This window comes from Aegilops tauschii, chromosome 2 (genome assembly GCF_002575655.3).
Source record: "Aegilops tauschii subsp. strangulata cultivar AL8/78 chromosome 2, Aet v6.0, whole genome shotgun sequence".
NCBI classification, from domain to species: Eukaryota; Viridiplantae; Streptophyta; class Magnoliopsida; order Poales; family Poaceae; genus Aegilops; species Aegilops tauschii.
The window spans coordinates 74545673-74617368 of NC_053036.3; the positions used below are offsets into that span (position 1 = coordinate 74545673).

Sequence of the window (71696 nt, forward strand, 5' to 3'; positions counted from 1 at the left end):
GTTTTGCCTCTAAGTTGATAGTATTGTAGGCAACTTAATTTTCGAGCTAGGCTAATATTTATCCTAAGCTGCCTGCCATGACTAGCGAATAGTTTAACATCATCCTTAGTTGCATAAAATACTTTTTGGTATGCTAAGCAACTTGGTTTCATAAATATGCAACTTAGTAACACTTATAGACAACTTTTCAATGTATTGTAGGCAACTGAAAAAGTAATGTCAGGCAACTAAGCATCACTGTTAGGCAACTTCAGAGTGTTTGTAGGCAACTTAGGAAAACAATAATAAGCAAGGGCACAATATTTACGTGCCGTGACTAACGAGTAGCTTGACATCATCCTAAGTTGCCCATATATGGAAAGATTCATCTACTATAGTACGATGATCTTTCATGAACTCGTCTGACCAACCATATGAACCCAACGATGACATAACATGCATTAATTTCAGTACAAGAAAATTCCAAAATATAACTTTCAAACTGTGTGTTGGAATTATGACCCGTTTTCATCATTGGGTTCCTCGTGATGAACTCTTCAAAACTAGATCCCATATGAATATGTTTTGATGCTTTTTAAAGCAACTTTGATGCTAGATGAGGCAACTTTAGTGCTAAACTGGAGCAACTTTAATGCTAGATGAAGTGCATTGTGTGTGTTAGTGATTCACCTACTAGCCTACTAATAGTTGTGTGCAATAGTCTAATGGATGGTTATCATGTTTGTTGAGTTGCATACATCAAAAACTAAGTTGTCGATAGTTTAGTTGCCTACGATACTGTGAAAGTTGCTTACCGCAGAGTGGAAAGTTGTCTAACACGGCTTCTAAGTTGCCTGCCTCAGAAACCAGGTTGCCTATATTGCTACGAAGTTGCCTACACACCCCAATTGCCTAAAATAGTATGAAAGTTGTCCATCAAGGGACCTAACTTGCCTACAATGTTGAAAAGTTTTTGTGGGATATAAATTGTCTATCATGATTTCAAATTTCGAAACTATGTGGAGATGGATGGTGTGATAGCATTATTCTTTCCTTCTCTGGGGGAGTCTATCGGCCAACGCTACTGAGCACGTGGGTGTTAGCTAGCAATGTCATGGGTGTTGACTGGTTGCATAAGTAGGGACAGATGATAAGTTGCATAGGGGGTGATGAGAAGTTTCATAGGGAGCGGATCAGACAGTTGCCCACAAGCCTACACAAGTTGTTCATAATTTTTGCATGAGTTGCCCGTGAAAATTATTGAATCTCCAGATATAATGATGGAAAACACACATGAGTTGCTTGTTGAATGCACTGGAGTTGCACAAAAACACCCCAAAAGTAGCTAACTTTTTTGTGTGATACTCGGGTTTCATAACGATATTAAAATGCCAGTCATCTGAGCATCACCGATAGGTAATTTCATAGTGTTTTAGGCAAATTAGGAAAAACACAATGATAAGCAGATAATTGTAGGCAACTAATTTGCCAAGTTAGACAACTAAGCAGTAATGATAGGTAACTAATTATCAATAGTAGGTAACTGGACATCAATGGTAGGTCAATTTCATAGTATTGTAGGCAAGTGGGCATCACTGATAGGCAACTGAATATCCACGGTAGGCAACTGAGCAACCATGGTAGGCCAGTTGTGATAATTTTAGCATTTTTACACAAACCAACCTAATAGACAGTCCTCTAGGCAAAAAAATGAAGTTGATTTCCTGTAGCACTAAAGTTGCCTCTATCGTACCCAAAGTTGCCTAAAAAAAAGTTCGACGAAACCTATCTATATGAGATCTAGTTTTGAAGAACTCTTCGCGAGAAATCCAGCTGTGAAAGCAAAATTAGATTTCGATGCTTAAATCAAAAGTTATAGCTTTTTAAACTTTTTGGACCTCCAAATAAATGCACGTGAGACAAGATTCCTTTTTTGGTGGGCTACGTCGGGCGCACCAGCAGGTCTTTTCATATTTGAAAGAGCGCTCGATCCCACCAACGGGCGCTCCCACGCCTGCTAACCACGTCCCAAAATAAAAATGTTAAGCAATGATCAGTGATTTTTTCCTAAATTGGAATTGATAATTAGAGTGTGGATCTGGTGACTAGGGGGATAGGTGCCCCCACTATTGTGGATCATTGGATGCCAATCCAACGATGCATGGCTAAGGAAGCGTATCGTTTCATAATGTCGTGAGATTAGGAAAAGGGGGGTTCGTTGTTGTACATATGATGCAGTGTTGGTTCATAGCGTGCGTACTTTATAATGCAAGTTAGATGGGGGATAGTTGTTGCTTTTACTGAGAATCGTCCATCCCTAACAACAAATTTTACGCTATAGATGCTCTTGCATGCATGCGACACCACCAATTGCATATCTCTCATGATACCGTGTTTTGTCACAATTATTGTCATAGAAGTGTCATAAGCATGACACCGGGTTTTGTTGGCAGACACTGTCCTACAATTGTCAAGGATAGGGTAAAAGCTCAGTTGGGCATCAGCAATGAATCCTTTCATGGCTCATATCTGGGTATGCCGACGGAGGTTGGTAACTCTCCTACAAGCACCTTCAAGTTTCTTGCAGATAAGGCGTGGCAGAAGATCCATGGTTGGCCTGATCGACCTATGTCTAGAGCTGGCACTGAAACTTTACTGAAATCAAAGACTCAAGCTATACCCACCTTCATCTCAAGTTGTTTCCGTTTGCCTGTGGCTATCTGCGAGAAGTTCAGGAAAATCGTTTCTGACCAATGATGGGGTCATGAGGATGGCAAGAAGAAAATGCATTGGCACTCATGGGAGTGGCTCTCTACGCCGAAATCCCTTGGGGGCATGGGCTTCAGGGATATGGCGCTCTTCAACCAAGTGCGCACAGGTTTTAAAGGGAAGGTATTTTCCTTTTGGTGACTTCTGGAATGCGACTGCTCCTTGTTCTGCCTCGGCCACTTGGCGTGCTATTCTGCATGGTCGGGACCTACTCAAGAAAGGTGTGCAATGGAGGATAGGGGATGGCAGAAGTACCCACATTGTCAAAGATCACTGGATCCCTCTACTCCTCCTGCTATGCTTCGACCTCTCTCCCCCATTCCAAGTTCAGCAATGGTCCACTGTTTGCTTGATGAGGACAACGGGGGCTGGAATGAGGAATCAGTGAGAGCTTTCTTTCTTGAAGAGGGTGGCTAACGACATTCTCAAGATCCCTGTTAATTTGGCGGGAGGACCGGACTATGTGCGTTGGCCATTCACAAAATACGGTCAATACTCCGTCCGCTCAGCCTACAACATGGCCAGGACGAGCATGTTTCTGTCGGCTCGAAGTGGAAATGGTGGGGGTCAGCACTCCGATTGGTCCTTGGAGGAAAATCTGTGGAAGAAGCTCTGGAACATTAAGGTTCCAAACAAGATGAAAATTTTGCTGTGGAGGTTTGCTCACGATTGTGTGCCATCGGGAGAACAACTGCTGCGGCGTCAAGTCCCAACGAGGACTGAATGTGCTTTCTGTGGCCGGTCTGAAGGTATGGAACATGCTTTGCTTTTCTGTGCCCATGCAAGATCAATCTGGGAGGAGATCAAGGACATCTTTGGGATCAAGCTGTTTCGCTCCTCTTTCACTTCTCCGAAGCAATGGATGTTCGCTCTGCTTGGTCGGGGATCTGACAGGGATATCTCCACCATCACGGTCACGTTGTGGCACATCTGGGAAGCCCGAAAATCTGCTCGCAACGAGCCGGATTCCCCTCATCCAAAACCGACTGCTGCGAGGACGCGGGCTTACGTGGATATGATCTTTCATCATCTCTTCAAGCCTGCTGCTGCCTCTAGGCATGAGACTTCTGCGTCTGGCTTCTGTTGGTCTCCGCCGCCGCAAGGTACACTGCTGGTGTCCTCTGATGCTGCGGTCTCCTCCGAGTGTGCTTCTTCTGCGGTGGGGGTGGTGGTGCAGGACCATTCTGGCCAGTGTGTGGCGGCTGCTTCCGAGCCTTTGCCTGGTGTCTCGTCCCTAGAAGTGGCCGAGGCTCTAGCTCTCCGTCGGGCGGTGCTGCTGGCGGGCCAGGAGAATTATGCACGGGTGATCTTTCAGTCCGACTGCCTCTCCACTGGTAGAAAAAAGCCCTTTAGTCCCGGTTCGCAAAGGCCTTTAGTCCCGGCTGTGCAACCGGGACTAAATATGCGCGACTAAAGACCCCCCCCTTTAGTCGCGTCTCTTACGAACCGCGACTAAAGGCTTTAGTCCCGGTTCTCGTGGCTAACCGGGACTAAAGGCCCGTCCACGTGGGCGCCAGCGGTTCGTCGGGGCGGAGGACCTTTAGTCCCGGTTCTCGTGGCTAACCGGGACTAAAGGCCTCCTCCGCAGGTTTAGGGTTTTAGCCCCCCTAAACATGGTTTCTTTTTAATTTGTAGTGTTTTATTTCTTTTATATTTTATTTTGTGTTTTATTTTAATTTTGATGAAGTTTCAGTACACATATTCTACGCTACTATATACATGCATATGAAATTTCAAACAAGAAGAATTCAAGAGGAATATATAATATATATTCAATCTCGGGTGACCATATACAACTTCGAACAAGTTTCCATACACAATTAGGATGGATGACCATATACAACTTCGAACAAGTTTCAATCTCGGGTATGCATATAAATTTCTTCGTCCTCGGTATAGTGTTCTCCTTTAGGATTGATGACTTCCCTCATGAAAAATCCTGCTAGTTCTTCTTGAATTGGTCGGAAGCGAGCTTCTGGACTAAGCCTCCTCCGCAAGTTATCCGTCGCGTTCCGCACGCTATCCGATGCCTTCCGCTCAGAGGTGTGTCTCCGGATGTTCTCACAAACATAGTATCCACATAGATTGGTCCCCGGTGGCTGCTTATCCACATTAACTAACCTTCTAAAATCTAGCTCATGTTTGAATTCACCGACAATTTCTTCTGAGAACCGTCTCCAAACCCTACAGGGCAAAGAAAATTAAATGAACAAGGGAGTTATTAGTTACTTGATATTAGGAAATGAACGAAAGAGACCGATCGATATAGAGCTCAAATGATTGAAAATAATTACTTTTGCAGCATTTTTCTCATGTCGGCCCAACGCTTTGGATCCGAATCCATAGAGTCCATGATTAGAACTCTGGAGGTGTGAAGTTCAATATTTAGCAGAATCCAGTGGAACCTGCGGACACGTTATATGCACAGTCATGCATAACTCATCGATTAGACATACCATGCATGGAGTAAACAAAAGAGAATGGGCACAAGAGAGAAACACTCACCCAAAATGGTAAGGAAATAGAATATGACTTTTGAGTTGATGCTTTCTAAGAAACTTGTACAAGTCTTTCTCCACGTCTTCGGGGTGATTTTGTAACACATGTCCATTAACGATATGTGGGTCAATGAACCCAACATCATGGATGTTTCTTATTTTGCATTCCCAAATCTTCAATCTGCATAATAGCGTACGCAACAATATAGTTAGGACAATATATATATAGTGCAGGCAATGAAGAACGAGATGAGGTAGAAATAAATCACTTACAGAACGTAGCAACTCAGCATAGATTTGTCGAGGTCGCGCAGATTGAACAGCTGGAACAATTCACTCATATGAACTTGTACAGAGTACCGTTTGGTGTGATGCTCCTCTGTAACATCCGCATAAACATATTCTTTGTCGGCCCATGTTATGAATTGCTTGTACCAACGTAGCAGATTTCGCATTTGTGGTGGTAGACTCTTTTCCCGCGCAGGCTCGACGAGAGGCCCATTCTGCACATATTGTAATGCTATCTCACATACTGGCGCATCCTCAAGGCCTAAGAAGGCACGAAGAGTCAAACCCATCTCGGACGCTTGTTTCATGGCACTCGCTACAGTCAATCCAAGTGCTGCCGCAGCTGCTATGATCTCGGGGTCCTCTTCCGGACCGGCTTTCACTATGAGCGGGGGGATCGATTGTTTCTTCTGCATCCCGAGCTGGTCAACTTGTTTCCCGCTTTTTTACTTTCTTCTTTCTCCTCCTTCAATATTTTTGCTTGCCTACGAAGTTCATGTCCATAGTCGTCAGGCATATTCAGCTCGGCTTGGGACGGTGTCGTCAAAAAATCCTTAGCCCACTTCTTTTGCTTCTCAGTGAATACTTGCTTGGGCTCAGGCTCTTTTATCGCCTTCATATCCGCCTTCCATTTCTCATAATCGGCAGACGCGGCCAATTTGGTTTCAGCTTCACTAAGTTCCCAAGGCCTTGGGAGGAGAGGCTTCAGTGATGGCTCCGGTACCCTTGTGGTCTTAGGTACATAAGGGTCCGGGTTAATAGTCCAGGAGCGGGTTTCCTTGCTGTCCGCCTGCTTCTGCTTCTTCGCAGGAGGTGGATTGGGGGGCGTCGTACCCGCCGGAGGAGGATTGGGGGGCGTCGTACCCGCCGGAGGTTGTGGATCGGGAGACGGTGTCGAATGGCGTGAAGGAGGTGTAGGTGAACCACCACGACCACCACCACCGCCACCACCGCCACCACCACCACCACCACCATCGGAGGGGGGTGGACTTGCTAGCCTTGGCGCCTCGCCTGGAAACACTATGTACTTCTTTTTCCATAGAATGATCTGGCGCTTGACATCTCCAAGTCTTCTCTCCCCTTCGGGTGTAGGTTTGTCAATCTCCAGGTCCTCAAACCCTTGGACTATGTCTTCCACCGTGACACGAGCATAGCCATATGCAATGGGGTTGTTGTGGTGGAGTGCTCCAGGTGTACAGGGTAAAGCACTGCCGCTAGCTACCTTCGTGGAAACGTTCCCCACGGGATAATGCAGATCACATTCTTTCATCTCGTTTACATCATCCACGGGGTAGTGAGGCTCCGGTGCACGAATCTCGATCATCGGTGCACTAGCACCAGGCGGGGCATCCGTGGAAGCCACGCTGCTTCTCCGCTGCTGGCTTCCGTGATCCGCTTCATGATCTTCATGCGGCCCTGCAGCCGATTTTTCTTTTACTAGTTCATGCACGGTCTGCTTCAACTCATAGAGTTCCGATGCAAACTTCGCCATAAGATCTGCATCCCGGTCCGTCTTTCTCTTACGGCTTCTGTAACAGTACGGGTCATTGTCCTGGGAAAACCCTACTTTCCACGGAACTTTGCCTTTGCCTCATACACGTCCTCCGTGTTCATCATTCCCGAGGGCTGTTGTCAGTGCGTATTTCTCTCTGTTGAACTTGATCAAGCCCTCTTGAGCTTGGGTCATTGCGTCAATAAGGGCTTGGGTGGGAGCAAACTTTTTCTGCCGGTGAACACACACCCCTGTCTCCGGGTCTAGCGATCCCCCATGCCCGTACCACCAGCTTTTGGCCCTTGGGTCCCATCCCTCTGTACCTAGAGGGATTCCTCGCACCCTCAGGTCCTCCTCCATCTTCTGCCACCTAGGCTCCGAAAGGCGGTATCCTCCTGGCCCCATAATATGATGGAACTTTTTCTTACTCGCATTATCCTTATTTTTTTTCGATATTTCCTTGAAATGCTCTGATTGCGTTTACCTCACAAATTCTGGCCAATCATCTTTCAGTTTCTCATGTTGTCCATTGAAATCCGGAGTCTTGCCCTTGTTGACATAGTCACGGGTTAAATTTTTCTTGAAGTTCCGGAATGCTTCGCCCATCTTCTGAAGAGCAAACTCTTTAACTAGCCTCCTCCTCTCACGTCCACCCGGAACCTCGTTACCGAATTCATCGACTTTGTTGTATTCCGGAGGTAGAATGAAATGTTCCATAAGCTTTCTCCAGCAATCCTTTTTTGTTCTCTTGTCGACAAAACTGAAACCAAGACGTGCCTTCTTTGGCTCCTTCCATTCCTGGACGGTGATCGGGACGTTGTCTCTAACAACGACTCCGCATTGGTTGATAAACTTTGAGGTGTGCTGTAGGGGCTTGCCGGTTTCACTGACAAACTCAATGGCATATGTTTCTCCTGTTTTCATCGCCTTGGATTTGCCACGCTTTGTCGTACTCGATCCGGCCGAGGGCTAAAAAAAGAAAGAGAGTCGCGCGCGTTAATACATATGTATTCACATTTCAGTAAGTTTGTATCACGAGAGGCTCAATGTATATATATACCTCGCCGGAGGTGGTTGCTACTTGCAATTCGAGATCGTCGTTTGTTGACGGTTGACCTCCGTCGACAATGTCCGTTCCTTCACCTTCTTGATTATCGCCTTCTTGATCACCGTCAAGGTTCAGAAAAGAAGAGACTACATCCTCTTCTTCCTCATATTCTGAGCCCGGCACATAAGGAATCTCGTTGTTGATGATGCCCATTAAATAACGTTCAGCCTCCGGATCCCTAAGCGGCTCGGCTCTATCGTCCGCCATATGTCACTCCTGCATGTAGTAAAAATTCTTTAAGTATAAAGGAATTAAAAAATAAGATTAAGGGGAAATAGAGGAGGAGGAATTAAAAAATAAGATTATTGAGCACTGCCAAGTATTTTGTTTTTCTTTTTCCTTTTCTTCTTCCTTTTCTTTTTCCTTTTCTTCTTCCTTTTCTTCTTCCTTTTCTTTTTCCTTTTCTTCTTCCTTTTCTTTTTCCTTTTCTTCTTCCTTTTCTTCTTCCTTTTCTTTTTCCTTTTCTTCTTCCTTTTCTTTTTCCTTTTCTTCTTCCTTTTCTTCTTCCTTTTCTTTTTCCTTTTCTTCTTCCTTTTCTTTTTCCTTTTCTTCTTCCTTTTCTTCTTCCTTTTCTTTTTCCTTTTCTTCTTCCTTTTCTTTTTCCTTTTCTTCTTCCTTTTCTTCTTCCTTTTCTTTTTCCTTTTCTTCTTCCTTTTCTTCTTCCTTTTCTTATTTTGTTTTTCCTTTTCTTCTTTTTTGGTTTCTTTTGCATTGGTTTCTTTTGTTTCTTCCTTTTTTCTTTCTTCTTCCTTTTTTGTTTCTTCTTCCTTTTTTCTTCCTTTTTTCGTCATTTAACATTTAACATTTTCATTTGGTTTCTTTCTTCTTCTTCCTTTTTCTTTCTTCTTCTTCCTTTTTCTTTTTGGTTTTCATTTGGTTTCTTTCTTCTTCCTTTTTTCTTCTTTTTTTCTTCATTTAACATTTAACATTTAACATTTTCTTATTTTGTTTTTCCTTTTCTTCTGTTTTGGTTTCTTTTGCATTGGTTTCTTTTGTTTTGTTTTCTTTGTTTTTCTTTTTGGTTTTCATTTGGTTTCTTTCTTCTTCCTTTTTTCTTCTTTTTTTCTTCATTTAACATTTAACATTTAACATTTTCTTCCTTTTTTCTTTCTTCTTCCTTTTTTGTTTCTTCTTCCTTTTTTCTTCCTTTTTTCTTCATTTAACATTTAACATTTTCATTTGGTTTCTTTCTTCTTCTTCCTTTTTCTTTCTTCTTCTTCCTTTTTCTTTTTGGTTTCTTTCTTCATTTAACATTTAACATTAACATTTTCCTTCTTCTTCCTTTTTCTTTCTTCTTCTTCCTTTTTCTTTCTTCTTCTTCCTTTTTCTTTTTGGTTTCTTTCTTCATTTAACATTTAACATTAACATTTTCCTTCTTCTTCCTTTTTCTTTCTTCTTCTTCCTTTTTCTTTCTTCTTCTTCCTTTTTCTTTTTGGTTTCTTTCTTCATTTAACATTTAACATTAACATTTTCCTTCTTCTTCCTTTTTCTTTCTTCTTCTTCCTTTTTCTTTCTTATTCTTCCTTTTTCGGCGGCGGGAGGCGGAGGACGGCAGGCAGGGGCAGCGGGCGGCGGGCAGGGGCAGGGCCAGGTGCAGGGCCAGGGGCGGCGGGCAGGGGCAGAGCCAGGGGCGGCGGGCAGGGGCAGGGCAGGGCAGGGGCGGCGGCGGCGCGCTAGGGCAGGGCAGGGGCGGCGGCGGCGCTCACTGGAGGCGGGGGCGGCGGCGCGCAGGGCAGGGGAAGTGGGGGGCGGCGGAGCTCACTGGGGGCAGGGCGTCGGCGTCGGGGCAGGGCGTCGGCGTCGATCGGCGTCGGGGTAGGGCTTCGGCGTCGATCGGCGTCGAGGCAGGGCTTCGGCGTCCATCGGCGTCGGGGCAGGGCTTCGGCGTCAATCGGCGTCGGGGCAGGGCTTCGGCGTCTAGAGGAGAATGGGAGGTGGCGGAAACTGCTAAGTGCTGTATATATAGACAGACCTTTAGTCCCGGTTGGGGAGGCGGACCGCGACTAAAGAGTACCTTTAGTCGCGGTCCGCCTCCCCAACCGGGACTAAAGGTTTTTGGCGCCGCTTTCGTTCCCGCGCAGAAAGAGCCTTTAGTCGCGGTTGGGGACACCAACCGCGACTAAAGGGTACCTTTAGTCGCGGTCCGCCTCCCCAACAGCGACTAAAGATCCTTTTTCATATAAAATAAAACTAATTCATTTTAAAATCTTAAAAATACAATTATATATCAAAAAAATCAGAAAAATAAAACTAATTCGTTTTAAAATCTTGAAAATACAAATAATATATCAAAAAAATCAGAAAACTAAAACTAATTTATTTTAAAATCTTAAAAATACAATTATATATCAAAAAATCAGAAAAATAAAACTAATTCATTTTAAAATCTTAAAAATACAATTATATATCAAAAAAATCAGAAAAATAAAACTAATTCATTTTAAAATCTTAAAAAACAATTATATATCAAAAAAATCAGAAAAATAAAACTAATTCATTTTAAAATCTTAAAAATACAATTATATATCAAAAAAACAGAAAAATAAAACTAATTCATTTTAAAATCTTGAAAATACAAATAATATATCAAAAAATCAGAAAAATAAAACTAATTCATTTTAAAATCTTAAAAATACAATTATATATCAAAAAAATCAGAAAAATAAAAATAATTCATTTTAAAATCTTAAAAATACAAATAATATATCAAAAAAATCAGAAAAATAAAACTAATTCATTTTAAAATCTTGAAAATATAAATAATATATCAAAAAAATCATAAAAATAAAACTAATTCATTTTAAAATCTTAAAAATACAAATAATATATCAAAAAAATCAGTTCATCGATCCCTTGAAGGTTTGACAAAAGGTTTGATACATCATTCAGTTCATCAACCAAATACAAATCATCCGGATTCGCCATCGTACGTTTTAATTCACATGATCCATTCAACAAAGTTTGGTACAATAAATTATTACACATCAATTCTTCCCTTGTGTCCCTGCTTGCTTACGATTGTGCCGTATCCATGGAGCATCTTCATCATTTAACTTAATGCTTGGGTCAGTGTTCACTTTGAAGGGCGGAATTTCACCAAACATATTATAATCTTCTGACATGTCTGTCTTGTCCTCCACTCCCACGATGTTTCTTTTCCCTGAAAGAACAATGTGGCGCTTTGGATCATCGCATGATGTACTGATCGTTTTCTTATCTTTCCGTTTCCTCGGTTTGCTACTCATGTCCTTCAAATAAAAAACCTGAGCGACATCTTTGGCAAGGACGAATGGTTCGTCAAGGTAACCAAGATTGTTGAAATCCACCATTGTCATTCCGTATTGCTCGTCCACCTTTACCCCACCTCCTGTTAGTTTGAACCATTTGCACCGGAACAAAGGGACCTTAAAGGAGGGTCCATAGTCAAGTTCCCATATCTCCTCTATGTAACCATAATATGTGACCTTTCGCCCATTCTCGGTTGCTGCATCAAAGCGGACACCACTGTTTTGGTTGGTGCTCTTTTTATCTTGGGCGATGGTGTAAAATGTATTCCCATTTATCTCGTACCCTTGGAAAATCGTTATAGTCGAAGATGGTTTCTTGGCCAACATATACAGCTGATCTCCAACATCATTGTCATTCATTAAATGTTTTCGCAACCAACTGCCGAAAGTCTCCATGTGGGCCTTTCTAATCCAGGATTCAGGCTTCCCCGGGTTGTCCGAGCGTAAAATATTCTTGTGTTGCTCGAAGTACGGAGCCACCAAGCTGGAATTTTGCAGAACTGTGTGGTGTGCTTCAGTCATAGAATGACCGTCCATACATATCGTGGATTCCCTTCCGATCTTGCCTTTTCCACTTAGTCTCCCCTCGTGCCGCGATTGAGGAATACCAATCGGCTTAAGGTCAGGAACATAGTCAATACAGAACTCAATTACCTCCTCATTTCCATAGCCCTTGACGATGCTTCCTTCTGGCCTAGCACGGTTACGAACATATTTCTTTAATACTCCCATGAACCTCTCAAAGGGGAACATATTGTGTAGAAATACAGGACCGAGAATGGAAATCTCTTTGACTAGGTGGAGCAGGAGGTGCGTCATAATATCGAAGAAGGATGGTGGGAACACCAACTCGAAACTGACAAGGCATTGGACCACATCGTTCTGTAACCGTGGTAGATCTTCTGGATTGATTACCTTCTGAGAGATTGCATTGAGGAATGCACATAGCTTCACAATGGCTACTCGAACATTTTCCCGTAGGAGCCCCCTCAAAGCAATCGGAAGCAATTGCGTCATAATCACGTGGCAGTCGTGAGACTTCAGGTTTTGGAACTTTTTCTCCGCCATGTTTATTATTCCCTTTATATTCGATGAGAAGCCAGACGGGACCTTCATACTGCTCAGGCATTCAAAAAAAATGACCTTCTCTTCTTTGGTAAGAGCGTAGCTGGCACGACCTTGAAACCATTCCGGATGACGGTCATCTGGGTCTTTCAAAAGTTGTTGGTCCTGCCGTGCTTCCTTTGTATCATTTGTCTTCCCATACATGCCCAAAAAGCTTAGCAGGTTCACGCAAATATTCTTCGTAACATGCATCACGTCGATTGCAGAGCGGACATCTAGGACTTTCCAATATTCTAGCTCCCAAAATATAGATTTCTTCTTCCACATGGGTGCGTGCCCGTCAACTCCCCGCGGAACTGATTGTCCGCCAGGACCCTTTCCAAAGATGACTTTCAAATCCTTGACCATATCAAATATCTCAGCACCAGTACGTTCCGCAGGCTTCAGCCGGTGATCTGCCTTGCCGTTGAAATGCTTGCCTTTCTTTCTTACGTTATGATTTCGGGGAAGAAATCGACGATGACCCAGGTACACGTTCTTCTTACAATTAACCAAACGTACACTTTCAGTCTCATGTAAGCAGTGCGTGCATGCATTGTATCCCTTATTTGTCTGTCCCGAAAGGTTACTGAGAGCAGGCCAATCGTTGATGGTTACAAAAAGCAACGCTCGTAGGTCAAATTCCTCTCCTTTGTGCTCATCCCAGACACGTACACCAGGTCTGGCCCACAACTGTAAAAGTTCATCAACTAATGGCCTTAGGTACACATCGATGTCGTTCCCGGGTTGCTTTGGACCTTGGATGAGCACTGGCGTCATAATGAACTTCCGCTTCATGCACAACCAAGGAGGAAGGTTGTAGATGCATAGAGTCACGGGCCAGGTGCTATGGCTGGAGCTCTGCTCGCCAAAAGGATTCATGCCATCAGTACTTAGACCAAATCTTATGTTCCTTGCGTCAGCTGCAAAATCTGTGAACACTCTGTCGATCTCTCTCCATTGCGTTCCATCAGCGGTGTGTCTCAACTCCCCGTCGGACTTACGGTCCTCTTTGTGCCATCGCAACGACTTGGCATGCTTTTTGTTCCTGAACAGACGTTTCAACCGTGGTATTATAGGAGCATACCACATCACCTTGGCGGGAACCCTCTTCCTGGGTTTCTCGCCCTCAACATCGTCACCAGGGTCATCGCCTCTGATCTTATAACGCAATGCGGTGCATACAGGGCATTCATTCAAATTCTCGTATTCACCGCGGTAGAGGATGCAGTCGTTAATGCATGCATGTATCTTCAGAACCTCCAAACCAAGAGGGCAGACAACCTTCTTTGCTTCGTACGTACTAGCGGGCAACTCGTTATTCTTCGGAAACATATTCTTTAACATTTTCAGCAAATTTTCAAATGATGAGTCACCTACACCTTCCTGTGCCTTCCATTTTAGCAAATCCAGTGTGCAGCCCAGCTTTTTCAGACTATTATCGCATCCTGGATACAACGACTTTTTGTGATCCTCTAACATGCGATCCAAATTCTCCCTATCCTTGTCAGTTTCGCAGCGTCTCCGTGCATCAGCAATGGTCCGACCAAGATCATCAGCGGGCTCATCATGTGCCTCTTCTTCACCTTCACCTAACCCTTCCCCACCTTCAGCATCATCCTCCATGAAAGTATCACCGAAATGATCATGATAGTTGTCATCGATATCATCCCCTTCTTCATCTTCTTCCATTCTAACCCCTCTTTCTCCATGCTTAGTCCAACAATTATAGCTTCGCATGAAACCGTGCCGAAGCAGGTGCATGTGAACGTCTCTTGAGGAGGAGTAACCCTTCTGATTCTTACAGACAGCACATGGACAGATAATAAAACCTTGCTGCTTGTTCGCATTTGCCACTACGAGGAAATCTTTCAAACCCGTAGTGAACTCGCCGGAGAGTCGGGGACCGTATATCCATTGCCGATTCATCTGCATTATTATTATATAAAGTATATAATTAACCATCATGCATTTGTTAAACTAACTAGCTAGAAATAATACAAATTAAACAATGAACTACACACATGCATATTTTATCAATGACACATGAAAGGTTCAAGTTGCTAACCGCGATCGCGGAGGAAAAATAAATGAGAAAGCTCAAGTGTGGCTCGGACACTTCATATCATGTTTGTTTCAGGCTCTCGGGCATTTCATCGAACACCTTGTGTGCATAGGAGGAACCAAAAGCAAACCCACCACCCCCTTCTGAAAATTGTGAAGTGAGCTGAGTGAAGTGAAGTGAGCTGAGTCCTATATATAGGGATGGGCCTTTAGTCCTGGTTGGCCTGGCCAACCGCGACTAAAGGCCTTCGGGGACCTGGCCAACCTTGACTAAAGCCCCTCCCGTCCGCCAGCTGTCGACCGAGCGCGCTGGGCCCAGATAGTTGGTCGCGGGTCTCCTCCCGAACCGCGACTAAAGACCCCTTTTGTCGCGGTTCGATTGTTTTGGGGACTAATGGGGGCGTATGGAAGCCTCTTTTTCTACTAGTGCTCGGTGGTGCAAAGGTTAGAGTCTTTGATCCGGGACCTATCCATGGTGGGCTCGATCATCGCTGATATCAAGATGGCTTGTCGATCTTTGTCTCATGTTTCTTTTATGCATGTTCGTCGGCATTTTAATATTTTAGCACATTTTCTAGCTAGATCTAGTCTGAACTTTGTGGGTTCTTGTGTTTTTCATTCTGCTCCGGATTGCATCCGGGAGACTGTGTAATTTGTTTGCTTGATTAATAAAGGTCGACGTTCTCTCTAAAAAAAAGAATGCATACAGACATATTACCATCACCGGATTAGTCCCACCTGATTAAATCAAACTATGAAGATTAATCGAATCCAGCGTGCAATTGCACTTAGCAATTACCGTCAAGCGGACCATGCTCTGGAAAGACTTCCCTTTGCCCAGCGTCCGCAACTCATCGGCGCAACCACAACACGATTGATCGAGTAATGTGTTTTCGTCCTGCAACCCTGGCATCTAAGACCCGCTCGACCAGCCGGTCATCCCCGCCATGGACCTCGGGAGGGCCATCATCGGGCTCGGGCGCCAGGACGAGGTCCACTGCAGCGCCGGCCGTGTCTTCCCTCTATGGCGAGCACCTCGGCCGCCTGCGCCCCACCTCGCTGCCACGGGGGAGCGTCCTCCAGAGCCAGGACTAGGTGGGCTACGCATGGTGGGATGCCTTGCTTCGGTCCAGAATGGCCGGCACACACCGGATGCGCAGAGCCGTTGAGTAGTCTGGCATGATGTGTGTGCCATACGTACGTAGCCGGGTGATCCGGTCAAATATCTGCACGGAGTGAATTATCTAGTTCGTGCATGTGTGTGTTAGCTGCATGCACAAAGATGTTAGCTGGTTAGGTGTGGACGTGTGCGTGGTGGCCGAGTCTTGTGGCCGTTAGAGTGATTCTAGGAACAGGATAAGGGATTAGTTGCGGAAAGAAGTGGCTGGCCAGTACGTGTATGGGTCCTGTGTATATATATGTTGCACTTTGATTTAATGGGAGAGAAGGCCAGTGAGGGGCACAGCCAGAATGTAGCCTTGGTACTCACCAAGGAGTGTCTCGTACAAAGCAACTGATTTTCTCCTTGGTGCAGGCGTTGTGTGTGTAAAGTTTCTCATTCGTGTCGAGTTAGTCTGCCTCCGTCCGGCGTTTGTTCATCGGAGGCTACTCGGCGTTCGTTTTTGGAGTGTTTGTCCCCACAATTGGCATTAGAGCCTTATCGATCCGCGATGAGTCTGCAGCAAGCACGGCGGATATTGCGCAGGCAGGGCGCTGTGACGTCCTACGTGCGGCAAGCGCGGAGGCCACGAAGGCATAGTGTGGAGGCGCTGCATGGCGGCTTGGAGGCTGCGGCGGCCGTGGCACAGCGGCGTTGAGAAGAACGTTGTCGGCGAAACGATGCCGCAAACAGCTTATTGCGTTATGATGCCGCTTGGAGGAGACGGGGTGCGATACTCCCATCACGACGGTGTGAGGCTGTTTCAAGGAGAAGCGGTGCGATGCCGCTAAGAAGATGTATAGCTGCGCGATGCTGTCACTCGGGTCAGTGCAATGCCGGCGGCGGTGGTGCGATGTCATTTGGTAGTTAGGTGTTCCCTGCAGTAGTAGTCCGGCATGATGTGTGTGCCATACGTACGTAGCCAGGTGATCCGGTCAAATATCTGCATGGAGTGAATTATTAGTAGTTCGTGCATGTGTGTGTTAGCTGCATGCACACAAATGTTAGCTGGTTAGGTGTGGGCGTGTGCCGTGGTGGCCGAGTCTTGTGGCCGTTAGAGTGATTCTAGGAGTAGGATAAGGCCAGTACGTGTATGGGTGCTGCGTATATACATGTTTGCACTTTGAGTTAACGAGAGAGATAGGAGGCCGGTGAGGGGCACAGCCAGAATGTGGTCTTGGTAGTCATCAAGGAGTGTATCGTGCAAAGCAACTGATTTTCTCCTTGGTGCAGGCGTTGTGTGTGTAGGGTTCCTCATTTGTGTCGAGTTTGTCTCCCTCCGTATGGCGTTTGTGTCATCGGAGGCTGCTTGACGTTCATCACCGGAGGGTTTATCTAAACAGTTGGCCCTGAATCACGGCTAGGCGTGCGTTCACCCCCTAGCTGCCGAGGCCGACACGCAGCTCGCCCGATCGTCATCATCCCTGCAGGTTTTTGGGTTCCCCAGCTTCTTTCGATCAACTAGCTCCACCCGTTGCGCCGCTGGTGCAAGAGATAAATGAAGCCGGAAAGAAATCATAACTAATGTAGGGTCTAATACAGATCATGAAATGAAGAACGTTGTGCCAGTTACAAACATAGGTTGTTCGCCTGTGATGAACATATAAAATATGGTGCAATCTGGAGGAGGATTTGTGGTCTATGGGGACATATACACCCTATATGTAAAAAATAATTAGTAATTCAACAAAAAGTCAAAAATTCCTGAAAATATTTTTGAAAGAAACTTGACCTTCTGCTGTACCCGTAGAGAAAATCCACATAAAAAAATATCCCTTTGACTTCTTTTCAAAAAAGACAATTTTTTGGCTAAAATAGTGTGAATAGTGACCTATAATAGCAAATAAATTTTGTCTTTTTTGCTGTGAGGTCAACTTTTGTTTTTTTTTCATGAAAATGTATATACTAATGCAAAAGTAAGTCAAGTGTTTTGTCAAAATAGTTCTGACCTATTTTGACTTTTTTTTTAAATATTAAAAAAATCCCCATATAGGGTGCATATACAACCAGGAACCATTGGGTATTTCCCGCAATCTTAAGTGCTACAAAGCCAATTATTCATTGGCGTAAAATAGCAGAATGTTCTTCCTCAAAAAAAAAGCAGCATGTTCAACCCATAGAGGCACTCTAAATCCTATGAAAGGTGCTGGCTACACAATTAGACCATTTGGAGCACACAATATAGTTATTCCGTCTGGCATATCTATGTTTTCATTTGTCCATATGGTGCACTTGTAGTACTTCCTCCGATCCATATTACTTGTGGCTCAAATGGGTGTATCTAGACGTATTTTAGTGTTAGATACATCTGTATGAGCGACAAATAATATGGATCAAAGGGAGTAGTAGACATCAGCCCCTTCCCCTTCTGAGACTGAGGAGGAGGAAGGTTCTTTACCTCTTGGGGAGAATGAACCTATAGAGGATCCTTGCGGTAGACCCACCGAACCCGGTTGTGAGGACCGGGTGGAGGAAGTTGCTAAGCCTAAACGCAAGTGGCAACGCAAAATCTACCCAGTTTCGGCGATGCGTAGAAGTGCTAGGAACCGGATGACCAAAAAATTTCATGATGAGTTATGAGAGGAATTTTTTGGAATAGCAGAGGTCTGAGGGACTTGGCTAAAAGAAGATTTCTAGCAGAGGCTTCTATCGAACATAGGTTGGACATCATTGCCCTTTCTGAAACAGGAAGAGGCAACTTTTCTCCTCAATTCCTAAACACGTTGTCGGGAGGTGTTGATTATGACTGGCACTGTCTTCCCCCGAGAGGAAGATCAGGTGGGATCTTTCTTGGGGTTAAATGCGAGACGTTGGAAGTCCGAAGTGTGGTCATGGGAGATTTTGCCGTCAAGTTTCGGGTTAGGTCGAAGGTCGACGGGTTTAATTTGGCCCTGGTGGCGGTATATGGGGCCGCACAACCAGAACTCAAACCTGATTTTTTGGCGGATTTAGTCCGTATTTGCGGGTCTGAGCAGATTCCAATCTTAGTGGGGGTGATTTCAATATCATTAGAAGGAGAGACGAAAAGAACAATGATAATTTTGATGGCAGATGGTCGTTCATGTTTAACACCATTATTGAAAGCTTGGATCTGAGAGAGATAGAGCTTTCAGGAAGAAAATTCACATGGGCTAATACTCTGCCAACCCCCACTTTTGAGAAGTTAGACCGTGTCCTCGCGACTGTTGACTGGGAACAGAAGTTTCCCCTGGTTACTGTCCAGGCATTATCGCGCGGAATCTCGGACCACACACCCTTACTGGTTGACTCTGGTGAGGCAACGCACGTGGGGAATAAGAATTCCTTCTCTTTTGAACTAGCGTGGTTCGAGAGAGAAGGATTTTTTGATCTTATAGCCAGGGAGTGGGCTAAAGATGCTGGAGGAAGGACTCCGATTGAGAGATGGCAGAATAAGATATGACACTTGCGAAGTTTCTTGCGTGGGCGGGCTAAGAATCTCAGTGGGATTATAAGGTTGAAAAGGAAGGCTCCTTACCCTTATTCAGGCCTTAGATGTCAAAGCCGATTCCATGATCCTAGATTCAACGGAACTTCATGTTAAATGAGATGCGGAGATGAGATTGAAAGAGCTCCTGCGAGAAGAGGAATTGAAGTGGGCATTGCGGGCGAAGGTTCGCAGGGTGATCCAGGGGGACGCCAACACTCAATTCTTTCATATGATTGCCAACGGCAAGCATAGAAAGAAAATGATCTTTCAGCTTGAGGAAGACGAAGGGACGATTGTAGGACAGGAGAATCTTAAATTATACATCACTAATTATTATAAGCAGCTTTTTGGGCCTCCGGAGGATAATTTTGTATCTCTGGATGGGTCGCGGATTGAGGATGTCCCTCAGCTTGCTTCAGATGAGAACGATATTTTAATTGCTCCGTTCTCGGAGAAAGAGGTGTTTGAAGCTATTTCTCAGATGAAGAATAATAAAGCTCCGGGGCCGGATGGATTTCCAGCGGAGTTTTATAAGAGATGCTGGCATATCATTAAAGGGGATTTGCTTCCGATGTTCCAGGATTTATTCGCTGGACAGCTTCACTTGTTTCATCTGAATTTTGGAACCATTACCTTGCTTCCTAAGAAAACAGAGGCAGTACGAATTGAGCAGTTCAGGCCTATCTGTCTTCTGAATGTAAGTTTCAAAATCATCACCAAGGTTGGGACAAATAGACTCACACAGATTGCGCATTCTGTGGTGCAACCATCCCAAACTGCTTTTATGCCAGACCGAAACATCCTTGAGGGGGTGGTGGTCCTGCATGAAACGCTCCATGAAATCCAGACGAAAAAACTAGATGGGATTGTTTTCAAAGTGGATTTCGAGAAAGCGTACGACAAAGTCAAATGGCCATTCCTCCAACAAGCGTTGAGGATGAAAGGTTTTGATCCAGCCTGGAGAAAACAGGTGGAATCCTTCACGCAAAAAGGAAGTGTTGGAATTAGAGTGAATGATGATATAGGTCGCTATTTCCAAACGCATAAGGGCTTGAGACAAGGAGATCCAATGTCGCCTATTTTGTTCAACATCGTAGTCAACATGTTGACAATTCTAATAGGGAGGGCTAAGGATGCTGGCCAAGTAGGTAGTTTGGTATCTCATCTAGTTGATGGAGGTGTACCTGTCCTACAGTACGCAGATGATACAATCATCTTTATGGAGCATGACTTGGTAAAAGCGAGAAACATGAAGCTGGTGTTATGCTTATTTGAACAATTGACCAGGCTAAAAATCAATTTCCACAAGAGCGAATTGTTCTGCTTTGGAAGAGCCAAAGAGGAACAAGAGGCGTATAAGCAATTGTTCGGTTATGAATTGGGGGCTTTACCTTTCACGTATTTAGGTATACCCATTCATCATCGTAAGCTAACAAATAGAGAGTGGAAGTGCATTGAGGATCGATTTGAGAAGAAGTTGGGATGCTGGAAGGGCAAACTGATGTCGTATGGAGGCCGTTTAATTCTCATTAATTCGGTGCTCACAAGTATGCCCATGTTCCTATTGTCTTTTTTCGAGGTACCAGTCGGAGTTCGGAAAAGACTTGACTTCTATCGATCCCGTTTCTTCTGGCAAAGTGATGACCTGAAGAGGAAGTATAGACTAGCTAAGTGGGACATTATTTGTTTACCAAAGGACCAAGGGGGTCTAGGTATCGAAAATCTAGAGGTGAAGAACAAATGTCTCCTTAGCAAATGGTTATATAAACTTTCTCGAGAGACCGAGGCCACTTGGACACAGATTCTTCGTAATAAGTACCTCCAATCCAAAACTTTATCCCAGGTGACAGTGAGGCCGATGGATTCACCTTTTTGTAAAGGACTGATGAGAGTTAAATCGGTTTTTCTCAATCGGACCAAGTTTATCGTCGGTAACGGTACTTCTACAAGATTCTGGGAGGATACTTGGCTAGGGGACACGCCTCTCACGCTTTAGTATCCTTCTCTCTATAGTATTGTTCAACGGAGAGATGCAACCGTTGAGTCAGTATGCCAGTCCACGCCTCTAAATATCAGCTTCATGAGAGCGTTAGCCGGTAACCGTTGGGAAGCTTGGCTCCATCTTGTGAGAAGATTGATGGATGTTCAACTCTCTCAACGTCCGGATCAGTTGTGTTGGAAGCTTACTAGGAATGGAGAATTTACGATTAAATCCATGTATTTGGATGTCATTAATTCAAGTTCTATTCCTACCTCGAAACATGTTTGGCAGGTCAAAGTTGCCTTGAGAGTTAAAGTGTTTATGTGGTTTGTACACAAACAAGTCATTTTAACTAAGGATAACTTGATTAAACGCAACTGGAGTGGATCCTCTCGATGTAGCTTTTGTGATACGGATGAAACAGTCAAACACCTCTTTCTCTATTGTCCTTTGGCAAAGATCCTTTGGTAATCAATTAACATTGCCTTCAATATTACTCCACCGAATAGTATTAGCACGTTATTTGGGACGTGGTTGGATGGGATTGAGTCCCAAACAGCAAGACACATTCGTGTAGGAGTATGTGCTTTATTATGGGCTATCTGGAATTGCAGAAATGATTTGGTCTTTAACAGAATAATAAACACTCACTTTTTGCAGGTTATCTTCCGAGCCACTGCGTGGATCCGTATGTGGTCGTTACTCACTCCGACGGAGGCCAGGGAGCGTTTGGTTACTGGATCTATCCGATGGGAGATGGTAGCATGGGATATTTTCAGCCGGTTTGGATGGCGGTCATGTAATAGGATAGGAAATTAGTTTTCCTACCTCTCTTTTGCCAGTCGGTTGTGGCTTTTATTTTGGTTCCTTAGCTCTTTGTGAGCAGCTTTTGTTTGAGACTTTAAGACTATTGTTGAACCTTTTTTATTCGCTAACACTAGTAGAAAAAGGACCTTTTGTCCCGGTTCTGGAACCGGGACTAAAGGGTCATTACTAAAGCCTCCCCCTTTAGTCCCGGTTCTTACACGAACCGGGACTAAAGGCCGTCCACGTGGCCGCAGCCTGGAGCTCTAAAGAAAATTTTATGATTTTTTTCAAAAAAAAATCAATTTTTTTTATTTTCAAATTTATGAATTATTTTAACCTCTAATCTCTAATCACCACCCCTCATCACTGCTCAATTTAACCTCTAATCTCTAATCACCCCTCATCATTCCAAATCATCTAACTTCCCGGACGGTCACCCATCCTCTCACTACTCCAGCCTGAGCACGCTTAACTTCCGGGTTTTATTCTCCCTCGTTTCCAAGTCTGCACTTGTTGTTTTCCTGACAATAGTAAGATGTCAATCCTATTAACCCTCAGGAATTTAGCTTGAGCATGAAGTCACACATTTCACTGTTTGAGTTTGAAACTATTGTTTTAAAAAACAATAATTATTTAGTAACACTAATATTCTTGAATAAGTAGTTTGACCATAGTTTGACCACAGTTTGACCAGATTTGACCAAAATTCAAAAAACTGAAATAATTATTTAGTAACACTAATATTCTTGAATAATTAGTTTGACCATTGTTTGACCACAGTTTGACCATAGTTTGACCAGATTTGACCAAAATTCAAAAAAACTGAAATAATTATTTAGTAACACTAATATTCTTGAATAATTAGTTTGACCACAGTTTGACCAGATTTGACCAAAATTCAAAAAAACTGAAATAATTATTTAGTAACACTAATATTCTTGAATAATTATTTAGTAACACTAATACTTCTTGAATAAGTAGTTTGACCAGATTTAATAAAAATTCAAAAAAAAACTAAAATTTGAGCATAACTTTTTTCCTTTTAGAATTTGAGGATTCTAAAAATTTACAAACAGTCAAAATCGGATGCGGATTTTCGTGCTGAACATTTTGATATATTATACTTTTTTCCTGACATCGTATGCAAAAGTTATAGCGGTTTTACATTTTCCCTATACTTTTTGCAAAACATGTCCAAATTCAAGTTTTTAAATTTTCCTAACTAGTACATGTAGTAACATAACTACATCTGGAAGGATTTTAATTTTTGAAGTTTTTATCATTTTCTTTTACTTTTTACAAAACTGAAAAGGCAATCCGGGGGGGGGTAGAATTTGAAAATTGGACCTTTAGTACCGGTTCGTGCCATGAACCGGTACTAATGCCTCAAACCCTATTAGTACCGGTTGGTGGCTCGAACCGGGACTAAAGGTCTAACCTTTAGTACCGGTTGGTGCCACGAACCTGTATTAATGGTCATCGCACCCTTTAGTCCCGGTTCGTGTCTCAAACCGGGACTAAAGGGCTCAGGTGAACCGGGACTAATGCCCTAGCCGCACGAACCGGGACCAATGCTCACATTAGTCCCGGTTCGTGACTGAACCGGGACTAATGTGAATATTGCTATGTGACCAAAGCCCTGTTTTCTACTAATGTAATAAAGGTGGTCGTATGCATCATTTTGATGCAGAGGCCGGGGATGTCCCCTTTTCTAAAAAAAATCAGGAGAGTCAACGACCTGATGCTTGTTGTCATATCAAGCTTGCAACAAGGACTCAGATTGTCCTCTATGATAGCTGGGCTGTAGAATTCCGTTGGTAACCCTCCTATTTTTATTTAATACTTCTCTGAGATCATAGATGATATTGCGCGGATAGACATGGACCACATTGTAATGGTGAATGGACCAAATGGTAGTTGTATGCTATCACCGTCGGTGTATAATAATGCTTCAAGCAAAGGCATTGTTAGAGACTCTTGAAAAGATATGAGATATTTAAACATGTCCATCTGCTTGGTTGTAATCATCTAGTTGATGGTGCTTGCATTTATTGGAGAGAGCGTATCTTATCTTCCTCAGATATCACTTGACTCTTAGCATGTGATGTTAGCACTGTTCAAGATATCTTCCGATATTCTGATAAATCAGCCGATTTATCGCTTATTGTTGTCTGACCGATAAGATAAATCGGCTGATAATTCAGCCAATATGGTGATAAATCGGCCGATATGCCGATAAACTGGCCGATTTACCCCTTATAATGGGTCGACCGATAAGTTCCCGATAAGAGATATCCCCAACATTGGATGTTAGGCAAAATGCAGAATTCAAGAAGATTGCTTGGGTGGGCAGCACATCAACTTCATTTAGAAAGGAATGGGAAACTCTTCCTAGTGTGAGTGCTTGGAGAGAAGTATGATTTTTTTTTGTATATGGCTTAGGAACAGTTTCATGATCATGCTGTCTTATTATGCTTGTGTCGATGTCTACACAGTATGGTTTTTCTTTCCTTGTGTGCACTGTTAGGACCTTTCAAATGCACGTAGTATATAATCCCTCCATCCCATAATATAAAACGTCTTAGCCTTTTTGCAAGCTATCTTAATTTTCAAAAACGTCTTACATTATGGAACGGAGTACTACTTGATACATAGATCAGTGGATCACTATGTAGTATGGCAATGGTATAGGACTATAAAAACAACCTAATAATTTTAAAGGGATTACATCCGTTGGCCAGTCGTTGCAAACGTCTTCCTCATGTTACAAACATAATACATAACGGAAATTAAGTGGGCATAGCGTCACCTTCTTTCCGAACATGAAATGTTCACTGAGCTCATCTATATGCCCATGCCCTCTTATTCCTATTGAATTCAGCGGGCAACTAATGTTCACTGAGCTCATCTTGTTTAAATGGGGTAAGTATTTTCTTACCAGGGATAATGTATTATCCAGCAGCTAAAGTGATCCTCTTCCTTGCATATGGAGGTGCTGACAAAAGAGCATTATAGGAGAAATAAACAACAGAAAAAAGCAATAAAATTTACATTTTTCATGCGGGCTTACCTTTTTTGACAATCTCTACTAGCTGCCGGCGCGTGAAATCATATGTTTCTTTGCGTGTTTGCATCGGTTAGCACTAATACGGACTATGTCAGATTCTGAACCCGTATCCATCTCCTCTTCTTTCATAGGCACCTGCTGCAACAAAATGGTAAGGTTCTTATAATTGGTGATGTGTAGCTCTTTCTATTGCCGTGGGCAAGTTGCGTACATGGAGACAAGTGTGATGCTTTATCAGCACAAAACAGGGTTACAACGGCAGGAATGGAACTTTTATAGGAGGAAGTAGAGGTGCTCGCTGAATTGTTGTGATGAATTAAGGGGTAACGAAATTCAGTGCACCTTATGAGGAAATAATTAATAATACGTTTAGTTGCCAAATTGTGTAGACAAATATCACTTGAACCTAGTAGAAAGACGTTATTTATGAGTTTAGACCAAACGGCCTGTAGACACCCAAATGCACCCTTGCTCGAGATGAACCACCACACCAAGGGCTACATAAACACCCATAGTATGCACAACTCATCTTATCATATTGGCAACAGCCAAATAGCTCATCCCTGCCATCACAAAACAACATGAATAACCGCCCCTCGGAAAAAGGATAGAGATAGGTCAACATGACCGTTGCTCCCGCGTCGCGCTCGGCGACCCTGCCGCCGCCGCCTCCTCTGCCGTTGCCGCTGGCCAACCTACCCCCTCCACCCTTCAAGCCCACCATCCTGGGCCCCATGCGCCTTGGTTCCTCTCCCAGCGGCAGAGCTCCATCCTCGGTGCCTCCCGCCTTGTGTCCCCTCCGGTAAGCCAGATCCAGATCGGGTCGCCGGCGCCGTCCTCGCCTCCGCGCCCTGCTTCCCCTGCGTCGTCCGGGTGCGTGCCGGACTCGCTGACTGATTCGGTCGAGTTCGTGCCCGACTCTTGCGCCACCTCCCCCCCCCCCCCCCCCCCCCCCCCCCCGCGCGCGTGGGGACCGGCATTTACTGTCCCGCTGCTCCGTTCCCTGGTGGTTGCGCCTGCAGGTGGCATTCATGTCGAGGCCATTCAAGGCAGCGCCGCCGCGTCGTCAGAGGAGGATGGGCGCGCCGCGCCCTGGGTGGCGGTTGGCTCGAGGCGCCGTCCGCGACGGGACGGGCCTTTACGCCGACGAGACAGGCGTCCGGCGGGGCTCGGGGACAGCCTGGCCGAGGAGCGGAGGCGTCTCTTCTTAAGGAGGACGCACGGGCGGTGCTTTCGCTGCCTCAGCAAGTATCACCGCGCTCGTTCCTGCCGTGAGCCGCTGCGCTGCCTGGACTACGACGGGCTTGGTCACCGCGCTCGCCTCTGCCCGGTGCGTGACGTGCCGCCGCCTCCTCCACCACCTCGTCCTCGCCCTCCTTCCTCCAGCAGGCCGGGCGACGGGCGGTCCTGGGCGGACGTTGTCTCTTCCCCACGCCACGGCTGCCCTCCCCCTCCCTGACGTCTCCCCGAGCTGGCCTCTGTTGCCATGGCGCAGCACGGCCTTGGCGCGCCGGAGTCCAGGCCCGAGGAGGACACTTGCATCATCGCCGCCACGTTCGAGCTCGACCGCGACAGGCGCACCTGGGAGCAGACGGCGGCCATCGCCTGGGCCGCGGATGCGTCGCGCCGGCTCGCTCCTGCTGCTGTGGAGCGCCTCCTTTGGGACCATCTCCGCCTGCGTCGGGGCGACGTGGTCGTCAGCAGCCACTACCCGGAGGAATTCCTCCTCAAGTTCGAGAGCAAGGAGATGTGCACTGTCGCACTGGACAAGGGCCGGCTGAAGATGAATGACGACACGCAAGTCTTCGTCAGGCCGTGGCGGCCGCTGGCTCATGCGCTGGGCGCGGCCATGCCTTTCCGCGCGAGGCTGCTTGTGGATGGGGTGCCGACCTATGTCTGGACGCACTCCATCGTTGAGCGGGTCATCGGGCGCACCTGCACCCTCGACGTCATGGACGAGCGCTCCATCTCCATGACGGACACGCGCGAGATCGGTCTGTGGGCATGGACGAGCAACCCGAGTCGGATTTCGAAGGTGGTCTGGCTGACGTTTACGTCGCGCGCGCCGGACGGCGTGCGTGTCACCGAAAATATATTTTTGAGCAGGTGCGCCCCGGCCCGCTTACCCTATGCGTCCATATCCTTAGGGATCTGTGCCAGCCGTTCCCGTAAGAATCTCCTGCCACGCTTATCTCCTTCGTGTTATTAGCGGGACGGGACCGTGACCTACCCTAGGGTACTGTACAATGAGATAAGGACAGATACTACCGGACACTCCCGCTGCACGGCCCGTGACTCTGGTCCATATGCGTTCCCTTTTGCAGTAGCCATCCCCAGGAGCATGCTTGGCGGCAGGAGAGGTGGATTCATCTGAGATAGAACATGAACAGTACCTAAATCTGAGCAGAGGCGCGAGTGGCTGGGACAAGAGGAGGCGCGCATCCAGCCGCGGTTCCGGGCCGGCGGCACCGGCACGAGTTTCGCCGCCGGTGCTTATCCAGCGCCGGGGCACAGCGCGCAACACCGTCGGTGACGCCCTGCGCCGCCGTGTATTCTCCGGATCCACCACAGGTAAATATGTAACTTAGATTATGTTTTCATAGGCCATTGTTGCTGTTGGGATGTGGTTTTATTGGGAGTAATAATACACCTAGATCGTTGTTTGATTCTAGCCGAATACTATGTTGAAATATATTGCCCACCTCCCTCCATCAGTTCCTGGTGCATGAATTCAATATGGTATCCGAGCCAAGAGGTCTTGGGTTCAAGACCCTGCCAACGCAGTATTAAATAAAACGATTCTGCGGCCTACATCGATCCCACATCTAAGGACTAAAATAGCCTAGACGTGAGGGGGAGTGTTGAAATATATTGCCCACCTCCCTCCATCAGTTCGGACTTTTGGATGAGTTGGCTGGTGCATGAATTCAATGAAGGATGACTAGCATTGGATATGTCAAAATAGGAACGGGGTTGGGTCAGCATTATCTGCCTGATGTTCATATTTCGCCGTCATCATGCAGGTAAAATGACATGCATACATAAGCTGTGTCTTTCGTTCATGGATTCTGGAAAGGGGCATGGGGATGCAAATGACATGGGTATTATGTCAGATGGCTAGTAGGTATTGGGCGCACATCAGAAGAGTGATTAGCCCCGGATCCATTTGTTTTGCAGGCCAGACTAGGAACGGGGTTGAGGCAGCAATAGCTGTGAGGTGTTCATATTTACGCCGTCCTCATGCAGGTAAGATGACATGCAGACTGTGTCTTGTTTCTCGTTACGTTCTGCTGGAAAGGGGCCTGCTGTATAGTAGGATTTTTTATTTGGATTTGTTTTTGGAAGGTACGGATGCTAATGACCTTTAGCTGTATTTGACGAATCTTCGTGGCATGGATAGAACAGATTAGCTGATATGTTGCAGAGCGCATGAATCAAGCTAGGTTTAGAGTCGGCTTTTGATAATGAATGTGTTGCGCCAACATGTACATTGGCAAATCGCAGGAGTAGAGACTCAACTATTGTTTTTCTGTTTAGATTTGTTGTACATTTACCCATGGCTCTGATTGTGCAGAACTACAGCAAGCTCAACAAGCTGCCCAGGATCGTTGACGAAGATGAATCAGACAGGGGCGACGGGTATATAACGGTCCTACTTTTAGATGTTCAGTGCAGAAGGTTTACTCTGTTATATGACAGTTTGACGTAAGCGTTTGTGTTGGGCGCAAGCGTTTGTATGATAATGATCTGGATTGGCTATGAAGACTGATTTATTGTGTCGTCAACCCATGTAATGAACTTGAATGTTGAGTACAGCTACGTTCATCGGACATGACCAAAATCGTATTTGTTGGTATGGATGTCAAGTTATGAACGAACAATTGCACATTTTCAAGTTTAAATCACTTTTGCAATTGGTTCGTTTAAGAAATGTACGATTATTTTTAGACCAACAAATGAGTATCCATAAATCGGTCAAAATGTTATCACGGGAAGTATCATGCTGCAGCATGTACTTAGCACATATGGAAAAGTCGGGCGTACCACCAGCCGCTTATCATGGGTTTGGCAACACTCAATCTGAATAACGTGCCTAGCACATTTGAAGCAGTTTCAAGTTGGACAATGTACCTGGCACGGTTGCAAATGCCTGCCAATCATGTGACCGTGGAATATGTTATAGTCATGTGCCATGTCCGTACCAGGCTCAATAATGTGCCTGGCACATTATCTAGGGGTTCAGGTTAAAATAATGTACCTGGCACATTTGCGAGACGCTTGGCGTTATATCCGAACTCGGATTACGATACAGTCACATGTCCTGTTCCCGGCACATGATGCACACTAGCTTTCTGTACATGGCACATGATGCACACCAAACTTAGATATAGTCACTGGAGCTGCATATGTCGAAACCTCTGCCAGCCAGGTCCATGAATCCTGGTGGTCCTATCTCCATGATCGAACATCACTGGAGCTGCATCGTTTGTAGTTAGCCTTTTTTTTTACATTGGTTGCGCCAAAGGTGTTTGTTGGGTAACATTTTGTTTATCCGCAGCAAGCTCAACAAGCTGCCTACAATCGTTGAAGAGGACGAATCGGACAGGGGTGACGGGTATAGCGGTCCTACTTTCAGATGTTCAGTTCAGAAGGTTTACTCTGTTATATAACAGTTTGACCAGCAGAAACGAGACATCGTTACATCAATGGGTTGGGGTGGCACTCTATCCATGCGGTTGGGGTGGCACTCTATCCATGCCTCTAATCAGCAAGTTAAGCGTCAGACATAAGGTTTTTAAGTTCAATGAGAGTGATGTTGAGAAGGTATTTGGAATCCCGGCAGCGGAACAGATGTGATGGACAAATCTCTTGATAGGAGCGAGACTATATTTGCATACTTGAGAGTCCGTTTGGGGATAGAGAACAAAGAGCATACAGTCCATACATATGGACGACCAGTTTGGGGCCCAAGTGTTTGTATGTCGTACTCCAGTAGTTCTCTGGTTACAAAGATTGTCTTACACATGGGCTTATTCTCTCTGGCGGCAATGGACTGCAGATGCTCCATACATGCCCCGATCACTCGCCTGTTGCAGCATGGGATAAACTGCAAAATATGTGGCCCAAACATGCCAAAGTGTCAATCTTATCATGGAACATATGTAAGGACAGATATCACTAATCAACGTCATAACACAGTAAACTTACAGCTTCAACCCAATAGAAGGTTGTCATTGGAACTGAAATGTGGCAGGACGGTCCTTCAAGATCACAACATACGGCAGGCGGGTTTTTGCAAAGTGGGCAATCCATGGCCTACGTGTTAAGAAACGAAAAATAAGCAATTATATTGAAAAAATAGCTGTTAAAAACATGTCCATATTTCTGCCATGAATAATAACAAATGTTTATACTACGCCAATAGTTTCCATAAACGTATATGGGTGATATCGAACGCCCGATGACATCAGTTTTAGGTATGCCTGCATGTTCCAGGTCATCGAATATCGCAACAAGTATATGGTGTGAGAAATTTTTAAAAGAAATCTCAGGTGTCTGAAACTTATGTTTGGATGTAGCCGCACACATCATCTGGAACAAACATTCATTATGCACAGATGAATGTTTCTTGAAAACATCATGATTTTTGAGTGATGCAAATACAATAAGATATGTCCAGATTACGCTTAATCTGGGAATACAAATACCACGGCGAGCCACGCCTTTTTGTATCTAGGTTTTTGAGTGGGTATAAATAAATCATATTATGGCCGGAGTATCAAAAATTCAAAATATAAAAATGTAGTACACAGAAATACGAACTGTCGGGCACCATGGATGAGATGGGTATGGCATGTTCTGCCGAACTGCGACATTCAGCAATAATACGCCTGGTACCGGGGGGAAAAGATATATTCATGCATAGTTTATGAAATGAATCAGGCCAAATAAGCGCCGATCGTAAATCCAGCGCTCTACACCATCGCCCCTCACACCATTTTTTCCTTCCTCGCTCGTGCTAATAAATCTAAGGTTCAGAAATTATCACACAGACATGGAAACTACCGGATTTCGAACGGGAAGATGAAGACTGGATTTAGTTTCGGGAGGCAAAGAAATGAATCTTTCTTTCTCTGAGGAAACTATCGAATCTAGCGGAGGCATAAAGGGGACGGCGCATACCTGGGATCCGGGCGAAACGAGACCCTCGCGTTCCAGCCGCCAGTCCTGAATCAGGTTCCTCCCGGCTCCCGTCAATGGATGAAGAGGAGTTCTTTGGGGGATATGGATGGGCAGACGCTCGCGTTCTTGGGGAATAGGAGCGGGCAGACGCTCGGGCCGCCGCCCCCCCCTCCATCGATCTGCCGGCTTGCTAAGAATGGATCGCCAGCAGCGGCGCGGGATCTGTGGTCCGGCACATAACCAAGAAAGAAAAGGGGATTCAGGATCTCAATGGGGAACACAAAAATGAATAAGGCGCATCCTGGACGAGCGCTGCGAGTATTATGGCAGTATGCAGACTCGATACCTACCTATGGCCGTCCGCCGGAGAGGCTCCCGGGGTGGCGAGCGCCGGCTCCATTGATTCGCCTCCTTGCACCCAATCCATTAGAGGGACAAGTCAAAGTACCCAGCAGGGCGCTGTGTGGGAAGAGAACTGATTCGTATTCACGGGTAAGTCAAAGTACGGCGCTGTGTGGGAAGAGAACTGATTCGTATTCACGGGTATGCAGTGGGGAGATAGAAGACAAATGTGCAGAGCCTACCCGTGATGCTGTTACCCTACGACGAGGGGACGGCGACAGACACCTGCCACGGTAATACGTAGGCTAAACCAGTATTCCCTGTCGGACATGTCGAGGCAAACCGCGACTATTCGACCGCCAGGATAACGCGGCCCCGGCGCAGCTGTTCTAAAAATCCGCATCCTGCGTGTCACTCCGAGGCAGCCAGCGCGCTGTCTCCGCGGCGCCACTTTTCGGGTTCTGGTGCACCTGGAGCACGTCGAGGACGGCAGGCCCGTGCCCTACTCCCCGCCGACATCGGTCTTCCCACCGTGCCACCGCGGCACCATCGACGGCCACGCCCCGGTCTCCACTAACGGCGTCCTTATCCCGGGGGAGTTCGACTCCCGCGGCACTACGACGGGTGGCGCACCCCGTGCGCGCGGCAGCGACGATGGCTGTCGGGACTTCCGCACGCGTCGCCGCGATGACGACCGTGACGACCACGACGGCCATGCTGGGGGCCGCAACCGCGACAACAGACGCTCGGGTCGCGACAACGACGCTCCCCCGCGGCCCCGCTCACGCTCCCCTCGTCGGCGCGACGGCGGCTCTCGCGGCGATGGCGGCCGGCGCCATGTCTCTGGGCTGCCTCCGCCCTCGTCTGAGGCTGGTGGCTGCTTCCGGCAGATGGGCGTCGTCGCGCTCGCCGAGGCCAAAATCCACCGCGTCTTCGGCTCGCGCGAGGCGGACAATCGGGCGGCCCTGCGTGCGGCTATGTTGTAGGATGCGGCTGACCTCCGCTGTCTGCTCGCTCCGCCGGCCGTGCCGGCCGCGTCACCCGCCCCTCCTGGGAAGGCCCTGCGCGGCTCCCCCTCCGGCCCTCCCATGATGCTCGGGGCTGTGGCGCCTTTGTCGGTTGGGACTGAAGCCTGGGACGATTCCGACGTGGGCGCGGGGCTGGCCTGCGGGCTGGGGGCACTCTCCCTCGGCTCCCCCCTCCGGAGTTTGGCTCGGCCACGCACGGGCCATCCTCGTCTCGCCCTGTTGCTGCGGCCATCTGCGTGTCCCCTGACCGCCCCTTGCCGGCAGCGATCGTGCAGTGCGCCACCCCAACCACCCCCGTCCAGGCCACGGTGGCCCCCCCTGCACCCCTGCGTCCCCCGTCCGTACCCCGGAGTCTACGCCCCTGCCTGCTTCCGCGCTGCTGGGACCTTTCCCCAGGGTTGCGGCCACGGCGCTGGGCACTGATGTTACCTGTGGAGATGCTGCCCTGCCTACCTTGGGGGCTCTGGACTTGTTCCTGGGCACGGTCGTCGGCACCCCGCCGGCCCCCCTGCTGCCGACTCCGGTGCAAAAGCCGCCCAGGGCCAAGGGCATCAATCTGTCCTCGCCTCGGAGAAGTGGTCGTTTGGCGCAAAAGAAGACCAAGCAGTGCCTCCAGGGCAGCTCGGTGGTGCAGGAGCTGCTGGCCCGGGCTTGCGGCCTGCTTGGGCCTGACGAGGTGATGAACGAGGGCGTGAAGAACGCCTATGCGGCTCTGTTCAACAAGCCCATGGCCGCGCCGGTGATCCAGGCGATTGAAGCCCTTGCCAAGCACGTCAAGGCTGGAAAGAAGAAGCAGGCCCCCAAGAGTGTTCAAACTGTTGCTGATGTTTAGTTCTCCTTCATGCAGTCTGTTAGTGCTTGTGTCTGCCGTCCGCTGCTGTGTTGTTTTTCCTTCCTGTAACCGCATTTCATCAAGACTCCGAGTGCAAGTCTTCGTCCCTGCAATCAAAAAACGGCTTCCCCGCGCCCATCATCGGCCTCGACCCGAAGTTTTTTGCCCCTGCGTGTCCCTTGTTTTCCCATATGGCGCAACCTGATGTCAAAGATCGTCTGTTGGAACGTGCGTGGCCTAAACACGCCTGCCCGCCGCGACGCGGTGCGGGACATCGTCCGAGACTGCAAAGCCTCCATCGCGTGTCTCCAAGAGACTAAGCTGGCGATCGTCGATGACGCGTTAATTACAAGTATGCTTGGGCCCTCCTTCACTGCGAACTATTTGGCACTCCCCGCTGCGGGCTCCAGGGGTGGTATGATCATGGCCGTCTCAGATGCTTTCTTCAAGATGTCTGATTTCCACACCACGCCTGGATCGATTTCGGCCACCATCACCATGCTTGCCGAGGGCCTGGTCTGGACCCTATCTTGTGTCTATGGCCCTCAAGGGGAGCAAGAAAAGCAACTCTTCATTGATGAGCTTAGGGGACTGAAGAGCGTGGTGAAGCCTCGGTGGATCATCCTCGGTAACTTCAACCTAATCACCAAGGCAGCTGACAAGAACAATCCGAACATCAACAAGCGCCTCATCGGACGCTTCCGGGCTGCGCTAAACCACCTGCAGCTAAAGGAGATCCGGCTATCCGGTCGGAAGTTCACATGGTCAAATGCTCAGGAAAACCCGGTGCTGACTAAAATAGACCACTTCTTCCACACCGACGATTGGGACATGCTTTTCCCCAATGCGCACCTCCAGGCCATCTCATCCGCATGTTCGGATCATGCCCCTCTTTTCCTGCAAGGGGACACTGAGGTGCGGCGCATGCCTTCCTTCAAGTTCGAAGAGTTCTGGCTTCGGCTTCTAGGCTTCAAAGACATGGTGGCTGTGGCCTGGGGGAAGCCTGTTCGGGCACAAAATGCCATCCGCAGAATCCACATCAAGTTAGAGCGCACCGCGAAGGCTCTGAAGAAATGGCAACGGGAAAGTGTTGGGGTCCTTAAAACCCAGATTGACATTGCTAAGGAGGTGATCTGGAGGCTTGATCTTGCCGAGGAGGGGAGATCCCTCTCCCCTGCCGAGCTAGAGCTTCGACGCAGATTGAGGAAGTCGTACCTCGGCCTGCTGTCATTCCAGAAGGTGAAGCTTCGCCAGCGTTATCGCCTCACTGGGATCAGACTTGGGGACGTCAACTCTAAATTCTTTCATGCGAAGGTAAATGGCCGCCGGCGAAAGAACTACATTCAAACGCTTCACACGGCCCAGGGTTTTGCTATCACGGCAGAGGACAAGGAGCGGGTCCTCCTCTCTCATTTCCGCGATCACCTCAGAATGCCGATGCCTCGAACCGCGAGCCTTATCTGGGACAACCTCGAGATGACGCCGCATGACCTTTCTGAGCTGGATGCTCCCTTCGGCGAGGCCGAGATCAAAGATGCGGTTTTTTCACTGCCCTCTGTAAAAGCGCCAGGTCCGGATGGTTTCATTGGAGCCTTCTTCAAGTCATGTTGGGAGATCATCAGGCAGGACATCGTGGCAGCTATTTTGCAGCTTGCCAGCCTCCGAGGTGACTGCGCCTCCCTCGTCAACTCGGCCAACATCATTCTCCTACCAAAGAAGGCCGACGCCAGGGTCATTGGGGATTACAGACCAATCCGCCTCATTCATAGCCTTTCCAAGATTTTCTCCAGGTTGCTAGCAAGCAGGCTGGCTCCCATTCTGCCCACCCTCGTTTCCAATTGCCAGAGTGCTTTCGTGCAAAAGCGCTCAATTCACGATAACTTCATGCATGTTCAGAACCTCATCAAAGACCTACACCACCGTAACATCCCGGGTCTCTTCCTCAAGCTTGATATTTCAAAGGCTTTCGACTCTGTCAATTGGGTATTCCTGCTGGAGGTTCTCCAACGTCTGGGGTTCGGCCAGCGTTGGCGCGACTGGATCTGCCTGTCTATGTCTACTTCGTCTTCTAGAGTCCTTCTCAATGGAAACCCGGGCATGAATGTCTGGCATGCAAAGGGTCTTCGTCAGGGAGACCCTCTATCACCGATGTTGTTCATCCTGGCCATCGACCCGTTGCAGCAGATTCTCTGGCTCGCCACCCAGAACGGCATTCTTAAGCCCATCAGAGCACGCTCTGCAAGATGTAGAATTTCACTATACGCGGATGATGCTGGCATTTTCGCGAATCCGGATAAGGACGAGCTCTGGGCCATTTCTGCTATCCTCTCGGCCTTTGGGAGGGCTAGCGGCCTCGTCACAAACCTGTCCAAGACCGAGGTTTTTCCGATCAGGTGCGGCAACATTGACCTTCAGGACGTGCTGGCCGACTTCCTAGCCAAGATCGTTGCCTTCCCAGGCCGCTACCTCGGGCTACCATTGCACTTTCGCCGGTTGCGCGGGATCGACCTGCAGCCCTTCATCGACAAGATTGCTGGCAGGCTACCGGGATGGAAGGGCAAGCTTTTCAATAAGATCGGTCGGGTCGCCTGGCTCAGTCGGTCCTTACGGCCATGGCAACATTTCACATCACCTCCCTAAGCATACCAAAGGGGACCCTACGTAAGGTTGACAAAATAATACGCGACTTCGTCTGGCAAAAAGAGGACCAAACTTAGACATCTGGTGGGCACGCCTTGGTTAGCTGGAAGACGGTCTGTCGCCCCAAGCATCTGGGCGGTCTTGGGATCATGGACCTTGAGAGATTTGGCCGGGTGCTTCGCCTCCGTTGGCCTTGGCTTCAATGGACGGACCCAGACAGGCCTTGGGTGGGTTCCGAGCTGCCCTGCGACCAAGCTGACCTGAACCTATTTCGCGCCTGCACTACCATCTCGTTGGGCAATGGGAAAAAGGCTCTCTTCTGGCATGACAACTGCAGTGGTAAAGGGCCCCTCAAGCTTATTGCACCTGAGCTTTTCAAGATAGCCTCCAGGAAAAACAGAACGGTGCACCAAGAATTATCGAACGAGAGTTGGATCAGGGCGGTCTCTAGCCTTCGGTCCATGCACCAGCTGGGGGAATTCGTGTCTGTATGGGAGTGGATCAGCCAGACCACCCTGTTACCGACCAACGAGGACCATATTTCCTGGAACCTGACTACCAACGGGGCTTACTCCTCTGTGTCGGCATATGGGGCGCAATTCTATGGCTCTCATCCTAGGTTTAACCCCTCCAAGGTCCAGTCCGCTCATGCCGAACCCAAGTGCAAATTCTTCGCCTGGCTGGCCCTCCATGGGAGGATTTTGATTGCGGACAGGTTGGCATTTCGTGGCTGGCCGCATGACCCCAGATGCCAGCTCTGCCTTTAGGAGCCAGAAACTGCAAGCCATCTCTGCAAGGACTGCCCCTTTGCAGTCGCGGTATGGAACCAAGTGAACACATGGACAAACGAGGGCTTGCCCATATCGGGGTTCCTACCTGAGCCCGGAAGCGTGTCAGATTGGTGGGATACCTTGCTTGCAAACCAATCAAAGCAGGTGCGTCGGCGACGCAGCGGGAGGATCATCTACACCTTATGGTCAGTATGGAAGGAGCGAAACAGGCGAGTTTTCACCGGTATTCGTTCGACGCATACGGAGGTTGCCATGCTGGCCTTGGAGGCAATTAAATAACGCGAATTGGCATTTGCCGGAGCAAGGCCAACCGAGGGGATTGGCTAATTTAGCTTTGGGTTAGTACCGTGTTCTGGTGGTTTATGCCGCATTCCCTAAAAATGTACGCCCCTCTGTACATCGCGTTTCTCGCTTGCCTTCTATAAAGAAAAGGCAGTGCTCCTGGCTGTTCCTCAAAAAAAAACCTAGCCCCTCATAAAAAGTCTACTTTTCAAGGGGAGAAAGGGTCCAAAATCTAGTTGTTAGTTAGGGAGCCTTACTAGAAAATGTACAAACACCCAAACGTCTTCATTATCTTTATAGCAAAAAGAAATCGGTACGAGAAAAATAGCCGGCTCACACAATGCCAAGCGTTGCACCCCGTGGAGCAATATATATATCCACGGGTACACAGACGCATATCACACATCTCCATACACAACAACCTTGCATGGTTTGTAGAGCTAAATCACCCCCCATCCTCAACATTCATTCAGAGCCATGGCCAGCTACATGTATTACCCAGAGCTTTTTGTCTAAATCATCCCATCCTCAATATACTTTCACAATATATGTAGCTTGGCCATGGCTGTGAAAGAATGTTGAGGATGGGATGATTTAGACTAAGAACCGAGGACTTCTGGTTGTAAGAGTACAAGGGGAGCGCGCCCGCCCCCGCGACCCGCGCCGCTTCTCCTACGCCGTCGTCTCCTGCTCGTATTCCAACGCTATGTTTGGCTCTCATCGCTCCCTCTTCGTCCACTTACCTGATCGAGAGCCAGATGCATACGGGGAGAGATAGAGGGGTACCAGTGGACGGAGATTTCCAGGCTCCCAGCGATGGATGCATGGGGCCGGCGTGGAGACAATGAAAGGCGTCGTGGACGATGATGTCCGTAGGGCGGTAGCGAGGAAGAGCAGCAGCAGGGCCAACACCGTGACGAGGCGTCTGTGTGGATTCTACCCTGGGGGCGGTGGCGATGGCCCCAGCCGTGAGGGGAGGGGGGAGAAGAGGTCAGAAAATACCGGCGTGCGTGCGTACTGCTGAGTTCATGCGCTCCCAAGCTGCCGCTGCCCTGGCGTGGTGAGTGTGTCCGCCGAATTAGGAAAAATCCGCTTCCTGGCAGTAGCGCATAGTATGCAACCGGTTTTTGGAAGACAGGGATCACACAACATAGTAGCACGCACGCACTACAACGACCCGGCGACGCTGGGGCACGCACGCGCACGCGCGGGGTTCGGCTCACATGCAGGGATCACCGCAGGAATTAATGTGCAGGTCCAATAATAGAGCGCCACGTATCCTTGTCTTGTGGGCCAACAACTCCCATTAAAGTAGATTATTTTGTTACCATATCAGAGCATGGTTAATAGTATATGGTCTAGCCACCTCATCTATAGCCAAGCTTGTAGCCGACAAATACAATAGTTGCGTTTAAATATGTACTATTTTTTATACATGGCCCACCTTCCTCTCTCACGACATGCCTAGGAGCATGTGCTGCATCCGGCTGTTAATCAGTAGCCCGCTTTCCTTCTCTCTCCTCCTCTCTCTCCTCCAACTCATCCAAAATATAATATTTAAAGGCTTACAGCCCGCCTACATCATCCTATTGTACTTGCACTCATGCTACAGAAGCTTCTCCGCCGAGGCCGCTGCAGACCTGCAGTCACCGCGGACGCATTTGCTACTAGTGTCTCTGCCTCGAGGCTCTCGTTCGTGGTCTAACCGGCGCCCCTGGCCACGCATGCACCCTCCGTGGCAACGACAACTTTCTCTTGCGCCGCCCGTGCTCTAGGCTTCAATCGCTCCACGTCTCGCCGTGCCTCATCTAGGTGTTCGGGTGTCATCTTCCTCCCCTCGCCGCTGTCCCTCGGTCCTGCCTGCGCCACGACGAGCTCAGAGGTCACCCGATTCAGCTCATCCTCCAGTGACGGGTTGGATGCCAACGACATGCCCTCCTTCTGCTGCAGCGCGGCTTCCCCTTATTCAGGTCCGCGCGCAGCAATGTGGCGGCGACCTGGACGATCATCGCCACGTCCTCGGCTTCTCGACGCTCGCCTTCGCTTTCTGAAGCCCCGTCTTCGCCTTGCCCAACATCCCCAGCGTGCTGCTCCCCGTGGGCGTCTCTTTCTCCTCGCTGGCGCGCGCGAACAGCTTGGCTCTTAGGCTGGTCATAGTAGGGAGTAACTTAGACTAGTAACATACATATATTACTGGTCCATGTTACTACCTTCATAGTCATAGGTGTAGTAACATACTCCCTCCTTTCCGGTTTATAAGGCTCAATTCAAAAATCTCACCAACCAAGGTAGATGGTGAGTGGTGGAATAATTTTTGGAGTCTGCAAAAGCACCCAATTAATGCTCTTGTTTTCCTTAAAAAAGTATGTTTACCAATGCATTAATTGCAATGCATGCATGCATAAATAGAAAAAGGTTAAAAATATCTGATTTTTTGTGTGAAACATTAACAAATGTTTTGATAGCTTACAAAATTTCATCATGTAACGGCATTCGTGGAAAACATGGCAAAAAATTTGATGCTCCAAAATGTTCAATAACATTTTGGAGCATTATTTTTGTTTTCCCAACATTTTCCACCATTGTGATCTGGCGATGAAATTTTGTAAGCCACCAAAACATTTGTCAATATTTCACACAAAAAATACAGATATTTTTATATTTTACTGTTTACCAAGCTCACATGAGCTCAGGATTAGAATAGCCACATTCCCCAAAGGTGGCTCTTCTTTAAAAGGCCTTCACTTACAAGTCCTTCTACCGGTGCCACAAAAGAACTTTCCTTAAAAGTTTTTATATGGGTCAGCCGACTCTTGCGCACAACAAAGGACACTTTCTTTGGAACTTCCGAGGAACTCTTGGGCTATGAATTTTGAACATCTTGAAGGATCGCCATTTAAGAGAACTTTATTTAAATCTGTCCGACATACTTAAAAGCCTTGATTTTTTCCATACTTTATTTATATACCTTCCACAACCAGCACTTTATATAACAGGCCCGAGTATTTATTTTCCTTAACCACAAAGACCGTGGGAGGAGGAGCACCACAGGCGAAGAGGTCCAAGGGCACCCATGATGGCGAGGCATCGGGCTCCGGTATGGCGAGGGTGTTTGTCGGTGTCCTTTTCTTTTACTATTGGTTCAATGCAACTTTAATCTTCGATAGACGACACACAATTGAAGTAAGAAGAAGTCTAATATGATTTCGAATGTACTTTTTTCCGTTCGTTGTACGTCCAGTTGTCTGCTCGTTGTACTGGCTATTTTTTCTTGATATTTATAAGATCTAAAATTCCATTTGGGGCCCTTTTCTTTAAGTCCCTTTTATACTCATATGGAATTTTTTTTCTTTGGGTCATTAACACAGAATATCTTGACGTATTGCCAAACAAGGTCATTGCAGACATAGATATTCAGCAATTCATACAAAGTGTCAGTTATGTTTTGTTAACAATATATCAATATGCGAGGAAAGTCCCATGCGCATACATCAGGAAGTTTTGTTACTACCTCTCTCAGTTTACAGGCGTGCGCGTACACCTAGGTCGTCAATTTGACCAACCTAATACAAGTCATATATTACAAAAAATATACCAACATAAACTTCGGAGTTTCTACTTTCAAAAGATATAATTTTTATGTTATATAGTTTATATTAGGGTGATAAAATTGGCAACCTAGGTATACGCGCAGGACTTATAAACTGAAACGGAGGTAGTAGCAAATAAATTTCACCATAGGCTGCTGGATTAATGGCGGACGAAGTGTAAGAAAAGTCTTGACACAAGTCATTCCCAGTTAGCTTCAAAACTTACCGAATCCATACAAAATGTATAAATTACCATGGGCGAAGCCCGAATTTAAGCATGAGAGGGTGAATAATATAATGGCCATATTGTAGAAAAAAATTTGAGAATCATAACATGTGAACGTGCGACACTAAACCTTATGGTGCGGTGCAATTTCCATCGTGCTATCGGCTCTGCTGTTAATGGTGTGCATGCTGATGACAAGTTGACAACTTGCTGCCGCTTTGGCTCACATTCAGCGGGAGTCGTGCATTCATCTCATCTCGCCACAAAATTATGAGAAAAAAATATATCAAATAATTACTCAAGGGCTCGTATGACGATGTCATCAGAGATTCGAATGGCAGATACATCGCGGCAGGAAATGGAAAAATCGATTGGTGCAGAGTTGCGCTTATGGCTAAGACACTGCCCTTATGATTTGGTCTCAATTTGACAACTACAGTCGGATGTAATTGCATAGAGGTGAACTCTAACAATATCAAGGTGATAGAGATAATGAAGAATGGAGGCCGCTCTTTCAGTCTATTGGCGGCAGTTTTTGATGATATATATATCACCTTTCGTGTGATTTCCCACATATTATTTTTTAGCATGCTCCTAGAGAGACTAATTTGTGCTGCCCATGATTTATCCAAATTTGTTAGAAGGTGTGTGCGGGATGGATGGAACATCCATCTGTAGAGATTGTTGATACTCCTGTAAAGGATATTATAGTGATCACCTTACAATAAAAAGTATTTAGATGTCAAAATATCAAATAGTTCAAAAATTATACATCATGGTATACTAATTAACTAGACCTTGTATACTATGCTCCAAATCAAGACTAGTACTCCCTCAGTAAAGAAATATAATAGCGTTTAAATCATTATTTTATTGATCTTAACGCTCATATATTTCTTTATAGAGGAAGTAGATTGTTATCCACATGAAATTGGCGTGTTTGAGGACCAAAAGCGGTTTAGAGTCCTTGATTAATTATTATCACCAGCGGACACAAATGCACAGCACATCGGCAAGATTAAAAGAGGAGAACAGCCTTGGCTACGACGGCGACACCGCGGCGGTATACGTAGAGGCATAGCGGCCCTAGATGGCTGGATAGCACGGACACAGTATCGTGGTCTGTTCGCACTAAATGGATGGATCAGCGTCTAGGTATACGCAGAACAGATTTCTAGGCTTTCACGAGACCACAATGAGCTAGTTTTGGGCTTGGTGTACAAACGCTACGGATATATGGCCCGGGACCTAAGTACATATAGATTACCAGTTAAGTACGTCCATTAGTGCTGGTCCACTGTAGCAAGAGAAGAAAAAGAAAGACAACATGAATCGTAAGTGTTCAAGAGACCATGCTAACGGTATAGCCGAGAATGTCGCCATGAAGGAGAGGCCACCTCCCCCGATTTTGGCCAGTAGATCCATCCCCGAGTGATGCACGCCAAGATTCAGTTTCAGTCCATGTACAAAAAAGTCACCTCCAGCCAAAAACTATCACACGAAGCGACTCGGCTTTTATTCGTTACCAGCCACGAGCACACAGGAAAACGGAGCCCTTAAAACTCAATCACATATAAGGGCATGTCCAACGACAACCCGCACCGCATCCGTTTGCGAACAGAGGGGGATCAATCCGCGGATACGGATGCGGAAGACCATCATCCAACCGTGATCGTAAATGTCTGTCTCTGTTAAAATTTAATCGCCAAATAACTAAATATTTCCTTTAAAAACTGTGATTAGTAGCTTTTTGTTTGGCGGAAGGCCATTAATCCAACTGCTAGTGTAGTTTCCGTCAAAGCTAGCTGTTTCCGCCACTGAACTAGCTTCCTTCCACCACTGAACTAATCATCTTGCCAAATGCTAATCATATGGCAAAAAGTAAACTTCCGCCAAATACCCAAATATATTTGCAAAGCTTCCGTCAAATGCCCAAATATTAATCACCTTGCCAAATGTTAATCATATGGCAAGAAGTAAGCTTCCGTCAAATGGCCAACTATATTTGCAAAGCTTTCACCAAAAGCCCAGATACTAATCACCTAACATGCCAACGAGACGAAGAGGTGGGGTACATGGCGACTTTTGATTTGTCATAAGGATGTCCGGACTCCCGCAAAACTCTCCCACATTTGTCTCCGATTAACGGGAGAAAGTACATCTAGACCGCGCCGCGGACCGCCACGTTGGATGACTTCCGCAGTCCGGACAACGCTGTCCGGATGGATACGGGTGGTTTGCGGGTCTGCCATGAAGATACCCCTGCACGTTTCCTGTGATCCACCCAAAACGGCATTGCAGCCGTTTTCACGTGTTTCTCTCATCTAATCCGTGTTGGCAAACTTATCGGTTCCCAATGCTTATCATATTTTCGGGTTTCTCAATCAACAGAAATCTGTTATGTGCCGCAAATACCAAGTAGTTTAGTGGAGAACGGCATGGGCATTTAGCCTCATACCGCATGTGTTGGGTTAGTTAACTAGAGTCCAGAGGTGACCCGCACTACACCGTGTATCTTGTGTTAGTTAACTAGAGTCTAGAGGTGATTCGCACTGCACCGCATGTGTTGGGTTAGTTAACTAGAGTCCAGAGGTGACCCGCACTGCACCACACGCGCTGGGTTAGTAACTAGAGTCCAGAGGTGACCCGCACTGCACCGCATGCGTTGGGTTAGTTAATTAGAGTCCAGAAGTGACCCGCACTGCACCGCGCACGTTGGGATAGTTAAGTAGAGTCCAGAGGTGACTCGCACTGCACCACATGTGTTGGGTTAGTTAACTAGAGTCTAGAGGTGACCCACACTGCATCGCACGCGTTGGGTTAGTTAGCTAGAGTCCAGAGTGACCTGCACTGCACCGCATGCTTTGGGTTAGTTAACTAGAGTCCACAGGTGACCCGCATCGCATCGCGCACGTAGCCGTAGCCGGGGCGGTTAGCCTCACACCTCACTCGTTGGTTAGTTAACCAGGGACCGATGACCCGCACTACACCGCTCCGCTCTGCACCGCACCGCGCGCTCGCGGGCGGCATGCAAGGACAGACCGACGAGGGAGCTGGTGGATTTTGTCCTATTGCTGCACCGAAAGCCAAGTGACACCATGGCCAGATAGATGGAGGGACGTAATGCAAATCAATCATGAGGATGTCCATTAGTGCTTTAAGAAAAGCTGGTAGGTAGGGTGGCTTGTTGGATAAGCAGATTTTGGCTTGAGGTGAGTCAGTTGGTTAGTAGGTATGTACTGCTTATGATCTCTTATGGAGTGTGTATTTATGGTGTCCCTGTTCTTTTGTGCAATTGTATAGCATTTGTTAGTATACACAAAAAAAAAACATATTTACATGCCAATTCGCCAGCCCGTAGTAAAATAATTTTTATTTTAAATTGTTTCTTTTTAAGAAGGTTTGTGTTTGCAATGTAGATGATGTTCAAGATTTCATCATGAAAAGTGGACCCTAATAGGAAGGGATTGTGCCCTCTGTGTGTTCCTAGAGTAAGTGAGTATGCGCTCCGGGGGGCTCTTTGAGGGAATAGATCGTTCCTCAAAAACCTGCTCTCAGCAAACGCTCGAAGGGCCCTCCCATGCACACAACTAACCCCTCTCCTCCTCCTCAACACCCTCTTTTGCCATGCTATCATAGTGAAATTGCCATGCAATGGCATTATTATCAACAGAAAAAATTGCCATGTTACCATGTGTGCAAAGATTGCAATGCTACAGGATGGAAGAACGGTTGTGCTACCTATTCGGTAACTGCCATGTTGGAATGAAAGAGGATTGCCATGCCAAAAAAATTGAACATCCTACAACAGAAGAAAGATGCCACAAAATGTCCATGATTTGTCATGGTACAGCAGGAGAATTTTCATGCTATAGCATGGAGAATTGGCATGTTGCAACAGAGAAATTTTCATGTTGTTTTTAGGAATTTGCCATGTTGCATCAGAAGATACCGCCATGCTACACATAGAAATTCCCATGCTTATATAAAAATAATGTCACTGTTAAAAAAATGCATCATTCGCTTGGCGGGGGTGGCGAAGCAAATAGGTGGCCCACAAGAATTGCCAACTATCACAAGCCAGTTTCCGCGGGAATATGGAAATATATAACACGCCATAATTAGGAATTGTGCAGTCCATTAGCCATGCCGAGGAAAAAAACTTAGCGCCCCCCGACACTCTCAGGCGACTACATAGACACCGCCACCCCAAAAAACTCGACCCTGCCACCACTGGAGGAGGCCGAATTTTAGTAGACGGCGGCGGCGTAGAATTTCCAACCGACCTACCCTCACCTTCCCTGGCCTGCCAAACACATGTCACCTATCCACCTACCCCCTTGTCGTCTGTCATCGGCCAACATTATTTTCGGTGTTTCCCATGTGCGACTTCCCGTGCCTTGCCAACGTTGGTTCTAGGGTTCTTCCTGTCGGTGCTCGGTGCATCCCTTAGACTAGCCACAATGGGTAGTAACATAGACTAGTAACATGCCCATGTTACTAGTCTATATTACTACCTCTATAGTGGGGAGTAACATATGTGTGGTAACATGGAGCACTGCTATAGACACATCTTGCCTTGATATGTGTGATGTTACTCATACTAGTAGTAACTAGTTAAGTTACCACTTTCATCTCTTTCTTCATTTATTGCATGCCACATCATCAATTTAACCTAGATATGTGTGATGTTACTATCTATGTTACTCCCACTGTGGGTAGTCTTATGTAGCATGTTCTAGCTCGCATGCCTACATCCAGTGTGCAAACCACGTGTCATCCTTGTCCTTGTCGGTGGGGAGGACGCATTGGGATTCATGCCGATCGCATCCTGGTAGGTAGCAATGCACTGTGGGTGCATTTATCGCCAGCCTCACATGATGCTCTAGTCGTCGCTGGTCTATTGTGGTGCCGGGTGCGTTTTGGTAGAAATGCTAACTCGGATCTAGTGTCTTACCTGACCACGACAGCGTTGATGCATCACTTACCTCGATGGAGGCGTGATCGTAGAGTTGCAGATATGTTCCTAACATTCAGGCAACCAGCGTCATGTTCCTTCTCTCGAGGCAAAACCTTGCTCTGCTCATGGTGTGATGGGTATGGTTCTTGGTGAATGCCTTGCGATGGCTGCACCCATCGGCATTAGTCCCCTTCTTGAAGGTGTCATAAGGGAATATTTGCCCATACCATTGATATGGGTCTGGGTCTTCTCACTCTGCTGGTGGTGACAATCGCGGTCTCTACTTAGCATCACAGTGTTGTTATTCATCTACTCCGTCCATTTTGTGGTGCCATCAATGTCAACTCCCTGTCGTTGTGTATGTTCAAATTGAAGAAAATATGCCTTAGAGGCAATAATAAAGTTGTTATTTTATATTTCCTTATTCATGATAAATGTTTATTATCCATGCTAGAATTTTATTGATCAGAAACCTAAATACATGTGTGAATACATAAACAAACACCGTGTCCCTAGTGACACTACTAGGGAAAACCCTAGTAGTAGTGCGGGTTTAATGCCCACTAGTAGCGTGGGACACCGCGCTACTAGTAAGGCGCTACAGCTATTCCTTAGCAGTAGTGCATGCGACACGCGCTACTGCTAAGACATATAGCCGCAACGTTTGTTCACTCCCGCGCTACTGCTAATATAGCTAGTAGTAGCGTGTTTACTCTCCATCGCTACTAGTATTATTTTTCTCATTTTTTTTAATTTTTAGTGTATTTATACGGTGTTATATCAATTTTGGTACAATACCAATTATGAGGTTGTTATATCAATATGTCCATAACGGTGTGTCAAATTAAGGTGGATTAGGTTCAAGTGGAGGCAACATGTGGTGCATGTCAAAAGTATACTACTAATCCAAACTTGATCTAGTTTGGACCAGTAGTACTTTCGATGTGCATCACATGTTGCCTCCACTTGAATCTAATCCGCCAACACAAACTATTTAATCATCATCATAGTCATTACCACCAACAATAGCTATTTAATCCACATAGTCATAGTGTAGCACACATCATCATCTTCAAACTCATTCTAGCTAGCTAATCACCACCAACACTAGCTGCGGTAGCTATGTAATCACCACCAACACTAGCTATTAATAATCATCATAGTCATTACCACCAACACTAGCTATTTAATCATCATAACTCATTTCTAGCTAGCTAATCACTCCTGTTGCTCTCTCTTAGGTAAAATAACATAAAATATGTGTAGCACTCCTGCTTTATCAAGTTGGAGCATGCAGATGAACCTGTCTCCTAATCAAGGGCTGCACTTCTGATTGCTGCCGCTTAGTACTTCTCTGCGATCGTTCATAATTTTGCTCCAGTCTTTCACTATTAAGGATTCCTCGCTATTAGAAATCCTGAATGCACTAAAGTGCATTGTAGGATATCTTGGCCGTAAGCTAACAATTCTCATGCGACCTTTAGTCTCGATCCAATGAGGCACAACATTCATCGGGAGTCCCTGTTGAAGAACATCGTATAGTAACATACTTAACAATGAAGTTTAGCTTAAAAAATAATGTATGCAAAAGATGCACTGAGGACAAACAGTAAAAATCTTACCATCTTTCCTAAATAGATGTTACCGTAGTTCAGTACGAACACTATTGGTCGCACGTTTTGAGTACTAAGATTTTTAAGTCCAGGAAAATAATTTGTCTTGACAGTATGAAGATCCTCAAGCAATGAAACATAATGACCTATCTCCTCGCAGTTTAGTTCAGCCCCGGGATAGTGCACGGTCATGTCTACCAAGCGCCGGACATGTTTGCTTGAATGGAAATAAGCTGTCAATAGAAATTAGTTGTCAAGTATTTTTGAATAAACAATACCGAAGACATAAATATGGTTGAGAAACTCACATAATGGTATAACTGGAGGCGTCTGCACATCGACCCAGATGTCTCTATTACCTTCAATATCATCTTCAGGACGAATATCAAAGGTGATAGACATATCAGGCTCAAATGCATAAGCCTTGCATAGTGCTTGCCAAGTTTTGCATTCAAAATAGGTGTAGGTGTCTGCGTTGTATAATTTTGCGTGGAAAGTATAACCATGCTCGGTCTTCAAGTAAACTCTCTTTACCTCCATAGTAGTTTTCATAGGACTGAAACCTATCTTATCCAAGACAAAAACTCTTGCATGGCAGGGGATACGCTAGTAGAATAGTAAAAGATTTAAATTATAAGTTGAAGCAAATGAAGCAGATGTCATGCTTAATTACGAAAAAGGACTTGTCATGGTGACTTACTATATCCACTTCGAAGTTCTCGTCCAGCTTGATGCTGAAGCACCTATCATCATCTAGGAAGATTCTGTCGCACAGGCCGCGCTCGTCTTCACAGTATTCGTAAATACCAAAATCTTTTTCGTCTTGTCGGTGTACGAAAGAAGGGGCGCATCTTTGTACCCCTCACTTGTGCACGGGCAGTCGGAGCCACGCCCACGGCCACACCAAGCAGAACAGGGAGGTGAACCAAGGTAAAACCGAAGCCCAAGACAATCAAGAAGACGCCAAGGACAAGAACGCAAAGAAGCAGAGGGCGGAGCAGCTTCCCCCGGCAAGACCCTTGCCGGGGATGGCCTCAGCAGTCCCAGCAAGACCCTTGCCGGGGCGGCACGCCCAAACACCAACAGAGCGAGCCGCCCTTGAGCCCACGGTCTCTAACACCATCAACCACGCTGGGCCAGGGCTCGGGAGGCACCTCTGTGGTGGCATGCAGATCTTTGTCAAGACCAAGGAATATTTAAGATCAGATGAGGATTAAGAGACAACGATCCTCCGCAAAATCCTTGCCGAGGAGAGCCACAAGACCCCCGGCAAGATCCTTGACGACAGCGCACCACGGCAAGAGCCTTGCCGGGCCGCCCGGCAAGGCCCTCACCAAGGGCGTCAGCGGGGCCACTGCCACACCCACACCAGCCAAGTCTCCACCGCCGTTCGCATGCAGCTGCCAGCCCAACCAGCTGGGCAGGCACCTGCATGGCAACATGCAGCTTCCAGGCCAACTCAGCACACGCCTGCGTGGCGGCATGCAGATCTTCGTGAAGGCTTCACCACCGCGCCACCTCAGCTGCCTGCCTGCCTACATGGCGCCACATGCATCGCTGGCCAGCGCGCGTGTCGAAGCGAGGAGGAGCGGCGACGGACGAGACGGGCCTCGCTCCCGTCCCCGATAAAGCTAGGGGACACTCAGCGACGCATTAAATGCATCTTGTCCTGTAATACGAGCGATAAGCTCGTAACACTGTACGCCTTTCCACCTCCTGTGTGCCACTGTGGCAGCCCCTTTCGACTATAAAAGGAGGCCCATGGCATACTGGGAAAGGATTCAGATCTTTCTGACCACTCAGCTACCATAGCTACTTCGAGAGCTCAAGAACACTCAATACATCCACCAAAGCAGGACTAGGGTTTTACGCATCCTCGCAGCCCGAACCTGGGTAAACGATCCTTGTGCTGACTACTGATCCTGCTCTTTTTGCAACCCTGCGCCCCGGCAACCGTAGTAGGGATTCTTGTGATCCCATAGGTGTCGTTCCACACCGACATCTTTGGCGCGCCAGGTAGGGGGCGCAATTGTGAGAATCTGGTCTAGTAGTTAGCCTAGCGTTTCTTCATCGCCATGGCTCTCAAGAAGGAGACGACCAGGAGAAAAGGGCGCCGCCTGCAAACGCAAAGGACGCCAGCGCGACAACAGAAAAGCTAAGTCATTCAGAGCCTTGAGTTATTTCCTTTTATACATAAGGTTATCGTCCTCATAGATCTTGCCTATGTATGCAAAACCTGCACGCAAAGGGGCCCTCCCGCAATTGGCAACGCCCTTGTTCTATTTCGAGTCCGCTCAACAGCCCAAGCGGCCGCGTCGAGAGTGGCAGGGTAGCCTTCCACACTTGGCAACGCTCTCGATTCTGACTCGAGTCAAGCTCGACAGTTCGGGCGGCCGCGCTAAGGGCGGTAAGGTGGTTCGCCCGGCAGCACGCACACCCGGCAGGCCAATGGGGATCCGTCCCCAAGACGCCGCCCTGGGTTTACGTGCCGGCAAACCTACCCAGTTAACGTAGGGTGGACATACAAAGGGAAATCGAACAGGAAAATAACATGCATAATACCAGAAGTACTGCAGAGTTATATTACATAAAGTGCCGCCGCGGTTCTAACTAAAGATAGAAATTGTCTTGGCCATGAACCTGCAGCGGCGATAAAAGACGGGGAGCCTAATCCCGGCGCTGGCCCTCCACCCTCTGAATTCCGCCGACACCGCTGATGATGGGCTTGATGCACTCCCTGAGCGGTGCGAGGTCAGTACCCTCCGGCAAGCTCTCCCGCGCGGCGTCGAAGTCGAGGTCGGGGTACCATTACGCCACCTTGGTGAGAACCTTGGTCATGGCACCCTGGCAAAGCCTCCGGGCCTCGTCGGCCAGCGAGGCCGCCCGGTTGGCGCGAAGCCGCTCCAAAGCATCGACGACCTTCTCAAAGAACAGGGTCAGGCTGCAGTTGGCGCTCACATTCCACTCCGGGGCATACCTCACGTCCGGCATCCCCATGATGGCCAGCTGCGCGGCGGCCTGGTTGGCAACGGTGGCGAGGCGATCGAGCCAGCGGTTCTCACCCTCCACGTGATCCATGAAGTTGAGGGCCTCGTTCTTCCGCAGCTGCTTCTCGACCTCCAGGTTTTTGGTCAGGGTCCCCTCCCGGGCCCTGGCCTCTGACAGCACCTTCTCGAGACCCTCCAGCTTCAGCTTGAGGTCTTTGATGGAGTTGTTGGCCTCGGAGAGCTCCCCGGCTGTGACGCCCCCGATCCGACCGTACACTAATCATGCACGCAAATGTGTACGATCAAGATCAGGGACTCACGGGAAGATATCACAACACAACTCTAAAACATAAATAAGTCATACAAGCATCATAATACAAGCCAGGGGCCTCGAGGGCTCGAATACAAGTGCTCGATCACAGACGAGTCAGCGGAAGAAACAATATCTGAGTACAGACATAAGTTAAACAAGTTTGCCTTAAGAAGGCTAGCACAAACTAGGATACAGATCGAATGAGGCGCAGGCCTCCTGCCTGGGATCCTCCTAACTACTCCTGGTCATCGTCAGCGGGCTGCATGTAGTAGTAGGCACCTCCAGTGTCGTAGGAGTCATCGTCGACGGTGGCGTCTGGCTCCTGGACTCCAGCATCTGGTTGCGACAACCAGGTAGAAAGGAAAGGGGGAAAACAGGGAGAGAAGCAACCGTGAGTACTCATCCAAAGTACTCGCAAGCAAGGAGCTACACTACATATGCATGGGTATATGTGTAAAGGGCCATATCAGTGGGCTGAACTGCAGAACGCCAGAATAAGAGGGGGATAGCTAGTCCTGTCGAAGACTACGCTTCTGGCAGCCTCCATCTTGCAGCATGTAGAAGAGAGTAGATTGAAGTCCTCCAAGTAGCATCGCATAGCATAATCCTACCCGGCGATCCCCTCCTCGTCGCCCTGGTAGAGAGCGATCACCGGGTTGTATCTGGCACTTGGAAGGGTGTATTTTATTAAGTATCCGGTTCTAGTTGTCATAAGGTCAAGGTACAACTCCGGGTCGTCCTTTTACCGAGGGACACGGCTATTCGAATAGATAAACTTCCCTGCAGGGGTGCACCACATAACCCAACACGCTTGATCCCATTTGGCCGGACACACTTTTCTGGGTCATGCCCGGCCTCGTAAGATCAACACGTCGCAGCCCCACCTAGGCTCAACAGAGAGGTCAGCACGCCGGTCTAAACCCTATGCGCGCAGGGGTCTGGGCCTATCGTCCTATGCACACCTGCACGTTGCGTACGCGGCCGGAAGCAGACCTAGCCCCCTTAATACAAGCGCGAGCTTACGGTGCAATGCGGCGCGCGCCACTCAGTCGCTGACGTCAAAAAGAGCTTCGGCTGATACCACGACGCCGGGATACCCATAACTACTCCCGCGTAGATGGTTAGTGCGTATAGACCAAATGGCCAGACTCAGATCAAATACCAAGAACTCGTTAAGCGTGTTATTTTGAAGTAACCGCGGACGCCGTCCAGGGCCAGGCCCACCTCTCACCTAGGCGGTCTCAACCTGCCCTGTCGCGCCGCCACAAAGATCCACTTGCGGGTACTCCTACGAGCCGACCCGACTTTAGTCACCACCTGTGTCATGTATAGTGTATATAAGTATATACCCGTGATCACCGCCCAGGTGATCACGGCCCGATAGTATAGCACAGCAGACGGACAAGAATGTAGGGCCACTGATGGAAAACTAGCACCCTATACTAAACATGTAGGATTGCAAGTAAAGGTAACAATAGTAGAAGCAAGGGCAGGCTATGCATCAGTATAGGATTAACGGAAAGCAGTAACATGCTACACTACTCTAATGCAAGCAGTATAGAGAAGAATAGGCGATATCTGGTGATCAAGGGGGGGGGGCTTGCCTGGTTGCTCTGGTAAGTAGGAGGGGTCGTCAACTCCGTAGTCGAACTGGGCAGCAGCAGCGTCGGTCTCGTAGTCTACCAGAGAGAAGAGGGGGGAAGAAACAGTAAATACAATGCAAACATAAGCATGACGATGCGTGGCATGACAATGAGCGGTGCTAGGTGTGCCCTAACGCGGCAGTAGGTGGTACCGGCGAAGGGGGGAACATCCGGGAAAGTATTCCCGATGTTTCGCGTTTTCGGACAAATGAAACGGAGGGGGAAAGTTGCGTGTTCGATAGGTTAGGGAGGTGTGGTGGACGAACGGGCTGCGTAACCGGATTCGTCTCGTCGTTCTGAGCAACTTTCATGTACAAAGTATTTTCATGTGAGCAACGGTTTATTTTATATTGATTTCAAAAGAATTTATTAATTTTTGGAATTTATTTAATTATTTAATATATACATTATCCGAAACAGTGTTGCGATGACATCAGCATGACATCATGGTGACATCAGCAGTCATCTCACACGTGGGTCCCACATGTCATAGACTGATTAGGGTAATTAGGGTTAACTAATTAATTAACTAATAATTAAACTAATTAATTAAATTAGATTAATCTAAACAGGGTTAATTAACTAAATTAATTTAGTTAATTAATTAATTTTTTTTATTATATATTTTTTGTCGTTCTGGGGGTGGGGCCCCCTTGTCATTGGCCCAAGGGCCAAACTGGCGCTGGGCAGCGGTTACAGGCGCGGGCGGGGCGTGCGCCCACATGCAGGCCCGAGGCCACCCAGGGGGGCGCCGGCCACGGCGGCAGCCGAAGCAGCGCGGCAAGGGGGGCGACAGGGCGGGGTTCGGCCCCGGCGGGAAGCGGCTCGGCGCGGCGGCCGGCTGCAGGGAGGGCGCAGAGCGACGGGCTGGGGGTCACGGTGGAGGCGACGATGGGGCGAGCTGGGCGCTGCAGCGAGGCCTGGCGCGACGGTGCGGAGGCGGCGCGGGTCAGGCGTCCCGGGCTAAGGCGGGGCGCAACAGCGACGGCGAGCGGCTGCGCTAGGCGAGGACGTGGCCGGAGCGGTGCGCTGCCGGCAGCGAAGCGGCGAGCAGGGGCTGCGGCAGGGGGGCCTAGTGGCGCGGTGGCGCGGGGTGTGCGATGGATGAGGTCACCGCGGGCGGGCGACGCGAGCTGCGGCGAGCGGCCGGAGTGGGCGGGCACGGCGTCGGGCGGGAGAAGCGGCGAGCGGGGCTTGGCCCGAGCAACGGCGCGGTTGGGCGCGGCGGACGAGGTCGTGGCGCATGGGGCAGAGGGGAGAAGAGGAGGGCGCGGCCCTCACCGACGTTGGAGAGTAGAGGGGGCGGCGAGGCTCGATGAGGTCCGATGGGGAGGAGGACGGGGACGGGTCGGCGACGGCGGCGGGGTCGACGACGGGGACGAGGAGAAGCAGTCCGGCGAGGAGGAGGAGGCAGGCCGGCGAGGGCGAGGCGGCGCGTGCTCCTGGCGACGGCGGTCTCCTCTCAATCCCGATCCAAATCGGGGGACAGGGGGGAGATATTTCGGGGGAGTGGGGGGGGGGGTGTCGGTGGTGAGTGGATAAGGGGGGGGGGGAGTGGGTGGCCGGCTGGGCCTGATGGGTTGGCCCAGTTGGGCCACGGCCCAGGGGGTTTTCTCTTTTTTTTTTTTTCTGTTTTGTAATTTCTTTTCTTTTATTTATTTTCTTTTATGTTTTAAATCATTTTAAATTATCTAGGAATTTTATAAAAATGTGTTTATTACACCATATTTACTTATGCAAAATATGGCACCTCCCAAACATTTTTTTTTAAATTTTGAAAAACTTTTATTGTCGACATTAATTTAAATTTGAATTTTGAAACGGTTTGACCTAACGGTAGATTAGCAACAGTAACTGTGGTGACGTGGCACCATTAGCGTGGGATTACTGTGGCTTGATTATCCGGGCGTTACAAAACTCCTCCACTACAAGAAATCTTGTCCCGAGATTTAGGAGGTAGAAGGAAAAAGTGCGGGGTATTCTTCGCGCAGACGATCCTCTCGTTCCCAAGTTGCTTCATCTTCAGAATGGTGCAACCACTGGACTTTGAGGAACTTGATCGCCTTCTGACGTGTGCGGCGTTCAGCTTGGTCGAGAATGCGGACCGGATGCTCCTTATAGGAGAGGTCCTGCTGCAATTCGAGCACTTCATGATCCACTGCTCGGATTGGGTCCTTGAAGCAACGGCGGAGCTGTGACACATGGAACACATCGTGAACCTGAGAAAGGTTCGGCGGAAGGTCCAGTTGGTATGCCACTTTTCCACGCCTTTCGAGAATAGTGAATGGGCCAATATAGCGAGGAGCTAGTTTGCCCTTGATTCCGAAGCGGTGAGCACCCTTCATTGGTGTGACTCGAAGATAAGCCTTTTCGCCAGGTTGATAGACCATGTCTTTATGATGACGGTCATACTGACTCTTCTGACGTGACTGAGCAGTCTTGAGATTCTCACGAATAATGCGGACTTGTTCTTCAGCATGTTGGATAATATCCGGACCGAAGAGTGGACGTTCCCTAGTTTCTGACCAGTTCAGAGGGGTTCGGCACTTTCGTCCATATAACACTTCAAAGGGGGCCATCTTCATACTAGCTTGATAGCTATTATTATAAGAGAACTCAGCATACGGAAGAGATTCGTCCCATTTCTTGCCAAAGGAAATAACACAAGCTCGAAGCATGTCTTCGAGAACTTGGTTGACGCGTTCAACTTGCCCTTGCGACTGAGGATGAAACGCAGTACTGAATGACATATGAGTTCCCATAGCTTCTTGGAAACTTGCCCAGAATCTTGAAGTGAATAAGCTGCCATGGTCTGAGCTGATAACCAATGGAATACCGTGGAGTGAAACAATCCTGGACATATAGAGCGTTGCCAGCTGACTAGCAGTGATCATTTCTTTGATCGCCAGGAAATGTGCAACTTTGGAAAGCCGGTCAATGACGACAAGAATAGCATCATTACCTTTCTGTGATTTGTGAAATCAAGTGACGAAGTCCATCTCAACATGGTCCCATTTCCATTCAGGAATAGAGATAGGTTGCAGAGTTCCAGCAGGCCTTCGATGTTCTGCTTTGATACGACGGCAAACGTCACACTCAGCAACATAACGAGCAATGTCTTGCTTCATATTAGACCACCAGAATCTCTGACGGATGTCTTGATACATCTTTGTACTACCAGGATGGATACATAGAGGCGTATCATGAGCTTCTTTCATAACCTCCTGTGTCATATCCAGGTTTTTCTCCTTACACGGCACCACTAGGCGGCCTTTGAAGTACAAGGTGCCGTCATCAGCAACAGTGAAGAATGAGGGCTTTCCTTCAGCGAGGTAGCGCTTAATCTTATGGGTTTGAGAGTCATACTTCTGTAGCCTTTTGATGCTGTCCACGAGATCTGGTTTAGCAACTAGGGTATTGAGGGAACCCTGGGTAACAACGTGGAGGTTCATCTTGCCAAACTCCTTAGGAGGGGGAGCGAGTGCACCCGGAGGAACAATATGGAGGTTCAGCTTCCTGAATTCTTCAGCAAGCGAGGGCTGAACTTTGTGAACCTGGAGGTGGTTGCAGTAAGACTTGCAGCTCAAGGCATCAGCCATTACATTAGCCTTGCCTGGCGTATAGGAAATACCCAAGTCAAAGTCTGCAACAAGCTCCATCCATCTCTGCTGGCGGAGGTTCAGGTCTGGCTGAGTAAACAGATACTTCAGACTTTGGTGGTCAGTGAAGATCTCGCAACGATTACCGAGAAGGTAATGTCGCCACTGCTTCAGCGCATGAATGACAGCAGCAAGTTCGAGGTCGTGAACTGGGTAGTTCTCTTCGTGAGGGCGCAATTGCCGAGAGGCATAAGCAATCACTTTGCGGTCTTGCATTAGGACACAGCCTAATCCTTGACGGGAAGCGTCGCAGTAAATGACGAAGTCCTTCTTAGTATCAGGTGGAGCTAGAACTGGGGCAGAAGTCAACTTGTCTTTGAGTGCCTGGAAACTTTCCTGACATTTGTCTGTCCATTGGAACTTGACGCCCTTATGCAACAGGTTAGTCAGAGGCCTGGCGATCTTGGAGAAGTTCTCGACGAATCGACGGCAATAGCTGGCGAGACCGAGAAAACTTCTGACTTGCTTAACGTTCTTGGGAGGAGTCCAATCAAGGATAGCCTGGACTCGTTCAGGGTTGACGGCAATACCATCCTTAGAGATGACATGCCCAAGATAGATTGCTTCCGGTAGCCAGAATTCACATTTGGAGAACTTGGCATATAGTTGATGCTCTCGTAGCTTTTCCAGCACAAGTCGAAGATGTTCAGCATGTTCTTCTTCGTTCTTGGAAAATACCAGGATATCATCCAGATAAACCACGACGAACTTGTCCAGGTAATCCATGAATATATAGTTCATCAGACGAGAGAAGGTGGCTGGAGCATTGGTTAAACCGAAAGACATGACGGTGTACTCGTATGAACCATAGCGAGTCACGAAGGCGGTCTTTGGGATATCCTCTTCGCGAACACGGATCTGGTGGTAACCCAACCTCAAGTCGAGCTTAGAGAACACTGGCGAACCCGCCAGTTGATCATACAGATCATTGATCCGAGGAAGAGGGTATTTATTCTGAATGGTAGCTTGGTTTATAGGACGGTAGTCTTGAACTAATCGGTTTGTCCCATCCTTCTTCTTGACAAAGAGAGAAGGTGCTCCCCAAGGAGAGCAACTTGGGCGAATGAATCCTTTGCGAAGAGAATTGTCGATTTCCTCCTTAAGCTCAAGGAGTTCATGCGACGGCATCTTGTAGGGTCGCTTGGCTATAGGAGTGGTGCCTGGTTTCAAGTTGATGATGAATTCGACAGCTCTAGCAGGGGGAATCCCTAGAAGTTCTTCAGGGAAGACGTCGAGGAATTCACGCACGACGGGAATGTTTTCAATGCCCTCGAGTGGTGCAGCGTTCAATGCATTCAATGCATAGAGCCTGGCCTCGACATTTTGCACCAGATGAGCTTGGTAAGCAACTATTTCATCTGAAGGGTGAAGTAGATGAACGGTCTTAGTGGCGCAAACTATAGAAGCAGTATGCGCTTTCAACCAATCCATCCCCAAAATGAGGTCGATGTTAGACGACTTCAGGATAATGGGAGAGGCATAGAATTCCAGCCCTTCGATTTCCACGGGGACGTCGATGCCAACCAGGGAGGTTTGACACTGTCCCACTGGGGTTTTGACCAATACCGAGGTGTTCATCTCCTCACATTTAACGTCGTGCTTGTATGCAAAATCTTCTGACATGAATGAATGCGATGCACCTGTATCAAATAAAACGGATGCTGGTACTGAATTTACGAGGAGTGTACCCATCACAGTAGCAGGCTGGTCTTGAGCTTCGTTCAGATCAACGTGGTTGGCATGAGCACGACCATAAGACTTAGCATTGTTGTTGCGGGGCTGGTTATTACCACGGCCAGCTGCGGGAAGGGCAAGTTGATTCTGATTATGATTGCAGTCCCTGGCACGGTGACCTGGTTGCCCACACTTGTAGCACAGATCATTATTGGGAGTGGGAACAGGAGCTTGGGATGGTGGAGCTGGAAGTCTTGACTGCCTAGATGGTGGTGGAGGCCGACGAGGTGCAGCATAGGTCTGCCTTGGGGCAGATGCATTTGGACGGTACATGCTGTTCGGGATCCATATCTTACACTTCTGTGAGGGCGGGCCCGAAGATGAGCCCGTGTCACGGTTGCGCCTGTGAGAGCTCTGGTATTCCTGCAGACCAGTTTCGACATTGATGGCCTTGTTCACCAGGGTGGCGAAATCAGCAAAGTCATGCACTAGAAGTGCGAGCTTGATGTCAGCTTGAAGGCCATCACGGAACTTCTCCTGTCTGCGTGCATCAGTTGCAATGTCCTCCTCAGCATAGCGAGACAAGTCCAGAAACTCCCGCTGATAAGCTTCAACAGTTTTGTTGCCTTGGGTGAGGTTGCGGAACTCGTGCTTCTTCCGGTCCATGACTCCCTGAGGAATGAAGCGGGCACGGAAAGCTGCTTGGAAGTCTGGCCAGGTGATGATTGTTCCAGCTGGCAGAGTACGCCTGTGGCTGTCCCACCATTGAGCTGCGGGTCCCTTCAGAAAGAAGGAAGCAAAGTTGACATAGCTGGCAGGGGCTACGTTGGCAGACTCCATCTCATAGGTGATGTCACGGAGCCAGTCATCAGCATCTAGAGGCTTAGTTGAGCTGCGGTACACAGTTGGATTGAGGCACATGAATTCCTGCAGAGTTACTGGGGTTGGTTGCTGGTCCATATTGGGGCGAGGAAACTGAGCCATCATATTTTCCATGAATTGGCGGTTCAGTTCAAACTGTTGGATCATACCAGCCATGTACTCAGGTGGTGGTGGGGCATTGCCACCCCTACCACGACCACCTGGTCTAACCATCCTGCTAATATATAACAGGGGTAGTTCAGCATTGAGAAATTTGCAAAGACAAGAATCATTCATGATGAAACATGCATAATGAAAGGAGCACGATAGCTACTACATAGTAGTCGGCATAACTTACAAAAGGGGTCATGCATAGAGTTCAGTACACAGAGTTCAGTACATAGACTAAAACAACATAGGCGGCACACAGGCTCGCGGCGAATGCATCTAACACTAACAAGCAAGCCTACATCAGTCCCAAGAGGTACTGTGGAGGTAGGTGTAGCCTGAAAGCTGGTAGTGTCGCATCGGGAACTCCACGTTAGCAACCTGGGGTCCGCGAATACTCTGGTGCAGAAACTGACGCTCAGGTGGCAGAAGAGGTCCAAGTGCGGGAGAGTGGCCTCCCACATCTGGCCAGCCGACACCCTGGGGCATCACAGTCCTGGCTGGGTAGATCGCAGAACGGGGCAGCTCCCTAGATCGGACAAAGGGGTGCAACAGCGTCAGAGCATGGTAAAGGTGCTGACGGGTGGTGTACAACTCGTGGCGAAGAGCTCGGTTAGCTCGATCCAGCCCATCCGCATGCAGAACCAGGTTCTGATGGTAGAAGGGCTCTCGGGTGACAGTGGAGTAGGCAGCAGTATAGTATCCCTCCGCACCAACATCAGATGCGATAGCAATGTGCCTGAAAGGGGAGGTGTCCAACTCCCGATACTCTCCTCGAAGACGTGTCAGAGCAGCATAGGCAGCATCGTGGACAGCCATATCGATGGTCACTCCAACACCATGAGCGGTGTGCAGCACAGTAGTGGAGTCATACTCCCGCGAGTAGAGGTGGGCGATGGCACGATACTGCTCCTGGTTAAAGTCCTGGTACTCCTCGTAGACGGTGTACTCAGGGTGCCAGCGATAACCCAGACAGGTCATCATCTCAGCTAGCACAGCAGGTGATCCCGAGGCACCAATGGCCGTCGTGTGGCGCACGACCTGCCTCATGGGTTCCATCTGAAAGCAAAGACGTTTCAAAGGAGTCAAATAACAGTGCGTGAATTGCTCAAAATACTATTCTAAGAAACAACTATGGCTTATCCAACTTTGGGGTGAATGCGGTCACGGGATCCTAGTGTTAGAGTTAGTAAATTCGTTTAACCCGGGTAGAAGAGAGTTCAGAGTCCCAGAGTAAAGGTCGAGGAGTAAAAGATCCTAGTACCACCCAATGGCGACGTGGGCCCGTAAGACACACATCCATGTTAGTAAAAGTTTTGTAATGTCTAGACTCGACTTCGGCCAAGGAATGTGGAAAGGGGGATTCCTACAGGCAGTCGGCTCTGATACAACCTTGTGACGCCCCCGATTTGACCGTACACTAATCATGCACGTAAATGTGTACGATCAAGATCAGGGACTCACGGGAAGATATCACAACACAACTCTAAAACATAAATAAGTCATACAAGCATCATAATACAAGCCAGGGGCCTCGAGGGCTCGAATACAAGTGCTCGATCACAGACGAGTCAGCGGAAGCAACAATATCTGAGTACATACATAAGTTAAACAAGTTTGCCTTAAGAAGGCTAGCACAAACTGGGATACAGATCGAACGAGGCGCAGGCCTCCTGCCTGGGATCCTCCTAACTACTCCTGGTCGTCGTCAGCGGGCTGCACGTAGTAGTAGGCACCTCCAGTGTCGTAGAAGTCGTCGTCGACGGTGGCGTCTGGCTCCTGGACTCCAGCATCTGGTTGCGACAACCAGGTAGAAAGGAAAGGGGGAAAAGAGGGAGAGAAGCAACCGTGAGTACTCATCCAAAGTACTCGATAGGTTAGGGAGGTGTGGTGGACGAACGGGCTGCGTAACCGGATTCGTCTCGTCGTTCTGAGCAACTTTCATGTACAAAGTATTTTCATCTGAGCAACGGTTTATTTTATATTGATTTTAAAAGAATTTATTAATTTCTGGAATTTATTTAATTATTTAATATATACATTATCCGAAACAGTGTTGCGATGACATCATGCTGACATCAGCAGTCATCTGACACGTGGGTCCCACATGTCATAGACTGATTAGGGTAATTAGGGTTAACTAATTAATTAACTAATAATTAAACTAATTAATTAAATTAGATTAATCTAAACAGGGTTAATTAACTAAATTAATTTAGTTAATTAATTAATTAAATTAATTAAATTTATTATTATTATTTTTTATTATATATTTTTTTGTCGTTCTGGGGGTGGGGTCCCCTTGTCATTGGCCTAAGGGCCAAACGGGCGCTGGGCAGCGGTTACAGGCGCGGGCGAGGCGTGCGCCCACATGCAGGCCCGAGGCCACCCAGGGGGGGGGGGCGCCGGCCACGGCGGCAGCCGGAGCAGCGCGGCAAGGGGGGCGACAGGGCGGGGTTCGGCCCTGGCGGGAAGCGGCTCGGCGCGGCGGCCGGCTGCAGGGAGGGCGCAGAGCGACGGGCTGGGGGTCACGGTGGAGGCGACGATGGGGCGAGCTCGGCGCTGCAGCGAGGCGTGGCGCGACGGTGCGGAGGCGGCGCGGGTCAGGCGGCCCGGGCTAAGGCGGGGCGCAACAGCGACGGCGAGCGGCTGCGCTAGGCGAGGACGTGGCCGGAGCGGTGCGTTGCCGGCAGCGAAGCGGCGAGCAGGGGCCGCGGCAGGGGGCCTAGTGGCGCGGTGGCGCGGGGCGTGCGATGGATGTGGCCACCGCGGGCGGGCGACGCGAGCTGCGTCGAGCGGCCGGAGTGGGCGGGCACGGCGTCGGGCGGGAGAAGCGGCGAGCGGGGCTTGGCCCGAGCAACGGCGCGGTTGGGCGCGGCGGACGAGGTCGTGGCGCACGGGGCAGAGGGGAGAAGAGGAGGGCGCGGCCCTCACCGACGTTGGAGAGTAGAGGGGGCGGCGAGGCTCGATGAGGTCCGATGGGGAGGAGGACGGGGACGGGTCGGCGACGGCGGCGGGGTCGACGACGGGGACGAGGAGAAGCAGTCCGGCGAGGAGGAGGAGGCAGGCCGGCGAGGGCGAGGCGGCGCGTGCTCCTGGCGGCGGCGGGCGACGGCGGTCTCCTCTCGATCCCGATCTAAATCGGGGGAGAGGGGGGAGATATTTCGGGGGAGTGGGGGGGGGGTGTCAGTGGTGAGTGGATAAGGGGGGGGGGAGTGGGTGGCCGGCTGGGCCTGATGGGTTGGCCCAGTTGGGCCACGGCCCAGGGGGTTTTCTCTTTTTTTTTGTTTTCTGTTTTGTAATTTCTTTTCTTTTATTTATTTTCTTTTCTGTTTTAAATCATTTTAAATTATCTAGGCATTTTATAAAAATGTGTTTATTACACCATATTTACTTATGCAAAATATGGCACCTCCCGAACATTTTTGTTTTAAATTTTGAAAAACTTTTATTATCGACATTAATTTAAATTTGAATTTTGAAACGGTTTGACCTAACGGTAGATTAGCAATAGTAACTGTGGTGACATGGCACCATTAGCGTGGGATTACTGTGGCTTGATTATCCGGGCGTTACACCGGCCTTGCTAACAGCCGCGTCCTGCGCCTCCGTCAGGGCGCTGTTAAGCGTGTCCTTCTCCTGGGACAGCTTCAGGGCCTGCTCCTCAGCCCGTCGCGCTCCACCTCCAGCTCCTTCACCTTGCCGGCGTGAACCTGGGCCTGGGCATCGAGCGCCTCTTTGTGCCTCTGCTCCAGCTCACTGGTCCGCTCCAAGACAAGCTTCCCCACCTCTTCATCCTTGCCGCGGAGCGTGGCGGCAAGCTTCCCCTCGCGCTCGGCAAGGTCCTCCTCCTGGGAGTTCAGTGCGGCCTCGTGCTGGGTCCGGGCGGCTTCGGCGGCGGCGGCCAAATTCTTCGCCGTCTCTTGGGCCTTCTCGACGTCGGCCAGCTTCATGGTGAGCTCCACATCACGCTTGGCCAGCTCGCCCTGGGCGGTCCTCAGCTCCTCGTGAGCCTGGCGGAACCAGTCTTGCGTCTCGGCGACGCGCTTCTGGAGGTCCCCCTCCACCTTCTCCGCCACCGCCATCCTGGACTTAGCCTTGTCCAGGCGGGCGCGGTGGAGCGCCTGGAGCTTCCGGAAGCTGGCGCCCATGGCGTGGAGGAGCCGCTCTTCCTGGGAGCCGTCGCCACCAGCGCTCGGCTTGTCAACGATCTCAAGCCCGGCGACGGCAAGCACCTCGTCGTCAAAAACCTCCCCCTCGACGGGAGCCCTAGTGCTCGACGCGCCTGGGAGGTGGACGAAGAGATCGTCGCCCACCTTCAGGTACTTGCCGGAGCCAGAGGCGGCAGAGGAGGAAGGCTGGTGATCGACCACCTCCTCCTTGGCAGCAGCCCTGTCGGTCTCTTCGGCAGGCTCCTTGCTGGCCTCCTCGGCAGTAGCCTTGCCGGGCTCCCCGGCGGGCCCTTCGGCGGCGTCCTCCGCAGCACCACTGGCGTTTTCCTTGGCGGCGGTCTTCTCGCCCTCCACTGCGGTGTCCTTGGCCACGTCCTCGATGACGGTGTCCAGGTCCTCCTGATCCGCCAAGAGAGGATCTGGGTATCAAGAAGAGGGTGGGGTAGAGCCAAGATCAAAGATTCAAAAATAAGAAAGAAAGCGGGGACGAAAGGCCAGAGACTTACCAGTGCCAGACTGAGAAGCAGAAGTCCCCTCCCCGCACTACTAGGAAAAGGGCTATAGCTAATATGGACATTAATGGCGCACCATGTATGTGGTGCGCCATTAGTGTCCTCATTACTAATGGCGACCGGACACACGGTGCGCCATTACTAGCAATTTTTTTCTTCTAAAACTATTAATGGCGCACCAGGGCACAGTGCGCAATTCTAGTTTTAACTAGTAATGGCGCACCACACACTCTGTGCGCCACTATTAACAATTTTTTTACTTTTTTTTTTCAAAACTAGTAATGGCGCACCTGGGTACAGTGCGCCATTACTAGTTCAAACTAGTAATGGCGCACCTCAACCACGGTGCGCCACTACTAACAATTATATATATATATATATATATATATATATATATTTTGCAAAACTAGTAATGGCGCACCACGTAACAGGTGCGCCATTAGTAACCAGGGTTACTAATGGCGCATTATTAAGTAGTGCACCATTGATAACCTGAGAGCAGCTAGATATTTTGGACAGCCACCTACCACTCTCACTTTCCCCACTTCATTCTCTCCACCTCCTCCTCCAAGCTTGTCTCGGCTGCCTCCTCCTCCTCACCTCATTTGCACCATAGATTCACCCAAATTAAGTGGTTAAATTACCTTTTTTTGATAGGTAAGTAAGGGGAAAGCTTTCTTTATGTTGTAGATCTACTTTTTTCTCCCTCCAACAACGTGCACATGCACTTTTTATGGCCTAGATCTACGTATGTTTGTGGTGTTGCATATGTTTGTGTTTGCAGGTACCGGTATTTGAAATGCGATAGTTGCCAATATTTTGCCGGAATGTTGATTCATTTCCGTTCGGCGAGAATTTAGCACTATGCATTCTTTTTGGTCCTATTTTTAGGCAAAGTCATGCCAAATTTTTTCTTGGTTCTAAAATATCGTTTTGCTCTACCCCGCAGGCGACCATGGTCCGCACGATGACCGAAGGCATCGTGAATAGATTTTTGAGCTCCGCGAAGGCCGAGATGCTTCAAAAGAACAAGACGGAGATAAGATGTCCGTGTCGAAGATGCAAGCTGAAGAGCCTTATTACGGACCCGGATTCCGGACAGGTGCGGGACCACCTGCTCTTGCGTGGTTTCATGGATGGCTATCGGTGGCAAGGTGATGAAGATGTCTATGAAGTCGTCCATGGGGGCCGGGCAAGAAATGAGGAAGGGCAGCAAGACAACCACTGCGGCGAGGGCGGGCGAGAAGACGAAGAATCTTCAGGACATGATCACGACGGTGATGCAGTACACAGTCATCATGTAGAAGATGCCGGACATGATGATAAGGAAGATCAAGACGAAGGGCATGATCATGAATATGAAGATGACGGAGCAGATGACGATGGACCATCGATGGGCTGGGTGCAGGACTCTCATATTCAAGAGCTGCTTCTCAAGCAGACGTATAACACAAGAGCTGCCGCCCGAGAGAAAGCCAAGCTGGATCAACTGGAGATAGACGCGGTTACTCCATTGTATGAAGGATGCAGGCCCGAGGATACCCACCTGAAAGTAACGCTCATGGCTCTGGAGATGAAGGTAAAACACAAAATGACCGACGCATGCTTCGACGAGAACATGTCATTCTGGCACGAACGTCTTCCCAAGGGGAACAAGTGCCCGACCAGTTTCGAGGAGGCGAAGAAAATCGTGTGTCCTCTGGATTTACCGCACGTGAAATACCATGTGTGCATGAAGAATTGCATCATTTATCGGGACGAGCAGGCGGAGTCTACCATATGTCCGGTGTGCGGCGTCACTCGATACAAGAAGAGGAAGAAAGCTCCTCGAAAAGTGGTGTGGTACTTTCCGATCACTCCTCGCCTGCAGCGGTATTGCGCGGACCCTAAGCTAGCAAAGCTCCTGCGTTGGCACACGGATAGGGAGGAGAAGAAGCGAGAAGATGATGGAAATTATCCGGAGATAAATAAAAAGACAAGATGCTGAGTCACCCTAAGGATGAGAGCCAGTGGCAAGCATTGAACTTCGAACACCCAGAATTTGGGGACGATCCAAGGAACATCGTGCTGGGCGCGAGCACCGATGGAGTCAATCCGTTTGGCAGCCAGAGAAGCACACATAGCACCTGGCCTGTGTTTGTGTGGATGTACAACCTTCCCCTCTGGTTGTGCATGAAGAGGAAGTACATTCACATGAGTATGCTAATTGAAGGGCCGAAACAACCAGGGAACGACATCAATCTGTATCTGGGGCTGCTGAAAGAGGAGCTAGACACGCTGTGGAAAACGCCAGCCAATACGTGGGATGCCGTAGAGAAAGAATATTTCCCTATGACAGCCGCACTGCTCACGACAGTGCACGACTATCTCGGTTACGGATATCTCGCGGGGAAGGTGGTCCACGGATTTTCTGGATGCGTCAGGTGCATGGATGACACAACGTATCGCCAGCTAGATAGAGATCCGGGTCTTCAAAAACCGTGTTTATGGGACATCGAAGGTGGCTTCGCGACGATGACTCATGGAGAAAACGCAAGGATCTGTTCGATGGTGAAACCGGACCCCGAAGACGCCCGCGTACGAGGAGCGGCGAGGAAATACACGAGTTGTTGAAAAATTGGAAAGAGTGCCCAGAGCCGGGAAAGAAGCGAAAGGCGCTAGAGCCGCTACTGAAGGTATGGAAAACGAGGTCTGTTTTCGGGGACTTGCCGTACTGGAAGATCCACCGTGTGCCTCACGGCCTTGATGTCATGCATATCACGAAGAACGTGTGCGAGAGTCTGCTTGGTACCCTGCTCCACATGCCAGAGAGGACCAAAGATGGGCCGAAAGCAAGGGCAGACTTGAAATCAATGGGCATCAGGGAGGAGCTTCATGCTAATGATGATGATGATGAGGCGAAGCAGGACACGGAAAGTCGTCGCAATGGCAAAAAGGCCAAGAAGACCGGAAATGATTACCCTCCCGCGTGCTTCACTCTAAGTCAGGAGGAGATCGAGCAGTTTTTCACCTGCCTCGTAGGAGTAGAACTTCCTTACGGTTACGCGGGGAAGATAAGCAGATACCTAGACTCAGCGAAGCAGAAGTTCAGCGGGATGAAGTCTCACGACTGTCACGTGCTGATGACGCAGATACTTCCAGTTGCAATCCGTGGGATCATGGACGCGCACGTCCGTGAAACGCTATTTGGCCTATGCAAAGTTTTCGATGTCATCTCTCAGAAGTCGGTTGGCGTGAGGCAACTCAGAAGGCTACAGGAAGAGATCGTGGTGATACTATGCGAGCTTGAGATGTACTTCCCGCCGGCATTCTTCGATGTTATGGTGCATCTGCTGGTCCATATCGTGGAGGATATCATCAAACTCGGGCCGACGTTCCTGCACAGCATGATGCCGTTCGAAAGGATGAATGGTGTCATCAAAGGATATGTTCGCAGCATGTCATGTCCAGAGGGAAGCATAGCCAGGGGCTTTCTGACCGAAGAGTGCATCTCCTACTACATGAATTACATAGGCATCGAGAACCCCGTTGGTCTGCCCGTCAACAGGCACCTCGGCAGGCTTGCTGGATGGGGTCACCGCGATGGTCGCCGCGAAATGCATGTCGACTCCGAGGGTCGGCTCGCCGACTTTCAAAGAGCAAACCTCGTCGCGCTACAACACATAGACGTGGTCGATCCTTGGGTGGTAGAGCACAAAACCTTTATTGAGAAGACGTACAATGACCGAGGCCAACAGAGGACGGACGGAGATATAATCAAAGAGCACAACTCATGTTTCACGCGTTGGTTCAAGGAGAAGCTTCTATCGTACCCTTTACATGAGGATTCTTCCGCAGAAGAAATACTCATATTCGCCTTGTCACAGGGCGCCGAGGACAACCTGATGACCTATGAGGCGTACGATATCAATGGCTACACATTCTACACCGAGGACAAGGACATGAAGAGCGATGGTTATCAGAATTCCAGGGTAACGATGGAATCCTACACCGGTAACGACAAGGACAGATACTACGGAAGGATCGAGGAGATCTAGGAGCTGAGCTACGCTGGAGAGAAGGTCCCGATGTTCCGTGTCAGATGGGCCAAGAGCGTCCTAAAAGAAGACAGGTATTTCACCACCATGGTTATACCCGAAGCCAAATCCAAGACCGCGGGCGCAAACGTCACCACGAAAAATGAGCCATGGGTACTGGCTTCCCAAGTGGACCAATGCTTCTTCATTACCGACCCGTCAAAGCCCAGTCGTGTTATCGTGAGGAGAGGCAAAAGGAAGATCATCGGAATGGATGGAGTCGCCAATGAGCAAGACTTCGGCAAGTACGGCGACCCGAATATGGAACATGACGATGACGATGAAGTGCCATACACCACAAGAAGAAGCAGGACCACCCTCCCTAAAGGACGTCCGTTCAATAGAAGAACTCCATTTGCGAAAAAGAAGGCAAGAAGATTGTGAAAAGATAGCTAGCTAAGATCGATTGTATTTAAATCGCAGTCTTCATTTCTCGATTGTATTTCGACATATTGAAATGATATTTCTTCTGTTCTAGTCCGCATGAATATTTATTTATGTTTATTATGGTATTGAATTTCTAACTCACAAAAAGTATTGAATTTGTTAATATTTTTTGAACTCATGAATATTTTTTAATTTCATGGGCACGTTTTGAATTCGTGAATATTTTTTCAAATTTAATGATATTTTTTCATATTCATAAATGTTTTACCAATTCACAAATGAATGCAATTAAAAATAAAAAAAAAACAAATTTGATGATATTTTCAAATAACAAATTTGATGATATTTTCAAATGACAAATTTGATGATATTTTTTCATATTCATAAATATTTTCAAATAAAAAATTTGATGATATTTTTTAAAAACTTATTACTGTTTTTATAAAAAATTATTACTGTTTCATTATTCATTTTCTAAAAAATTATTAGATGCAACAAAAAAATAATAAAAAAAGTTACTAATGGCGCACCAGAGGAGGGTGCGCCATTGCTATCATTGTTTTTATAAAAAATTATTACTGTTTCATATTCATATTCATTTTCTAAAAAATTATTAGATGCAACAAAAAATAATGAAAAAAGTTACTAATGGCGCACCGGAGGTGGGTGCGCCATTGCTATCACTGTTTTTATGGTGCACCCCTAGATGGTGCGCCATTACTAACCTTCCCCCCTCTAGCTATGTATGTGCATTCTGTCCATCGCTCGCCAGATCCCCCTTCCCTCCCTCGCCAGATCCCCGCACCCGCTCCACCGCCGCCGCCGACCCCCCGCACCCGCTCCGATGACCCCCGCGCCCGCTCCGACGACCGCTGCGCCCGCTCCGACGAGGTGCACTGCCCACTGCTTCTTCCTCCTGGACCACCAGCTGGAGCCAGGAAGCTCTCCTCCGCGAGATCGCCTCGCTCCACCACCGTCGGCATCGCCGCTGCCGCCGCCTCGACCTGCAACACCGGCGCCCCCCGACCTCTCCAAGCACACCCCGACCTCACTGTGAGCCGCCATTCGTATCCCCTCTCTCCCCACGCTTGATTTTCTGCCGTAGCACCGTCCTGGACAAGGCCGAAGCCAGCGTCCGCCATTGTTCAGTGGCTAGGGGAACCGATGCGCCGGCAGGCAGCCACACCCGTGCGGCTGCTGATTTAGCTGGCGCCGGCCGAATTTCTAGGGCTGCAGCTGTTGATTTAGCGGGGGCGGGCGGGGTGGAGCCCGACAACCTCTCGCGTTCCTTCTCCGCGCGCTTCGCCGTCCCCTCCAGGGTCCTGCAGCGGGTCGCCGTGTAGACACGACACGGCCCGGCGCCGGCAGCTGACCGGCGTTTCTTTTGTTTTCGTTATCTGTTTCTTGTTTCCTCATCTCTGTCTCAGTTTTGGAGTCGTCGACAACTGTGAAAAGGAATGTTCTTTGCCCACCTGTAAATGGTAGCCCCTCAATCCCAATATCATGATCAGCATCTGCACCAATCTTCATCGATTTTGCCCTAGACCTTTATGAATCTTGCAGCAACATGCAAGCAACTCACTCACATGTCTTGCAATGTTGAATCAGATATACACACTGTGATAATGATTTGCTTAGTTCCAACTTCCAACATCTATCAAACATGTGAAAACAGTTGTTCCAAGAATCCAAGTGCAAATCTTACCAGAAAATGTTTATCCCTTTTATGCTCTCTCTTTACAGATTTATTAAACTGAACAATCTCATCCAATTCAAAGTGTGTGCACAGCAATTAGGTGTAAAGTGCAGATAACCTAGCTTGGTCAAACATGTTTCTTGGTGATTAGGCGATGCGTCCGCACATATGAGGTTGATTGGAGTCCTCCGTGTTCCTCTTTTTCAATGCACCAAATGCTTGCAAATTTGACCACCAAAAGGGATTTTCACGAAGAAGTGACAGCGAAATATCTGACCATCTACAGAAAATTCACACACAACAACGACAATGTACTGAATATCCTACACTTTTTATCACTGTCAGATGGCTTACTTATAACTTTTTTGTGTGCAGCAGGTCAGTTCAGCGGTTCCGGCTCCTCGGGACCATTATCGGTTCGCCCAAGTAAGTAAACTCTATTTCATGTTTTTTCTGTTTTAATCCTTGTGCTCTGAGGACGACCTGCTATATATATGACTGATGCCCGAGAGATCTTTTTTTTACCGATTCCCTCACTGGAATGACCTTATCTCATTATAACAAGAAGAAAGACTTGATTATTTGGCTCGTTAATAAAACATTGTTGTGACCTTTGTTTCCTTGGATCAACTAAAGAATGGTTTCCTTGTTATGACCTCTTGGATTCCACGGTTTCCCATAGCATTGAACCTACAGGTCAATCAACTTGCTTTGCCTCCCATACTTTTCTTCCACTTTGCAAGAACTATAGGTTTTGTGGTAGTATCATGTTTGCTCTGTGATACTCGGTCCACAATTTATAACACAACTTGGTCAAATAACTATCGAAATTAAGTTCCTTCTTTTTGCCTGCTAACCCTTGACCATAAATACTAGAGATGGATGTAGCAGGCTTAAAGAATGAAATGTTTTTAGGCCAACTCCACTGGGCCTGGCTGAAAATGCACAAGTGTGCATGACTAACAATATTCTATTGTAAAGCTAAACAGGAAAGAGGAACCACTCATCCTAACCATTTGCTCTCAAAATTACCACTTCACTTCTTACTACTGAAAATCCTAGACCATCTCCATTCACCAATAGCTCAAACCAGTTCGAAGGGCGTGCTTTCACCACACAGTGGATTATCTTATTGGACTCAACAGATATTTGCTGAAGTAACTTCCTATTCACCTAAAGGCATGAATTATCCAAATCTTGATTCATCCTCATTAAAGCTTTCCATCTGAATGGATTCTGCTACCTATCTATCCTCTACAAGACCCTCCACCTATGTTTCTAATTAGATACCTTTCTTTCAACTCTTAACCAGTTCCATTTCTCCACTAGAATTTTCCCTAGAACTTGTTATATCAACCAATCAACTCCTTATTAGAAGAACTCCACCAGAATTTTCCCTAGAACGCATGCAAGCTTCCAGGTCCTCGTAGGGTCTCCGTTATAACTTATAAGAACTTGGAAATGCAATCTATTAGTGCAAGAAGTGAATGAAACTCTATTACTTAATTAAGATTTAACAAAATGTCAATATTACTTAATTAAGTAGGATGAACTGAGTTGTTATAATATTTTCAAGATGATATGATGATGAAGGCTTTTAGGGTGCATCGTCATCGATAAACCCTAAATGATGAAAACATGGGCTTTTGGGGTGCCTCGGCGTCGACAAACCCTAAATGATAAAACCTTGGCTTTTAGGGTGCCTCGGCATCGACAAACCCTAAATGATAAAACCTTAGCTTTTAGGGTGCCTCGGCATCGATAAACCCTAAATGATGAAAACTTAACTTAGCATTTAGGGTGCCTCAGCGTCGACAAACCCTAAATGATAAAACCTTAGCTTTTAGGATGCCTCGGTGTCGACAAACCCTAAATGATGAGACCATGATAATTCCTCACAAACCAACCCTTAAATAACACTGAGCCATTATGCCGTCACACCCTTGAAACCTTGCGGGCATTTGCAGCCCTTAGCTTGTTCATTCTGTAGATTTCCCAAATTTAGTTTTG

At 48.0% G+C, this 71696-nt stretch overlaps 2 protein-coding genes and 2 long non-coding RNA genes across 11 annotated transcripts; 2 read left to right on the plus strand and 2 right to left on the minus strand.

The window, feature by feature from the left end:
• Nucleotides 1-7465: 7465 nt before the first annotated feature.
• LOC141041955 (uncharacterized) lies at nt 7466-8398 on the minus strand. Its single transcript, XR_012203729.1, has 2 exons — nt 8087-8398; nt 7466-7995 (listed from the first exon to the last, which is right to left on the minus strand). It is a non-coding gene; the product is annotated as an uncharacterized lncRNA (long non-coding RNA).
• Nucleotides 8399-25521: 17123 nt separating this feature from the next.
• Nucleotides 25522-28932, plus strand: LOC109778261 (uncharacterized). Of its 8 annotated transcripts, none has more exons than XR_006669425.2 (4): nt 25522-25924; nt 27376-27622; nt 28229-28297; nt 28626-28932. XR_006669425.2 is itself a non-coding variant. In XM_045232612.2 (4 exons), exons 1-2 carry the CDS (start codon nt 26538-26540, stop codon nt 27423-27425), a joined length of 732 nt encoding a protein of 243 aa, XP_045088547.1. In that variant the 5' UTR covers nt 25993-26537; the 3' UTR covers nt 27426-27622; nt 28165-28297; nt 28626-28932. The 8 variants fall into 8 exon arrangements, 6 of the variants coding, with proteins under 6 accessions (XP_073364117.1, XP_045088547.1, XP_045088548.1 ...); XR_006669426.2 differs by having other exon boundaries at nt 25522-25853; XM_045232612.2 differs by lacking the exon at nt 25522-25924 and adding an exon at nt 25993-27219 and having other exon boundaries at nt 28165-28297.
• A 973-nt stretch (nt 28933-29905) lies between these two features.
• LOC109778263 (uncharacterized) lies at nt 29906-31893 on the minus strand. The gene is made up of 4 exons (XR_012201825.1): nt 31585-31893; nt 31235-31456; nt 30260-30367; nt 29906-30158 (listed from the first exon to the last, which is right to left on the minus strand). It is a non-coding gene; the product is annotated as an uncharacterized lncRNA (long non-coding RNA).
• Nucleotides 31894-36225: 4332 nt separating this feature from the next.
• LOC109778230 (uncharacterized) lies at nt 36226-36843 on the plus strand. Its single transcript, XM_020336779.1, has one exon. The coding sequence runs from the start codon at nt 36226-36228 to the stop codon at nt 36841-36843; it is 618 nt and encodes a 205-aa protein (XP_020192368.1).
• The last annotated feature ends 34853 nt before the right edge of the window (nt 36844-71696 follow it).

What these genes read in the sequence shown, in the direction of transcription:
- LOC109778261 (XM_045232612.2), top strand. Translation starts at nt 26,538, where the DNA reads ATGGCGCAGCACGGCCTTGGCGCGCCGGAGTCCAGGCCCGAGGAGGAC. An exon ending in GATCTGTGCCAGCCGTTCCC is followed by an intron (nt 27,220 to 27,375) that starts GTAAGAATCTCC and finishes TCCCTTTTGCAG; the next exon opens with TAGCCATCCCCAGGAGCATG.
- LOC109778230 (XM_020336779.1), top strand. Translation starts at nt 36,226, where the DNA reads ATGGACCTTGAGAGATTTGGCCGGGTGCTTCGCCTCCGTTGGCCTTGG.